The 72,089-nt window shown below is 40.1% G+C and overlaps 1 protein-coding gene and 1 long non-coding RNA gene across 2 annotated transcripts; one reads left to right on the plus strand and one right to left on the minus strand.

Moving 5' to 3' along the window:
* Window positions 1-3,031: 3,031 nt before the first annotated feature.
* On the minus strand, window positions 3,032-22,734 carry det1 (DET1 partner of COP1 E3 ubiquitin ligase). The gene is made up of 9 exons (XM_011476334.4): window positions 22,478-22,734; window positions 17,043-17,318; window positions 16,698-16,958; window positions 16,412-16,624; window positions 16,115-16,338; window positions 13,579-13,708; window positions 13,114-13,304; window positions 12,353-12,544; window positions 3,032-3,753 (listed from the first exon to the last, which is right to left on the minus strand). The coding sequence occupies exons 1-9, from the start codon at window positions 22,499-22,501 to the stop codon at window positions 3,564-3,566; spliced, it is 1,701 nt and encodes a 566-aa protein (XP_011474636.1). The 5' UTR covers window positions 22,502-22,734; the 3' UTR covers window positions 3,032-3,563.
* Window positions 22,735-51,527: 28,793 nt separating this feature from the next.
* LOC144992476 (uncharacterized) lies at window positions 51,528-57,733 on the plus strand. Its single transcript, XR_013656452.1, has 3 exons — window positions 51,528-51,627; window positions 51,718-51,779; window positions 57,601-57,733. It is a non-coding gene; the product is annotated as an uncharacterized LOC144992476 (long non-coding RNA).
* The last annotated feature ends 14,356 nt before the right edge of the window (window positions 57,734-72,089 follow it).

The raw sequence follows: 72,089 nt of genomic DNA on the forward strand, positions 1-72,089 counted from the left end.
ATGTGATGGTTAACTCTTAATTTCGGGGTTAGATGAACAGAATTCGATTATAGTTGCAGGTCACATGACGTAAAGTCTGTAATGCTCTTGGAGCGATGGACCTCTGGGGACATTTTCGGATGCTCAGCATCTGTGTTGGTCATGGATTCACAACATGTGAGGAAAAAAATTTGCTAAAATGGTGACATTTAGATGTCAAAACAAAAGATCAGCTCCTGCAGTGTGTGCCTAACCTGCTAAGTCCAGTTGGCTGACTGTTTGCCTACTGCTTGGACCTGAGCCGGTGTGTCAGTCCTGCTGTAAGCCCCACACATGATCAACTGGTGTGTCACTGTGTTGCATTTGAGTGCGGATTTGCTTCGGCGAGGATGGGTGCGGCAACAGGAAACACTCAGGATTGTGGCCTTTTTGGTTGCGCTGTTGCCAAGACAACAGCAATTAGAAAAGACTAGGTTACTGAGCAGAGAGCGGTTATGTTTCCATAGCAACCAAGGTCAGAGAGAAGACTACCGAGTTTACCAGATTTGTATGTTTTTCTATTTTTCTGTCATTAATGAGGCATGTACAGACACACATTTGTCAGTGCTCTAAATGCAGGGAGTCAGAGGGTTTGTGCACAGAAACCGGCCTTCCTGGGAGACTCCTGCTGCAACTTTGACCTCCTGCTTCCTCGCTGCTCTTTATATAATAATAAATTAAGGTTAACAGCTCCTGCATATTTTCCATAAGCAACCTGTTAGTTAGGGACAATATTGTTCTCTCCTATATGTGTCTGCTCCCGCTGTGTGCGCTTCCCATCATTAGTTGATTATCACAGCTTGTTGTCACACGCTGGCTTACACAAACAAACTTTAATGACACGATTTGGCCTCGTTAAGCCTTGATCTAGGAGACAGCAGCCCTCAGTTCTCTCTTGTCCCTTGACTTTCCTCGCCAGTCTGTCAGAAACGCACACGTCCCTCTCATGCTCGCCGTGGTGTGTAACCGAAGGCAGAGGGAACACTTAATCCCCCTGCACCTGCTTTTTTAAACCGTCGCGACCTCTTTGCGCGGCTGCATGAAATGCACGTCCGTTCTTTGGTATCTACAATACTTGTCAAAATGTCCCGCTTAATCAAATATTGTTTCTCTATTTGATCCCTTTTATGCTTTTGTGTGAGGAATTCTATTGTAGATAATGGAGAAAACTTATAATCCTGTCAATTCAAAGAAACAATTCTGATATTTTACAATTTCAGTCCTAAAACGAGCTCAGACTTGGAAAACAAAGACATACATGGATCTATTTGTCTGCGCATTGTATTTTCTATGTCACAAATGCGCTTTTTCCAAGCATTTTTACGTCTGCTCCTCATTCACATCACAGTAATGCAAGTCTGAGCTTAATTGTCTGTATATATGTGCTCCAACACCACAAACACCATTTTCATCGGAGTGGGTCTTTAAGCCCTTCAACATTTGCAGCAGAGGTTTTGTATCTTCAGTAAGTCGCAGTGTGGAGTGTACTCACATCTGCTGTCACCTGTTGGGAAGCAGCGTCAGAGCAAATGCCATAAAGAGGCTGAGTGAAGTGGTAAAGGAGGCTGGCTCATTTCCACGTTCCGGCCTGGAGCCTCTAGAGCTGATTGTTCAAAGACGGATCATTTGTAAGTTAAGAACATGATGGAAAACCTTGAGCATCCTCTGCATAACACAGTAACTGAGCAACAGAGCATCTTCAGTCTGAGGCTTCTTCGGGAGATCTTTCCTGCCCATAGCAATAATCATCTTTAAACTAAATCTTAAAAAATTAGTTATTAAACTTTACCATCACCTATTAGTAAACTGGAAGAGGCCTCGGACCGCAGTCCGTCTGTCTGCTCTGCGTGATCGACTCAGGAGAACAGTGTCCCCCAGGAGAACCGTGCCTACGAGCAGAGGAGCAGCTTTGGGACGGTGTATGAGCTGGAGGCAGAATGCAGAAATGCAACTCCACACAGTCCTGAGAAACCATGTAAACAATCATGTGACTTTCTGTTTCCAATCATGTCCAGACAAAATAAAAGCTGATGCTATTCCCACACATTTACATGGAGCCAAAAAGAGTTTTAAACCCTTGTGCTATTCTATGACCCCACCCTTACATTGACGTGTTCTCCCTACCATAACGAAGGTGGATAAAGGTGAAGAGGATTTCATGTAATCCATGGACAGCAGTGAAGATCACAAATCATTGAAGAAAAAAGGTGCTGCGCACTGTCTAGTGGGTCTAGATGACCCAACTCCCAATGGTAAAGTGCTTAGGATAGCACAAGGGTTAAGTTCATCCATGGCTAAATGTTGTTAGCACGTATTAGCCTAATCCTAACCCTTCTTCTTCCTTAGAAAATTATGACCGAACAGGCACTTAATAAAAAATCATAATAATAAAAACCCTTTTAGAAGATCCTCTCGCTCTATGCCACAGATTTGTTTGTTTACAACAAAACTCTGCATTTCTTCTTTAACGGCCATTTACGTCATTTATGGGGTCCTGCGCAGGTCTAAATGATTTATTCCTTTCGAAAGTGTAAATGTAAATGTCTGTTATAATTGGATGAAGATTTTCTAGGATCATGTACACAGCTCAATTTTAATCCGAACTTTGATCCGATCAAAGATATTTTCCACACGTAACCGCAGCTAATGTTAGCTAATTTAGCATAGGATCAAAATATTCTTTCACTTTAGTGCAGCTATAGCATTTTAGTGTAATTTATTTTAGTTAAATGTTTAGGACCCTGCTTCTTTTTTCCAGCCATCTTATTAACCAGCTAATTTAGTTTTTAAATATTTTTTGCAGTTATACGCAAAAACAATGTTACCTAACTTTTTGTTTTTGCCGAGTCATCTTCTGGCTTCAAAGCTTTGGAGTTCAAGTACTTCTGGTACACAAAAAATCTACATCTTCTTTTGAAATCACAAACAATTAGATATGATAAAACAAGTTATTCTGTTTAAAACAGGTATTTTTTAGTCTTTTCATTGTTTTTCTGCAAAATAAACACAAAGCTTTTAAAAATATTTTATTGGTGCACAGTATGTACAGTTAAAATGTAAAAAAAAAAAAAGGTAGAAACCATAAAAAAAGAAATAGCCCAGGTCACTCAATTTGTGTAAGAAAAGGTAGACTTGCTGGAGAGCCAGTTGAAAACCAATGGGATAAGCTTTTCTGACAAGAATAAAAAAAAGAAAACACCTCTGGTTTCTTCTAAGAGGTCCAGCTACCTGCGGCTTCCACCTCCATGCCACATCAATCACTCTCTCCACATATCCATTTACACTTCTTCCAGCCTTTCCTCCCCACAGCTCCTCTTTTGTTCTGGAGAGAAAGGGGGAAAGAGGAGGTAGAAAAGGAAAAGGTGGATTGCTGCCTCCTGGCTGAGGAGGAAGAGGAGTGGGGGCAGAGGTGGAGTGACCACAGTATGATGGTAAAAAATAAAAAAACGGAGAAGAGGAGCAGCCACTTGGAGTGTTTGGCGGACGGTTTCCATCAGCTGCTGAAAGAAACCCAACAGCTCCTCCGAGTCCTGTAGCAGCAGTGATCACGCACAGTTGTGCCTCATGTGGAAATTGACCACGTACTCTGCGTTGGTGCGCTGCACAGAGATCGCGAAAGGCTCAAACGGGTGGAAAGTGAAGGCGACCAGGCGGCGAACGGCATGATTCACCGGCCGTCCCAGCAACCCCGCCTGGATCTTAAACTTTAGCAGACCGGAATCTCGAGCGTAAAACCTGAAGGAGAGACAAATCTGTTACTCAATGACTAATATTTCCTCAAAACCACAAGTCTTATTTACAAACAACTGTTGATATGTTAGTTTGCTGAGATACTGATCCTGTCGAGCAAATAAAATCAAGTCTATATGCAAAACAAATTACCGGTAGCAAAAAAAAATCATTCTACCATGAAAACCCCTTTTGAAAAGTGTCTTAAAATCAGAAATCCAAATCTTTGAGGACAGTTTCAAAAGTTCTTGCACCACATGAAGCGGAAAAAAATACTACAAAAATGTTGTGACCATTCTTATTCAGCAGCGTGTCAGAGAACATTGTTGGCCCACCCTAATGAAACCATGTTTTTAACATGTTCTTGTGGCATTTTTCTAATAATGAAGGACATATATAAAGAAAAATTAAGCTCAAAGTAGCACTTCTGAGTATTTCTTTATTCAAATTGTTGTGAATAAGGAGCAGACAAAAATGCAGTTTGGAAAATATTTTATTCGTTACATAGAAAAGAGGTTAGTCCTAGAGTGGTGACGGTTTGGGATTTTGGATCACCGCGGTGATGAAGCAGCAAGAGTCGCGGTGTCACGGTTAACTTATCGCAAAATAGAGCAAAAAGTGAACAAGTGCCGCTTAAATGAGTTGTGCTGCTGCTGCTTTTATTTGTCCGTCTTCATGTTGCGTGACAGGAACACCAACATGTTAACTATGTCAGGTTTCAGCAAGGATCTTAACGGGGTGACGATGTTGCCAGCCGCACTGAATACACACTCCGATGGAGTGCTCGTAGCGCAGAGGTGGGCACTGAGGGCCGCATTCCTGCATGTTTTCCAGCATACCCTGCTCTGGCATGTTCTGATTGCCTGGACACACCTGAACCAGGTAATCAGCCATGAGTAGGGCAAGATTATTGGCTGGACACACCTGAACCAGGTAATCAGCCACGAGTAGGGCAAGACTATCTGGAAATCATGCAGACACACCGGCCCTCGAGGCCTGGAATTGCCCACCCCTGTCGTAGCGCATACAGACAAATATTTTCTTGCCACTTTTGACAGAAGAGGGAATCGAGCCTGATTATTCCGCCACCAGGCAAGCGGATCAGAGTGCAGATCGAGAGCTTCCTCCTGCAAATATCTCGTGACTTCCGTGTCTGCACAGATTCTTTTTGGACTGTTATAGTTACGCTATTGTCTTTTATGTCTGTGTTTGTGTGTATTTAATTTAACATTATCTGTAAACATGACAAGTACTGAAACATGGCAAGCAGTTAATTAAAAATCAGACACACACAAAAAATCCCCCATATTGTTTAATGGACTGTCCCTCCCTTGAGCAGGAGGATGCGGGCTTTTTCCCCCAGTTTCTTTCTCTCTTTCGGCTTTTCCCATCAGGGGTCACCACAGCGAATCATCCTTTTCCACCTCACTCTATCATGAAAATTTTCTACCCTAACATTAGCAAACTTCATGTCCTTTGTTAAGACATCCATATATCTCCTCTTTGGCCGTCTTCTTGCCCTCCTGCCAGGCAGCTCCATCTCCAACATCATTCTACCAATATATCCACTATCCCTCCTCTGAACATGTCCAAACCATCTCAGTCTGGCTTCTCTGACTTTGTCGCTAATACAGGCAACATGAGCCGTCCCTCTGATGTACTCGTTCCTTATCCTGTCTAACCTGGTCACTCCTAAAGAGAACCTCAACATCTTCATCTCCGCTACCTCCATCTCAGCCTCTTGTCTCTGTCTCACTGCTACCGTCTCTAACCCATAGAGCAGAGCTGGTCTCACCACTGTCTTGTACACCTTTCCATTGAGTCTTGCTGACACTCTTCTGTCACACAACACTCCTGACAATTTCCTCCACCCGCTCCAACCTGCCTGCACTCCCGTCAAAGCGTCACTTTTTAAAAAACGCCTCGGGTTCGTTTTCTTGGTTTGACGCGCCGCGTCAAAAACTATACGACCAATGAGAATGGCGCTTTTGCACACGTGTCTGGAGCTCCTGAAGTTACAGTAAAACACAACTTGGGGGCGCTCAAACACAAAACTGCCTTTCTGAGCACACATACCAGCGAAGAAGATATACGCCAAGTAGCGTCTACACTGCCGCAAAGAAATAATGACGGACATTCTAAAATATCCCAGAAAACGCTCATGATACATTTTCAGCTCTTGTACCAGTCGATAAAACTCCCCATGTTCTTCTCTTCTCGTAACTATGGGATGTACCCAAAATCGCCGTCTTTTCCGGCGTCTTTCATCATTCAACAGAATAAAAATTTCTTCATCGCTGGAACTGGAGCTGGAGCTACTGGTGCTGGAAATATTCATGTTTTCTTTGTATGATTCTGACAATCGCGTAAATACTTGCTCTCTTCTTCTGAGTGAAAAGCGACTTTAAGAATCGTAAAGTTGCGCAGCGCCACCTTGTGTACAGGAGTATTTCTGTTTTACATTAAGTGCCATCTAATGTCAGGGAATGAAATTGCATGTTCGCTCGGCTCATCGTCAGCGAAAATCACCTAGGTGTGAACACAAAAAACGTGTTGAAAAACGCTGGCGAAAAACGGCTGGCGAATATTCGTCCCGGTGTGTACGGGCCTTAACGCTTCTACCTTGATCCCTCTCGTTCAGACACATGTATTCTGTCTTACTACGACTGACCTTCATGCCTCTTCTTTCCAGAGCAAACCTCCACCTCTCTAGCTGTTCCTCCACCTGCTCTCTACTCTCACTGCAAATTACAATGTCATCCGCAAACATCATTGTCCAGGGAGATTCCTGTCTTACCTCGTCTGTCAGCCTGTCCATCAGCATAGCAAACAAAAAGGGACTCAAAGCTGATCCTTGGTGTAGTCCCACCTCCACCTTGAACTCCTCTGTCTGACCTACAGCACATCTCACCACCCTCATACTTCTCTCATACATGTCCTGAACTACTCTGACATACTTCTCTGCCATTCCAAACAACCTCATACAGTACCACAGCTCCTCCCTCAGCACCCTGACATACGCCCTCTTTAAATCTATGAATACACAATGCAGCGCCTTCTGACCATCTCTGTACTTTTCCATCAACATTCTCAAAGCAAAAATGGCATCAGTGGTGCTCTTACGGGACATGAAACCATACTGCTGCTCACAAATCTCCACCTTCTTCCTAAGCCTGGCTTCCACTACTCTTTCCCACAGCTTCATTGTGTGGCTCATCAACTTTATTCCTCTCTAGTTGCTGCAGTTCTGCGTGTCACCCTTGTTCTTAAAGATCGGGACCAGAACCTTCTCCTCCATTCCTCAGGCATCTTCTCACTCTCTAAAATCCTATTGAACAGACTCGTTAGAAATCCCACTGCTGTCTCTCCTAAGCACTTCCATACCTCCACAGGTACGTCATCAGGACCAACGGCCTTTCCGCTCTTCATCCTTTTCAGAGCCTTCCTAACCTCATCCTTTCCAATCTCTGCTACTTCCTGCTCCACAACAACCACATCTTACTCCCTTCTTTCCCTATCATTTTCCTCGTTCATCAGCTCCTCAAAATACTCCTTCCATCTTTTCTGTACACTCTCCTGGGTTGTTAGCACCTTTCCATCTCTGTCCTTAATCACCCTTATCTGTTGCACGTCCTTCCCATCTCTGTCTCTCTGTCTGGGTAGTCTGTACAAGTCCTTCTCTCCTTCCATTGTGTCTAACCTGTCATATAGCTCATCATAAGCTTTCTGTTTGGCCTTTGCCACCTCTCTCTTCACTCTACACTGTGCTTCCTTGTACTCCTGTCTACCTTCCTCAGTCCTTTCTACATCCCACTTCCTTTTAGCCAACCTCTTCCTCTGGACGCATTCCTGTACTTCCTCATTCCACCACCAAGTGTCTTTACCGTCTTTCCTCTTTCCAGATGACACACCTAGTACCTTCCTACCCGTCTCCCTGATAATCTCTGCTTTAGTTTCCCAGTCATCTGGAAGCTCATCCTGACCACCCAGGACCTGTCTCAACTTCTGCCTAAATTCCTCACAAGTTTCTTCATTCTGTAGCTTCCACCACTTGGTCTTCTTTTCTGTTTTCCCTCTCTTCTTCTTCCTGACCTCCAGAGTCATCGTACACACCACCATGCGGTGCTGTCTGGCTACACTCTCTCCTACCACCACTTTGCAGTCATTAACCTCTCTCAAATGACCTCGTCTACATAGGATGTAGTCCACCTGAGTACTCCTACCTCCACTTCTGTATGTCACTCTATGTTCCTCTCTCTTCTGGAAGTAAGTGTTGACTACAGCCATTTCCATCATCTTCGCAAAGTCCACCACCATCTGTCCCTCCAGATTCCTTTCCCCCAGTAAATTATTAAAAAGTAAATTATTAGCACAGAGGAATGTGTTTATTATAGTTCAAATCACACACCATATGCAGTCCTGTAACTTTCAAAAAAAAAAAAAAAAAACGGGCAGTGATGCGGTTATCGTCACACCCATAGCAAGTCCATTCTAATGCGTCCACTTGCAGACAAATAGATCAGTGTACATTTTTGTTTTCTTCATCTGAGCTGTAATGTTAGGGGGGGAAAGACCACTGGGAAATGCTTTGAAAACAGATCAAAAGATGATCGGAATGGGACTTTGAAAAATACTGACAGAACTGACAGAAAACTGGAGCTTATTGACATTTACCCCCCATTTATTAGTGATTTGTCTCATTACTAACAAGCAGCAACAAGTAGGAGTTTTCTGTTACTCCACCCTTCCCACTTGATACAACATTTTAGAAGGGACTAGTTCTTTACAAGTTGTATCCATGGAGGATACAACTCCATGGATAAACCCGTCTTGTTTCAACGTGATCTTAAAGACCTTTAGCTTTCCTTTGACTTCCACTTGTCCATTGAACTTCAGGAAGATAACAAACCCCGTATTAAAGTGTTCAGCTAGCAGCTCCATGGGGATCCTCTCATTAGCACTAAGGACAAAATCTTTGACCTTTTTTAAAGAGCCTTCATGACTGATCAGAGCAGATAGAGTTATCTATAGATGCTGAAAGTAACCTAAAGCCCTTTTAAAATAGCTTCTTTGAGCTCTGTGTATTAACAACCTCGACTTTTTTAAGATTTAATACTTTGTTTAAAGCTCCAATAATTTAACGGGGACTGTGGAGCAACTTAATTACCCGCTCTGATCATCTTTTGAGCTATCTGAAATTGAAAAACCTGTGTTGCTTTCAAGGACATAGTTTCTGCAGAGCGGCAGGAGTTTTATTAGAAATTCACCTCTGAGTTGTGGGCGAGACTGTTGGCGAGGAGGAACTCCATTCCCCCCTTGCTGTTCCCCATTGCTAAGTGCTCTCAATTTGAGCAGGGAGCTTGTCGCTCTATTTAATGTCACAAATACGCTTCATTTTTCCATCTGCTCCTGATTCACAATGATTTGAAAAAAGAAATACTCAAATGTAATTTTTAGGTTAAGTTTCTTTATATATGTCCTCCATAATCAGAAAAATGGCACAAGAACATGTAGAAATGACAAAAAATAGTTTTTATTTGAGTAGGTCTTTCAAAACGTAAACATGTTAATGCTCATAGAGGTCTTAGCATTCTTTTTTCAGTTTTTACATAAAAACATGTAAAAAAAAGTTTCTTTCATTGTAATTACCGTAATTTCCGGATTATAAGACGCTACTTTTGTCACACGCTTTCAACCCTGCGGCTTATTCAATGATGCGGCTAATTTATGCATTTTTTCTAACGGCCACTAGGGGCGCTCAAGCAGAAAAGGTAAGCGTGAGACAGGGGGAATACGGTAAATGAGTTGAGGAAGACGCAAGTTTAGTGTAAATTCCCTCTTTGAAGATGAATGTCACGAACATACACTTACTATGGTAATAGCAAAGTGCAAAACTACAAGCAGATGGTTCAAACTGTCCGTCATCTGAGCCGTCAACCAACGAACTGGCTACACTGGAGAAGTCTCCATTATCCATACACCGCTCAATTATGAACAGTTCCAGAGAGGAGGAGGCAATGACAGAAGCTGAATGCATAATGTCTTTTCCTATGTCAAGCCCATTTATTTTGACACCTCCACAAGCAGCCAAACAGCATGGAAGTCACTTCTGCTCCTAGGCCCCTAACTCATGGTGCAACAAATAGAAACACCCATGCTCAGCCCTATTTTGGCCACATGCCACAATCCTTTGCTGCCATAAGACCCAGCGTGCACGTGACCGCCACTACAATATGACGCAGCTATCAAGTTCAAAGCAATCGTTAAGAGCAGTGTGAAAAAATCCACCATCACCAACAGGTTTGGAAAAGCCGGTCTGCTGCGTGACGGAGAGGACAGCGCAACCTCAGGAGTGAATTTACCTCAGGATGAGAGTGACACTGACAGCGACAACGAAGGAGACACAGAGAGAGTGTGGCGTAGAATGTCTGACGCCAATTCCACTGAGGAGAAAGACTTCCATGGTTTCAGCGCACAGGAGGAAGATGAAGAAAGCTCTCAGTGACTTTCACGTTCATGTTTTTTAAACCAGCCCTGTTAGTGCTGTGTTACAGTGCGTCACTGTTATGGGAGAAAACTTCCGGCGAACGCGCTGCGCTTGCCCCTGAGGCACGCATACCTATAATTTACTGCTGCTCTCAGTGACTTTTACCTGTATGTTTTTTTAACCAGCCCTGTTAGTGCTGTTACTACCATATTGCTGCCGCGTCAGAGGCACTGTTTGGAAAGAAAAGCTTAGGTATATTATTAAAACTTTGAAAATTCTGTGTACCGTCTTTCTTCGTAAATATATCACGTGTTGAACCTTTCCTGCGATTACTTTTTTTCTTTCTTTCCTATCTTCCTTCGGTTGTTCACTTCCCTGTTCGGACCCCCAGAGCCTCCAGAGTGGGTTAATAAAGAATACTTTACCGTTCTGGGGGAAACCTTCTTTTATCACAGTTCTCTTTCATAACAAACATAAACACACACCCCCCAACACACTTTTGGTTTCACTGCCTCTTGCACTGCATGCAGGCTCTCCCCTATACATATACATCCTCAATCTACAACACATTGTGGCGACCTGGGGGTTAACCCCACCTTCAGCCCCTAAGACTCATGGGAAGTGGGGAATCGTGGGTGTAAAGTTCCTCACCATGAGTCAGGAGGCTGTGAGCAGAAGTAACATCCATGCTGTTTATGGGTATGGTCAAATAAGTGGGCTTAAATTCCATGTGCTTACCCCTCTCTGAGACTGTTTGGAATCGTAACTGGCAACTCGGCTGCCCGCTACAGTGGCGTACATGTGGCTTATAGATAGATGCGGCTTTTATATGAACAAAGTGGTTAATCCTATAAAAATGTAATGGTTACGGTTTGTAATCAGGTGCGCTCAAAAGCCCAGAAATTACGGTAACCTGCTTTTCAGCAGTTTCCATAGATTTTTTTTTATTATTCCTGCAAAGGAGGTTTACAAAGTATTGCTGGTCTGTTTGTTCAAGTTTGGTAAAAATACACAATAGAATAATGCAGCCACTAAATGCCTCAGTAGATAAGTAAAGGGCCTATACCATGGTATTCTTAGGCCTTTTATAGTAAACATGTCCATGTACAGGATAATATATTACCTTTGGCACACAAAAAAAACATTTTTTAATGAAACGAGATATTTTCGAAGTTAATTTTCCTGCCTGGAAGTAAGACAACTGGATCTCTGAGGCATCGCCTTTTGCTCCGTGTAGGTACCGCCCACTTCAGGTCCTACCTAGACCCGGCCTCGGCAGCGTTTCCGCCACAAAAACAGACAACACTTTGGGGTTTCTTTGGGTGAGGAATGAAAATTATAATACACTTAAAAGCTAAAATAAATTAAGTTTGCATGGTGTTGGCCCTTTAAGTCAAAAATTTAAGTAGTGACCTAAGCCTTTTAAGGATTATTTATACTGCAGTGGTTTTACATCTTAAATCCAACAGCAGATAAAAGACTACAGACATTTATTTCCTGAATTTCTAAGTTTGAAAAAAAAGTTCCAAGCTTGACCACTATGGGACAAAACCCACTTATCTGTGGGAAACAGGCTGAATCCGAATTGCTTCCCTACCCCACTGGCTTCAACCCCATTGCTCCAATTGTATGAACATTTGAAGCTGTAGTGGTGTCTGAAAGTGTTTTTTGAAGCAAGAGCCGTAGCAACATAGGACTTGCTATCCCTCTACCAGTAGGGTGATCCGTGTAGCGCTTGTGGGCAGAGGAGAAACAGTCGGAAGCACAAAAGTTTACACTTAAATGTAAGTATTGAGTTTCTGTTTTTGCACGACTTTCTAAAGTTTTAAAACCTATGGGTATTTTCCAAGCACTGGGAGTTATGCGCCAAGGTACATGATGGGCGAATATTTATGACATCATCGAGCGGTAGTAACGTCCGAATTTGAAGACACTATTTTTATCCCATGTCACTTTGCGTGGAGGGATAAATGTAGTGGTAGGGAGAAGCCATAGGGGTAGGGTAGATATTCGGATTCGGCCTTACAGTTTTTTTCCATAAAATCTTGAACACCGCATCAAAATGACAGTGAAGTTTGGCTAAGGTTTGGTTGGTGAACATCCTGGTTCTGGTCTTACCTGATGGGGTGGTCTCCACAGGTCTTGGGCCTCTCCATCACAGACACCCACTTGTCGTCGTAGCTGAAGAGTGACAGATCTAGGTAGGGGCTGCTGCTGTACGACTGGGCGCTAATGGGCAGCTGACCGAGCAGCCGGCGTACAGCTTCCGTGTGGCCGCCATATTTGGCGTTCACGATGGTGTCTTTGAACCTAAAAATGCAGCGTAACGCAGGTCTAAAAAAACAGCAGCCATGTTTGGAAAAATACACAGTTTTTCATTGATAAAACCTTTCATTCATGTTTTTGTGCGGCGCTTTTTCACGTTGTTTTGCGAGTAGGATGTCACGTTGGGCTGAGGCCCTCGGAACCTGTCTGTGCTGCTGGTACAAATCCAGCTTTCTGAATGTTCTCACCAGCTTTCAATATCTTCTCCACTTCTCTGTGACATCAATTTTCACCAATCGAAAATCCAATTCTAAACTCTTTTCCTCTCAAACCATCCTCCATCCCCTCACCCTCCACTACGCTGCTGAGTCCAGCCCCCAAATTCAATCACTGCTCCTCCACGCACACTGATAGCCTCAATGTCTCTTCTACATTCTGATTAAGACTCCCTTCTCCCGTCCACCTCCTTCTCCTCTTCCTCCAGGCGATCCCCGATGATCCCCACAATTTTTAAATCCTCCCTGACATTTGCCTGCGTGACACCAGGTGCACTCTTCTTTCTGACCGTCTATGACGTTTATACGAGCATGCAGCAGCTGCATTTGGGTCAGTACCTTCTCTGGACCTGCCGGGCGTAGTTGTTGGATGAGGCGGAGCACGGGAACTGGACGGCCTGGCTGTGCAGGGTTGCATTTCGGAAGAGGTCGCAGAAGTTTTCAAAGAGCTCCAGCAACTGATCCGATGTATTCTCGAAGACGGCCAGAACCTTGGTGGAAACCATGTTGTAGACCACAAAAAACGACGGCTAAGAGAGATGAGAGGAGCTTGTAAAGACTGAGAGAAAAGATCGGTTTCCATGAGGTTACTTTATATACATTCTCTTTTGATAATATCTGAATAGCTAATAAGCAGACGAGTGACAAAGCCTGATTTTAATGAGCTGTGAACAAGTCACAGGACTGAACACGTCCCTGGAGACCTCAGAGAGGAATTCCTGCCGCAAAAACAAGGACTGAGGAAACCAGGGGCGCACAACAAAGAGCACGGAGGAAGGAATCCTCCTGTGTTTGTGTTGGTACCTGAGACGGGTCGGTGACTCGGAGCGTGACCACATCCTCGCTGGTGTATTTGATGAAGAGGTGATGCTCATCCAGCAGCTGCATCTTCCACATCCTCAGCCGTCTCAGCTGATCAAAAAACTGGAAAAACCTTTTAAAAAAATCCATAAAATGATCTTATAAAGATCTGTCAAGACTTTAAAATACAAATGATTTTACTACAGAAGAGGCAGACTCCAGGCTTGGGGGTCTGCTGGTATTTACAGACCCTGCTGTACCCACTGCTGATTACCTGAATCAGGTGTATTTTCCAGTAAGAAGCAACAGGCTGGTTAGCAAAATTGTAGGATACTGAGCCTTAAGGTCTGTGGTAGGATTTGTAACATTTCTTTAACACGAACTGTTAGACCATACTTATCAGTTTTCTTCATTTCACAAGAACATATTTGTAAATTCTGCAAAAATCTGCCAGTTATCCCACTAAAAAGATGAGACGTCGTCTGTAATTTTCATCATAGAAACACTTCAATTGTGAGAGACAGAATGTAAAAAAAGATTCTAAGAAATCACATTGTTTGATTTGTAAAGAATTTATTTGTATAATGATGCAGACAATAAACATTTGGCTCCAAGAAGACCCTCACAGACCTGATATTACTTCTTTAAAAAGCTCTTCTATACTCCACTAGTAACCTGTTTTCTTGTCACCTCTTTGAACTGGTTTTCTGTATTACCTGTCAATACCCTTAAAGAATCAGACTACAACCTCTCTACCATGAACAAGGCCAAAGGGCTGTCAAAGGACATCAGAGACAAGATTATACACCTGAGCAAGACAGAGAGAAGAGATCAACTGTTGGAGTAATTAATAGAAAATAGAAGAAAAATCTCCATAAAGGGCTCCATGAAAGATCTCACCTGGTGGAGAGCAAATGATCTAGAGGGATTCTTACTTTGGGAGAATGACATGAGGACAAATGAGACCAAGATAAAACTCTTTGGTGTGAACACCACTTGGAGGAGGGAGAATGCTCAGTTGCATCTCATGAACACCATATCTACTGTAAAGCATCGGGTTGGAAACATCATGCCCTGGTTCTTTTCTGTCGGATTGACAGGACCACTGGCTCATCCGTGCTCCTGTTCCTGACCGTGTACCTCGCTCCTGCTCCTACACCTGGCTGTGGATCCTGCCTCCGGCTCGACTCGCGCCCCTGACTGTCCCCCCAACCACGGCTGGATGAAGCTCGTCTGCTGGACTTTAAATATGTAGTTGTAGATTTAGATAAGTTAATTCTTCTCTAAGAGTTCTGGTAAATCGCCTGTCCGTCCTGGGGGAGGATCCCTCCTTCATGTGGGCACCCCTAAGGTTTCTTCGTTGCTTTTTTCCGGAATCCGTTTTTTTAGGAGTTTTTCCTTACCACGAAGGGGGGTCTAAGGGCAGGGATGCCAGTATAGTCACTTTGTTAGTTCAATTTAGTATTTTCCTATTGAATTCTATGTATTCATGATCATTTTGATTTTATGTTTAACTTTTTCAATTACCGAACCGATAGAGACGACTGTTGTTGTGATTTTGGGCTATACAAATAAAATTGAACCACTGTCAATTTGGCATGGAGCCAAGTATGAAGAGATTTTGAACAAAAATTTCCGTCCATCAGTAAGAGCACTGAGGATGGGCGGATCTTTCAGCATGAAAACGATTCCAAACATCACCTGGGCAACAAAGTGGTGGGTACGTAAAAATCATTTTAAGGTTCATACAGCCCCTCACCCCCCCAAGGAAAGAAAAAAGGGAAAAAGACAACTGCTGAGAAAATCTGCATGGAAGAATGGAAAAGAGAACCAAACATGGAAAAGGGCAACCAACACTGGAGAGCAGCTTCTATTGTCACAACATCTCTTCAAAGTTGCAGGTTTTTGAAAAGAGGTGTCAATAAGAGACGGGCCAACTCAGCTTAGTTTTATGAAGAAACGAGAAAAACAAGCTGCATTCACTGCTAGCTGGTATAAATACCCTCAGGAACAAGAGAAGATCTCATCTTCTGTGGCCAAAAAAACACTACTTCAGCACTTTGATAAACTCAAGAATTTGCAGAATTCCTCCTCCTGAGGTTGACAGTGTTGATATGTACCAAAGTGCTTCAATACGGGAGGGATAAGACCAAAACATGTCAAGATCTGCTTTAATGTCTTCCTTTGAACCAATTGGATAATTGGATGCCACTTTTTTTTTAAACAATAGAATTTATATCAAATGAAAAAGAAGATTGTTTCAAAGTTGTGCTCAGAAACCTGGAAAAGTCAGTATTTAACTTAAATATCTTAAATGTACAAAAACAATGCAGCAGAAAATGTATCCAAGAAAACCCTCAAAATGTCTTTGAAATCAGCAACTGTTGACAGACGTGTAAAAAAAGAAGGAAGACGGTCTTCTGTGTTGTTGTAGCACTTTGACCAAAGTAAATCAAAGAGAAAAAACATTTCTTGTGAGAAAAGAAGAAAATCTGAAGAATGACACCAATAATATAGGAAAAAGACTTGTATGCCTTACCTTCTCTTGGCAGTGGCACTTCCGTCCTGCTCCGCCCTTCTCCACAGGTAAACCAGCAGTCTGTGCTTTAGAGAGTTTATGGTTTTGTCAGTGTACAGCCGCGGAAAGCCGGGCTGACTCTCTGCCTGAGCCTCTGGGTAAACTGCCGACAAAGTTAGGAGGTCATCCTCGTAGCAAAAGCGACCGATAGTCCTTACGTCCAGAAACGTTCCCTCAGAAGTTACCTGACAGACGAATGAGGGGGAAAATAAGACAAGAGACACAAAAGTTTAGGAGCAAACGTGTGAATGTGGTCACCTGGAAGACGTGGATGGTCTGCTGCTGGACAGACAGCACGGCCAGGATGTTTCTGTAGAGGTACAGACCCTGATTATGCGACAGAATGATCTTGTCACACTTAAAGGACCTGGTGTCACACAGTCGACCCGTGTGGAGGTCAATAATATGAAGGGAGTAGTCTTCCAGGGGAGATCGTGGATTTGGAGTCACAGACTCATTGTTGCGATACACCTGGAAGAAGATCAAAGGAGATGAGCACAGATTTATTAACAGACGAAAGCGAGAATGAAGTCAATGTTCTTACTTCAAAGAAGTACGGCGGCGGTTCTTCTGGGACGTAAACAGCTGAACCCACAATAACGTAGCGGCAGTCGTCTGTGAATAGACTGCACTCCCGATTAAGGTGTTCGCCATTAGAGGCCACGTTAGTGACATGGAGCAAAGAGAAGAAGCGCTCAAACAGCCGGCCTCTGATGTTGAGGAAGCGTTGGTCGGTGGAAAGAGTCTCTCCCTCCTGGTTCCTCAGGAGGTCCTGGGCCGCTTGGCAGCCCTGATATTCATATATCTGCAGGAGAACAGAGTTTGGTTTCACCTGAATCTCAGCTGGAGTTCTGATCACAGAGGTTCAGGGTAAAACGGTTCCTCTTACTTCCAAGGACGTCTGATCAGAGGAGAAGGCGATGAAGCATCGTCCATCTGGTGAGAATTTCCTGAGAAAGCAGGGGGGCTTTTCTACGTTGACCACAGTGAAGTTGGGGAACAGGTTCTGATGAAAGCAGCGTACTCGGTACCAGTGAGCTCCAGGTCTGCCGGAGCAGATCCTTCGTCTTTCCAGACGATGGACGACATTCTGATTCTGGATGAGTCTAGGCTTCAATGTCGGGATGTCGTCGTCCATTACAGAGAGAATAGGAGGGTTCTGGTCCTTAAAAGGTGGATTAGACAAACAATAAAAAACCTGTTTATGCCTAACCCTTACCTGTCAGGAGGCAGACACAGGACAGCTCATGCTGCGCCATTTCATCCTACTGTACGACCTTTTGTTTTTGGCTGACAAACATACACCGATTATATTCTTAAAGCCAAACATCTGGCTCTGGATTGAAGATGAGATCTATTATCCCAACCGAACAACCAAGAAATTTCATTTTTAATAACGTCGTATTTATCCCTCAAGCTAATGCTTTAAAATTTTCTGCAGGAAGCAGGGTTTCTCAAAAGTCAGCATAGGGGGCTACTAAGGAGCAAATCAAAGGTTGTCACCATCGGGCAGCAAAGGGGCTCTGGGGGTCTTTTCCTCCATGAAATCTTTGAAAATTAGGGCCCTTTATTTGCATTTTTAAGACATCTGGGGCATTATTTCTTCTGATTTGAAAGCGGTAGACAAGAGGGATTTTCTACTTAACTTCTACTCTATCCCTGTTGACAACTGTGATTCCCCCCAACCTGTTTTCCTGTGACTGCTTATCAAAATGCAATAAAAATTATGAAGTGACCTGGCCTTTTAACTGGTTATCTATGTTTTCGACCAATCACATATGTTTGTTTGTTTATTTGACGACATTTTTTCAAAGTATCTCTTTTGTTGATTTTTAATCATCTTTGTTCTCTACTTTTGGCGTTTTCACTCCATCAATTAAGTGTTTTATTTTCTATCAAAAATACGTTTTTTATTTTATTCTTTAGAACAGCAGCACAACACTGTGCTGAAAAAAGCCTCACAGTAGCCCCCATGAGGGATGACAATTCATTCCTTAACTTTTTCTTAAGAAAGTGAAATAGCACAAAATGAATTCATCAATTGTACAAACATGTAGAGGAAAAAAAAGACAGATTTACTAAAGAGGGCAGATTGATAACAAATATACTTTTTCTGCGTCTGGGTTATTTATTTTCATATGAAATCTAAGCAAAACCAGCCTGAAAACCTTATAATGTTTTAGATTCTTGCTGTTATGTCATTGACATTAAAGATTCAGCACTCTTAATAGGGGGTAGGCCTGCACAATATACCGCAAATTTATCGTTATCGCAATATCAAGCAGTGCAATATCCATATCGCAAAAGTCAGCAAAAATCGCAATAAATGGTTACCTTAAATGTGCTAAAACAATCCTATGGCAGCTTCAAACATTTAACGAATCAAATAAATCCATTTATGCATTTGACCAATTGGATGGACCCTTTCCGATGTTGACCAATCAGATGAGTCCTTTCATGTTAGATGTTTGCCCTCCTACATCAACGAGGGTCATTTGGAGTATCATTTTTTAAACTGTTGCAATGAGATGGTAATGATGTTTTTGGTTGTTTTGCTATTTGTTTATATACCGCAAATTATATCGTTATCGCAATATTGATCACTAATATCGCACATCGCAAGTTTTGGTCATATCGTGCAGCCCTAATAGGGGGGCTTTTTTTTAGCACAACACCGACTCTGTAATACTGCAAAGGTGCTGCTAATAAAGATCAATTCTAAGTGGATTATTGTCTGTTTTTAAATTTAGAGACTAACAGTTATTTATGAATGTCTTATGAATTAGTATTGTTATATTTATCCGCCACGTCTTAAATTCTTGTATGTGTGACATTGGCCCATGGTCACAAACTGGTGAACATTATAATAATAATAATAATGGATTGGATTTATCTGCGCTTTTCAAGACACCCAAAGCGCTTACATTGTGTCCATTATTCATTCACTCCTCATTCATACTTGGTGACGGTAAGCTACGGTTGTAGCCACAGCTGCCCTGGGGCAGACTGACAGAGGCGTGGCTGCCAGTTCGCGCCTACGGCCCCTCTGACCATCACCGGGATCATTCATACACATTCACACACCAGTGGAGCCACACTGGAGGCAAGGAGGGTGAAGTGTCTTGCCCAAGGACACAACAACATTTTTGGCTGGTGGGAGCGGGGATCGAACTGCCAACCCTTCGATCATTGGACGACCCGCTCAACCACATGAGCCACTGTCGCCCCACGATGGCATGATGGCATCAGCGTAACACTACACAGTGGTGAATTAACATCTATCACGCACAGACAGTAGAGCGGCATTGAAGAAAAAGATGTTCACCAAAAGGAGAACTAATTAACACAAATCATTTGGCACCAAATGAAACTTTTGTTGGTCATCAAAAGTAGGCTAGCTTCACTCACAGGCAGCAAATTTTATCGCCGTGCTACTTTTGAGGCCTGAAAAGCATCTCAAGAAACAGACGTTGACATTCAAAAGCATGGACACTGTTTTATCCGATTTTCACGTTTCCAATATTAATGGGCAAAGGGAGTTAGGGGTCTCACCAAAAATACAATGACTATGGGGTCTAGAAATTAGTTGATTAACCAGATAAGCGATTAGCAGACAGATGGCTGACCCAATACAGCCACCACAATGTCATGAGAAGCAACCGCAACTCCTTTATCCTAATTTAGATTAAAAGTAGAGGTAAAATTACAGAAATGGACCGGCTAAAGTCACAATCACAAAAAACAGTTCGTAAAACAAAAAACAAACAAACACAAAATAGATACAAACAAACCATACAGAATAAATATTTATACAAAAGAAGTTGTTCTTTTTCTGGATGCACACAGAAATATTTCCACTATTGAAATAAACCTGGTTTAAATTAAAAAGTAAAATTCTAGTTTATCAGGACAGATTTGTTTGTCTCGTTCTGAAACGGTCTGCATGTATGTTAAATAAAGGTTAATAATAATAATAATAACAAAAATGTGGAGCTCTAGTGTAAACATTAAAAACTTCTGGAATTCACTTTAATGCATTCAAAAATGTTTAAATAAAATATTACAAGATCAAATGTTCGATTTTGCACATTTTCTGTTAAGATCAGTTTGCTGAATACAAATAAACCAGACAGTTGCTCACATCAGACCATAAAACCATATTTATTGACATTAGCATGCTAATTATAAGGTAGCAAATGCTACCTTAAAGTCTACAAACAACTAGAATATTTTTGGATAAAATCTTTTAGATTCGAGGATAAATACAATAAAACTTAAAGAGCTCTTCAGTGAAATGACCTGTTTGTTTTACGACTGATTGTTTAATTGAATGACTTTTGCAACTGTGATAGCACAAAACGCTGGGGTCCTTGAAAACCTGTGCTTAAAACTATTTTAAAAGAAGAATAACGGCGTTCTTTTACTCATGCAAATGTGTCTGAGCTGCTGCGTTTTTCTTAAATCCAAACTGCTTTTTAAAGGTGTCCTTTGGGGTCAAACCAGGATCAGTTTAAAGCGAATGAAAAACTAGATTGTAAACTAGAATAAAAATTTCATATTTACATTTTTTGTCAATATTTATTTTAAGGTTACAATGTCTGAGTTTAAACTGCTTCAGATTTTCTACTTTTTTTCAAATTTACAATCAGTTTTTTTTGTCTACTTTAAGCTGACCCTGATTTGACCCGATAGGTGTGGCCTAACTTATCAACTTAAACAAGTCGAGCTTTTTAGTCAATGAGCGGGCCACAACGACCACGCCAGTCATGTGGGATGTCTCTTACAGTTTTAAATTGTCAAAACCTGATTTCTGCAGTCAGATCGGATGTTTACAGCATTCAGATCAGAGTCAATGAATCCAAACCAAAAATGCCCAAAAATGCATGGCTGCAGGCTGATACATAGGTACTGATTTATGGGATGCAAATGTTTGCAGTTTCATGTAAAATAGGTTAATAAATACACAAACAAAAAATCTAAAAGCAGAAGTTTGGCAAGATCAGAAGATAAGATGATATAACCAACATTTCAATGTTCAATTATATAACTAAATGTGCTTCTTAACCCTAGAGCAGGAAACCCTGGGATCGCTTCCCAGAGGCACAAAGACCTAAAAAAAAAAAAACAGTGGGTCTTTAGACAAGACCCTTTGCGCTGCTGCCTATCTGGGTCTCTTTGTGCCGTGAAAATACAAAATTGTGTCGTAAAAAGTCTCTGCCAAACCACCTGTGTGGATAAGTGAGAGTTGTTTTGCCGTAAAAACCCCTGACAGGATCGTCGAACGGTGAACAAAAAAAACTTGTAGCATTTTTCTCATAATGGAGGACATATATAAAGAATTTAAGACTAACACTGCATTTCTGAGTATTCAAATCGGGGTGAAAAAACACTTTGTTTAAAAAAGCTTTTTCGTGACACAGCAAGTGAAACAGGCAGGGCACAGTCTTCCTGCTCCGCTCCATTCTGATGCATTCACTTGCAGACAAATAGATCAACTAACGTTTTTATTTTCCTCATCTGAGCCGATATAAGACTCAAAACTGTATAGCTGGATAGCTCGAATATTGCTCCGCATTTTTGTTGTACCGATAATGTTAGCTTGGGGTTGCAAGGGGCTGTAAGCTTTCAAGAGAGAGTGTAAACAAAGGGATAATGGGATATCAGTGGAGGCTTACATCCATACCAATAGTCCCATGAAATGGTGATTTTTCTGCAGCTCAAATTTAATGTTGCTGTCAAGAGTTTGGACCAAAACCAGTTCATTTGCTCACATCACTCATTTCATGACATCCCTAAACTGGCTAGAAGACAAATATAGGAATAACAGGACTCTGAGATCCACAATCAGCTGGTCCAACCTCAAGCAAGAACCAAACAGGGTTAAATGTAAGCCTCCCACAGAGAATATAATATTCAAGGTGAAATCCACCAGTTTTTTCTCGATACGATTTCATACAAAACTATTTTTTAAAATTAGTGTAAATTTACCTTATCCTGAAGAACACATTGCAGTACTCTGAAAGGTACAGTTATAATAAAAAATCATTAGCGCTAAAGTTGAGCATTTATGGAACTAAATAAACTATAAAGTATAAGGGAATGAATAATTAGTTGCCCTAATATAAATTAAGACATAAAGGCTAAGTTGCTTTTTTATTTTATTTACAGTTGGATTAGACATGTCGAGGCAGAAAGTCTTAACTTAGCAAAGGTAAATAGGAGCTGCATTTTCCACCCTCTGACTACTGTAAATACAAACCTGGCAAACTGACAGTAAGGTTTTAGCTGAATAATCTTTTTTAGTTTGACTCAAATCTAACTTACATTTGCGGGCAAGCCGCCGCTCATCCGCTCCTTCTTGACGCTAAACGGAGGTCTCCGCCTTCATTGATCTCATAAAGTCCAAAAGTTGGTGAAAAGACAACTAAAAGTGCAGGTTTTCATGGCTTGAAATGCCCCGCTATTGGAACATTTTCTGAGCTCAGAAGCTGTTTGTTTGGAAAGAAGAGGAAACGCAGAAGAAGAAACCCGCCGGGTTTAAAGTGCTGTCATTTTAAACAGCGCCACACCATATCTGGTAGAAAGAGGTACTGCAGCACCCACAACATAAAATAAAAATATTTAAAAAAAAAATTACGATAGGTCAATAAGTATTTATATTTATGGAAAGGTTATTTATCTGTCATTTAAACAGTGTTAAATTTGTGAGAAATTCGTTTTGTTTTTGTAATAAATGTACATTGTTGTCATTTGATAGTTTTATTTGAAGCATAAAATCTGAAGAAACGGTAGAGATAATATTTTTATGCAGCTAAACTGACAATCAACAACATATAAAGGAACATACGCAAAGATGCAACATTCTGCTAACTGAAATATTAAAGTCTTAATTTATTATAATTGATTACAGGTAATGAAAATCCAAACGTGTCTCAGAAAATTAAAATATTGTAAAAAATGAAAAATAAATTAATGTTCTCACTGTGTCACACCCAGATATGTTAATTAACTGAAAAACAGATTTATTAAGCCTTTAAATTGTCTCTCTTCCCGGTTTAGATCACAGCCATGATGAAGAGCGATGGCCTGACAGGAGTAGCATGCTTCATGACCAGGATAAGCTACAAAAGAGATTTCCTATATGAGCTGGTTGATCACGAGTGCCGTATCCAAGCATATAACTAAAAATTAGGAGTAAAAAAAAGTGGGCTATAGAAAAAGATTCAGCAGAACGACACTCCTCAGAGAACTGTCCAACGAAAGAACCATTGCACATCACACAAACAAACATGAGCCACACATTACATTCCTATCTCAACACCCTGAAACAGAGACATATGAAGCATCTTTTGTGGTTGAAGTTGCTCAAAAGTTGAATGTTTTCTATTTGGATTAAAGTACTTTTTACATTTCGTTCACAAATCAAAGTCACAGAGTCTGGAGGAGCTCGTTCAATATCAATGGTATAACTGTTCTTAATTGGTCAGCAAAGTCACCTGACCTAACGAAGATGAGAGACACCAGATCCAACAATGTAGAGGATCAGAAGGGTTCTGCTGGGTTTCCATTACACTTTCACATTTCGACAGGCTGAGTTCCTCCATGCAATAGTGCACTGATGCAGCAGTTGATGCAAAGGGAGGCCAAACAAACAAACCTAATTTTCAGAAGCCTGACAGTTGTTCTGGTTTGATTTTCAATTGAAATCAAAACTGGAAGAAAAAAAAGGCTTGACACATTTAGAACTATGTGTAAATATTCTAGATGCAATAGGATTTATTTTTTCAATATTGAACCCTTTCATACTATACCAAGTTTTGGGATGGGAATTTATCATTGCTGTATCATTTATTAAAACCTGTTTGACATCCAGTGTTGTTTGGAACTTTGCTCTATGTTTGGAGATACTACTTGGCCTAATTTCAAATATTGGCACAACTTTTACAAAGAGCCAGCCTAATTTTTTATTTATTTTTTTGTTAATCAGGTTCAGTCAAAGGTAGCTTGAGAGTTGAGAACAAACATCAACTCAAAACTGCAGCAGGTTCAACAACGATCCAATGTCAATCCAGAAACTCAAACCAAAAATCAACGTAAGCAAAATCGTCAAGCTGGTTAGCATCAAAAGACAACACTTTTCTACTGTGGAGGAAACTGACTGATCGTGTGGACAGGTGTCTTTTCTAGAGGTGGTTTGTTCGAACAGGTATCTTCACTTCAGGTGACAGGTTGATTAAGAGACTCTAACAGTTAGCTCTCTTAATCAACCTGTCTTAATCTAGACTCTAACTGGTCTGTCTGAACCAGAACTCTTAATGATTTAGCAAACATTCTAAGCTCTGCTGCTCATTAGACGTTCCATGTTCGTGACAAATCAAGTTTTCACAATAAATCACCATTACTTGTGCAAAGTTCATTAACTCTATAAAAGCACACAGTTGTGAAGATCCCAGCAAGAGTTGAGTTTTCAAACTCAAAGGCCCCGCCCATCCCGGTCCAGTGTTCCTGTGTGGCTGCAGTGGATTTCCCTTTCAGGAAAGCATTGTTGTGACCTGAACTAAGGCCAAACGTACACCTGCTGATCACAGCGAAGTGCCAATTTACTGATCGGTGGGTGGGTTAGCAAATACAACGACCACTAAAACTTCCAGCATCACTGTTGCTAAAATGGAATGGGGGGGTGGGGATACAGTAGCCGTTTGGTTACTGTACCTGCATTGCACATAACTGCCATGTTTGCTCAACCTATTTTGTTTAATTGATTTGTTTATAGGCGAACGCATTATACAAGAACCCAAGGCGACCTGCGTTTTGCTCCCCGTAATGACAGATAATTAAATTATGATTGTCCTCTTTCTGTGAGGCATGTTCTCACAGATAGAGAACAGCGTCATGAAAAGAAAAGGGAAAAATGCTCAGAGCACACTGGTTTTGGAAGACTGCTAATGGTTCTACATGCAATTATGTCTGACCAAAGAGTCTCGATTAAATGTTGTAATTTTCCATAAAAGCACATGTACCGGGCATGAAAGGCTAGCTTGAAAAGAAAAATGAAGAAATGAATGGAGAGAAGAATACGAAATTATCCACTTTAAAATCTAATGGCATTTTCCTTTTCAGATCTGGATGATTAAACCTTCAAGATGTGCGTCTTTGTGCGAGGATTGAGTGTTCACATGTTCGTGTGCAGCAAAAATAATTCATAGGAGTGTAATTTTAAACGGAAACTATGCACTATCCCAAGATTGTTCCTCTGTTATTTTACCTCTAATAAAGGCACACAGGAGGCTCGCCTCAGCTTTTAGCATCAACCCATGAAGTAGCCAAGAGAGACTTCCATCTGAGTGTTTTTGCACTCGTTTTTGTCTATCTGCCTGAAGACATAGAGTTTGTCAAAGATCTTTTTTTCATCCTACTGGGCTTTTTGCTCCCCAAAATGCTTGTATTCCTGATGCCCTGTGCCTCTCTAGTTTGCCAGTGAAAAACATTTTGCTCTCCACTGCTTTCAGCAAAGCCTTTTCCCCGAAAATGAGGTCGTTTGAAAACTTTTTTCTCTTTGCAATCAAGCAGATGAAAGCTTATAACAAAAGGATGTGATGCAAATGTGTAAATTGACAGGGGCGTGGTATTTTGGAATAGCAAATATTGGTGTTAAATGCCGATGAATCTGCATTTTTATCACAGTTATGGATTTAAAAAAAGCATTTGCGTTAAATGACATGTGGAGCAAATTCTCTGGCTTGCTAAAGCTCCTATACAAAAGGCACTTAGAAAAGGTTATTCACAGCTTTTGGTACAAATAGAACTGCACTGTTTTACCTTTTCCCATCTTTTCATCTCAGACAGTTGTGTTTGGCATTTAACAAAAGCTTTTAACTTTTCGATCCAGCGTAATTTCAGAGCACAATAGGACGTTTTAAGACTGTAACTTTCCAATCCTTATGCACCTGAACTTTTCATGTCTTTTGTGGCAGAGGATGATTTCTGCTTTTTCTGAGAAATTACAGTGATCACAAATGCATTACGGCCGGTCGGCTGGCCGGTCGGTCGGTCGTCTGCAGCTTCCTCGGACCGTGAGAGAGGTGGAGGACAAAGAGAGGGCTGTGGAGAGCCTCCTGCACGGCTTTGCTGAATGGGACAAAAACAGGGAAAGAACAAGAAGCCCGAGAGGTCACAGGACTCTCAGCTCAAGTCATCTATTATTTTTAGCCAAAAAACACAGAAGAGAAAAATCCTTAAAGAAAATTACACCTTTTTAACTGATTAAACTGACCTTTGTTTAAAACCCTCTTATAAACTCACTTGAATTGGAAAATATGACAAAGAAGAGCTATAAAAAAAAGCAAGAAAGTACAAAATTTACTATATCAATTAAATGCGCTTTCTCCTCCAACATGTTTTAATTTAAAAAGGACTCATTTAAGATATAAATGCAAATGTAAAATACCCTTTGAGTGCATCTTTGAAGGCCTCAGGTGGCAGAAACAATGCAAAAAAACATTTAATACCTGAAAGCAACGAGTGCAAAACAAATACATCCAGACCAAATACAAATAAAAAAGCTCATCCAAACACTTTGGCAAAAGATTAGACAGAATAAAACATAAATAGTCAATATAAAAATTAGTTCTAAAACATGACGATTAAATTAAAAAAAAATTAGAAATATAAAACTATTTCTATCGAAATAAATGGGGTGTTATTGTATGTAGCCACTAATGTACATATATTTTCAATTCATTAAGCAATTCCCACACCTGAAAAAAAGGGATTTAAATAACACTCAAATATAATCTTAACAGCAGTTTTTTATGCAGCCAAAAACCAAACTATTTGGATTAAAAGTCTGTCAGAGGTGAACACATACAATTGTGTGACAAACAAAAATGGTAAATTTAACCGGAAACTCTTGAAAACAAAAAATAACTCCAAAGCTCATACGTTTGATTCGGGGGTGTCCTAAACTTGTCAGAAAAGAAAACAATTCAAACATGAAAGCACATAAAGTTTCTGTGCTAAAACCCCTTTGGTAACTATATAATATAGTTTAATAATCCATTTTAATTAAATGGATGTTTTTAGTGTTTTTAACGTGTTCTTGTAGCATGTTTCTGATAATGGAGGACCTACAGTATGCAGTGCTATGAGAAAGTTTGGGCACAGCAGATAATTTTCAAGATTTTTCTTCATAAATCATTGGTTGTTCGGATCATCAATTTCAGTTAAATATATGATATTGCAGATGAACACAGCGATATTTGAGAAGTGAAATGAAGTTTGTTGGATTTAAAGAAACTGAGCAATAATTACTTAAGCAAAAATAGGCAGGTGCGTAAATTTGGGCACCCCTGTTGTTTTATTGATTTGACTACCTTTAGCAATAATAATCGGAACACAAAATTTGTTTTACAAGCTCATTGACCCTTGACCTACATAAACATGTGAAGCCAATCATGAGAAGAGGTACTTAAGGTGGCCAAGAGCAAGTTTTTCTCCTCTTTGCATCTTCTCTGAAGAATGTCAACATGGGAACCTCAAAACAGCTGTCAGATGACCTGAAAACAAAGATTGTTCAACATCATGGTTTAGGTGAAGGATACAAAAAGCTTGCTAAAAGATTTCAGCTGTCAATTCCACTGGGAGGAATATAGTGAGAAAATGGAAGACCACAGGCACAGTTCAAGCAAAGCAAGCAGAAAAATCTCAGGTAGGCAGAGGCGAAGGATGGTGAGAACAATCAAACTCAACCCACAGACCAGCTCCAAAGACCTACAACGTGATCTGGCTGCAGATGGTGACACTGTGCATCGTTCAACCATTCAGCCCACTTTGCACAAGGAGATGCTGTATGGAAGAGTAATGCGGAAGAAGCCTTTTCTGTGCACATGCCACAAACAGAGTCGCCTGAGGTATGCTAAAGCACATTTGGAAAAGCCAGCTTCATTTTGGAATGAGGTGCTGTGGACTGATGAAACTAAAATGGAGTTATTTGGACATAACAAAGGGCGGTATGCTTGGCGAACAAAGAACACAGCATTCCAAGCCAAACACTTACTACCCACAGTCAAATTTGGTGGCGGTTCCATCATGCTTTGGGGCCGTGTGGCCAGTGCAGGTACTGGAAATCTTGTCAAAGTTGAAGGTCGCATGGATTCCAGTCAGTATCAGCAGATTCTTACAAACAATGTTCAAGAATCAGTGGCAAAGTTGAAGTTGCTCCGGGGCTGGATACTTCAACAAAACAGTGACCCTAAACACTGCTCTGATTCTACAAAGGCATTCATGCAGAGTAACAAGTACAATGTTCTGGAATGGCCATGTCAGTCCCCAGACCTAAATATTATTGAGAATCTGTGGTGTGATTTAAAGCGGGCTGTCCATGCTCGGAAGCCATCAAACCTGATTGAACTGGAGATGTTTTGCAAAGAGGAATGGTCCAAAATACCTTCAACCAGAATCCAGGCCCTTATTGGAAGCGATTGGAGGCTGTCATTTCTGCAAAATGAGGATCTACTAAATATGTTTCTGTTGGGGTGCCCAAATTTACGCACCTGCCTATTTTTGTTTAAGTAATTATTGCTCAGTTTCTTTAAATCCAACAAACTTCATTTCACTTCTCAAATATCACTGTGTTCATCTGCTATATGATATATTTAACTGAAATTGAGGATCCGAACAACCAATGATTTATGAAGAAAAATCTTGGAAATTATCAGGGGTGCCCAAAATTTCTCATACCACTGTATAAAGAAAATTAGGCCCAATATTGCATTTCTGATTATTCTTTTATTCAAATCATTGCGAATCAGGAGCAGAAGACAAAATGTTATCTGAAAAAACAGCTAATTTGTGACATTGAACATAGGCTATAGATGAGCCACAAGCTCCCTGCTCCGCCACGCAACAAGGAGAGGAAGGAGGCGGGGCTGCTTTGCATCCAAAAAAACTCAAAAACTAATAATATTCTCATTTTTTTTTAATTTTAGTCAAACAAGTAAAGGAATTTTAGACCATTTATAATTTTTATATAATCGTCATCATTGGATTAACTTGATCATCTGTAAGTAGCATGTGGATGATCTCCCATAAGGCCTTGTGGCTCTCGACTTAATCAGTTCAAACAAGATTGGTTGTACACAAAATAATAATCAAAATTCTTGACACTAATTTTTCAGCAGGGTCAGCGAATACTTCTGCTAAAACATCCATTAAAAAAATCAGAAGAGAAAAAAAACCCAAACAAGTGTAAGATCCTGACACCTTCACTGAAGTGCAATCATATAAATGAGTGTGAGGGCGGGAATCGACCCTTCGTCCCTCGTCTGAGTGTAAGTGAGTTCATAAAGACGGCCTCAAGTGCTTGTGATGGATTAATGATCTGATCCGGCTGCAGTTTGTGTCTCTCAGGCCTTTGGTGGAGCTCGGATTACATCCAGCGTTTGAGGAGAGACAGCAGAAGTCCAAACACCTGTTTGCCTTCAAACTCTATCATGAATGATTGGGGAGGGGGAGGAAAATCTGACTGCACTTGCTCGCAAGATATAAAACCTACCTGCTAATTGATTAAAAGGAACATCTGCGCACGATTAATTTTCACGTCTCCCAATTAGTCAACCGTCTGTTGCAAGGTTCTGCTGAAAAAACTCCTCTGCCTCTGGAAGCTGTATTTCCTCTTCCAATTGGGTATAAGGAAACCCTCCTGCTAAATGTTCCACATTTTCAATTTTCTTCAAGTGAGGCTTAATTTTAGCTGCGATGGAGGGGAGGCAAATGCAGCCCGTATTCCTTTGTGGGGGGCATTTTGTGCACACACTTGTGAAATACTCAAAAATTTTCAATTATCTGTTCCCTTCGTCTTGATCCCAGCAAACAGCAGAAAATTGCAGTCTCACAATTACGCTCATCATTTACACAGACAGGCGCTCGTCCCAGTTCTTACCGGGCATTTTCCCGCTGCTGACCGCCTTCGGTGTTTAACAAAATGAGAATGAAGTAAAGGAGCGTCTTTATGCCGGCTGGCGAGGACCGATCGCGACTCGGCTGGGGTCAAACTTCCTCCTCGCTCGAGTGAGCTGCACAAAAAATAAAAGTCAGGCGCACAATTATTGCACTATTTCTGCTCAAAGTAAAGGAGACCATGTTCTAAGGAAGGGCTTTCAAAGAGGTCACCTGAACTTGCCTCGCTACCCTCTCACTTTCCCAATTCAGTTGGCGGCGAATGGCCTTGGTGGGGGACTGAGCGGCTGTACACATTACGGTCGAGTCTCAACAGCCAGAGCCAAAGCAGGCGTGTAATTTCTGCCATTTGACAGTGTGAGCTCAAAAGCAAAGTGGTGGCCACTTTTCTGTTATTATTCCTTTGGCAGAGTGCTAGCTGAGGGAAACAACCCTGCTTTAAGAACACGTCCATCAGCCGCCGCCAAGTATTTGGAAATGGTATTTGTAAAAGTAACTCTGACATGTTGTATCCTTAACTTTGAGAAGCGAGTCCCTGTTGCACATCTTACAGTATATAATACCCCACCCTGCATCTGTCTGCCGCGGCTAGCTTTTTAAAATCCTCCGTGGCGTTTATAGGCAGATCTGTGATTGACGCGCAGCAGGCTGTCGAACATTTTTCTTCTCCTTCAAAATTCAGCAGACAGACCGCCGGTGCTCGGTGCAGCAGCTATTTCCACACAACCGAATAATCAAATTTAAAAGAAACTAGAAGGAGCTGCATTTCCAGAAGAAAATGCAGGGTTGAATGCTGTACTGCTGAATGAAAGCTAAATTTGCTGAAGAAATGGCTGAACTGTACTGGAAAAACCTTGAAAAGTTAAATGATCAAAAGTCCTAGTAGGAATAAGCTGAAAAGGTGGAAAATTGTAATAGTAGAAAAGCTAAAATAGGTCAAAATTTGTAGAAGGAGTTAAGCATTAAAGCTGAAATTGTTGAAAAAATGCCTGAACTGTTGAAAATTTGAAGATGCTGAAAGAAAGCTTAATTTGTAAAAGAAATGGCTGAACTGAGCTGAAATAGCTCAAAATTTTAAAAGTAAAATGGTTAAAAAAGGTGAAAACCTATAAAAAAGTTTAAGCACAAGAATTCCCTATGTATTTTAATGGAGCAAAAATCCTGCAAAATCCTGGAATATCTTGAAAATTTTAATGATTTGAATGACCAAAAGTAATATCTGTAATAAGTTGAAAGAGTTGAACATTTAAAAAGGTGAATGGTAGAAAAATTTCAAGTGTCCGAACCGGGTGTCGATCCGGGAACCTCTTGCACCATAACTTTCCAATGCATTTTAATAGGGCAAAAATTCCCGGAAAAACTGGAATATCTTAAAAAGTACAAGGATTAGAAGTACCAAAAGTCATAGCAGAAAAAAGGTAAAAGAGCTGAACATTTTAAAAGTTTAATGGTTAAAATCGGTTGAAAATTGTAGAAGGAGTTAAGTGCCGAAAAACGGCGGAAGATGAGCGTAATAAATAACTAGAAGGAGCTGCATTTCCAGAAGAAAATGCAGGGTTGAATGCTGTATTGCTGAATGAAAGCAGAAATATGATGAAAAAGCTGAACATTGTAAAAGTAGAATGTCTAAAATAGGTCAAACATTGTAGAAGGAGTTAAGCATGAAAGCTGAAATTGTTGAAAAATAGCTGAACTGTCCTGGAAAATCCTGGAATATTTTGAAAAATTAAAGGACCAAAAGTCAAAGGTGAACATTGTAAAAGTAGAATGACCAAAACAGGTCAAAATTTGTAGACGGAGTTAAGCATGAAAGCTGAAATTGTTGATAAAAATGGATGTACTGTTGAAAATTTGAAGATGATGCTAAAATGGCTAAAAGTGCTAGCATCAGCATCATCAACTGACTCAAAAAACCACATTGTTTGAGAGTATCATATTGGCAAAAGCTACATGTTCTAAGTTGACAGAAAATCCACTTTTTTCAAAATGGCGGCTTTTCTATTAATTTTATCTCCATAGCAACCATTTTATGTTTGGGTCGCCTGGAGATGAGGAACAAATCAACGTCGGTTTCAGATGAATCGGAAAAAGTAAACTTTTGGACGTCCTTAGCAACGAGCTTTGTTTGCTAACCACGCCCACATTCCTTATATGTCCAGATCCAGTGAATTTCAATATGTTCAGTTCCAGCCATGGATGAAGTTTATTGCAACATTTGCTTCAGATTTTGTCAAAAAATGCCCACCAAACAGTAGGTTGTGTTGCCATCCCATAATAATTTCAAAACGTATGTTGAAGTCCAAAGCCTTGTGAGCATTTCAATGTTTGAACGGTGCCTCTAGCTGAAAGCATGTTAAAGTTATAATGCTTGAAAGCAACAAAGGTTTTCAAGGATTCTCCAAGTATTTAAATGAAGCAAATCTTGGAAATCTTGGAAAATCCTGGAAAATCTTGGAATATCTTGAAAAGTTCAAAGATTTGAAAGACTAAAAGTCGTAGCTGAAAGGAATAAGCTGAAAAGGTTGAACATTGTAATAGTAGAATGGTAAAAATAGGTGAAAGTTTGAAGAAGTTTAAAATTGCCTCACATTTTGGCACAAAATGGCCGCCAAACTGTAGGTGGTGTTGCCATCCCATAATAATTTTTAAACCTTATGTTGAAGTCCAAAACCTTGTGAACATTTCAATATTTGAACGGTGTCTCTAGCCAAAAGAATGTTAAAGTTACAATTGTTTAAAGAAGCAAAGGTGTGGCCAATGGAGAAAAAAGATTGGAAAATCTGGGAATATCCAGGAATATCTGGAAAAGTTCAAGGATTTGAAGGACCAAAAGTCATAGCTGAAAGGAATAAGCTGAAAGGGTTGAACATTGTAATAGTAGAATGGTAAAAATAGGTGAAAGTTTGAAGAAGTTTAAAATTGCCTCACATTTTGGCACAAAATGGCCGCCAAACTGTAGGTGGTGTTGCCATCCCATAATAATTTTGAACCTTATGTTGAAGTCCAAAACCTTGTGAACATTTCAATATTTGAACGGTGTCTCTAGCCAAAAGAATGTTAAAGTTACAATTGTTTAAAGAAGCAAGGGTGTGGCCAATGGAGCAAAAACATTGGAAAATCTGGGAATATCCGGGAATATCTGGAAAAGTTCAAAGATTTGAAGGACCAAAATGTCATAGCTAGAATAAGATGAAAGAGCTGAACATTTTCATAGTCGAACGGTTAAAATAGGTGAAAAATTGTAGAAGGAGTTTAACTGTGAACTTCTGAACGAAAAATTCTCCATGTATTTCAATGGAGCAAAAATTCCCGGAAAACCTGGAATATCTTAAAAAGTAAAAGGATTTGAAAAACCAAAAGTCATAGCAGAAATAAGATGAAAGAGATGAACATTTTAATAGTAGAATGGTTAAAATAGGTTAAAAATTGTAGAAGTAGTTAAACGCCAAAAAACGGCGGAAGATACTATAATAATAATAAATAAAGAGAAACAGGAAAACAAAGGGTTGAATGCTTTACAGCATTCAACCAATTAAGGCTGCAAACAGACTTTAATGGCCCTAACGTTTAATAGACCTTGGCCAAGTCTCATGCAGTCTTTATAAAGAACAAGTCACTGCTGCTCATCACCGTAACAGGAGGAGTCAAATTATGCTGCAGAGGGACGCTGCATAGGAACCATTAGAAAGTCATTTCTGATTGTAATGGTCTTCATAAAGATGATACGTTTATAGCAACCATACTTCTTCATTGATTAGGATTAATATAATGTCTGACATGCTTGGTGTCTCTGCAGCAGTGTACTCTTTCCTAATTTCCATGGCAACCCTAGTTAGGGTTGCCACTCCTACATGTTTGAAGTCCCACTCTGATCGGCTTTTGATCTATTTACAAAGTGTTCCCAGTGGTCTTTCAATTATGGTTATGACATTTTTAGCCAAAAAAACCTGTCGCTTTTATGTTTGAGTTGTGGGCAGGACTGTTGTCATGGAGTAACCCCGCCCCCCTTCCCTTCTCTATTGCTGAGAGCTCGGAACAGGAAGCTTATGGCCTGCCCACGTGTCACAAATAAGTTTTTTTTAAACAGCATTTTTTTCCCGTCTAATTCAAGTTTAATTTCTTTATATATGTCCTCCATTAGCAGAAAAATGCCTCGAGAACATGATAAAAACACCAAAAACAGTTTTCATACGAGTATTAGGGGCCAGTCAAAAAATAAATAAAAAAATGTATGAGAACAAAGTGATAAAATTATGATGAAAAATTGTAAAACAAAAGTATAGGTTCCGAAAAGTTTCGGTCCCACAGCATTTGATCTTTGGCCACCAGTTGATTCCAGATGACGATTTTTTATCAAAGGTGGATCCTGTCTGCGTCTTTGAAAACGTCTTAATTTATTGGATGTATTTTTCTAAACACTGGCAAAAAGTTAACATTTTATAAATCTGTTCACCTGATTGTCAAAACTGAGTGTAGCGTTGCGCTGAAGCGTGCGCCACTGTCTGTGCGTTTTCAAAATGACTTCTACAGAGTAAAAAATTAAAGAAATGGCCCTCAGCTCAAAAACAAAGAACCCTATTCAGCCCCTCTTCTTTTTCCCAGAAAAGAATCCTCTATTTCTGCTGTCCCTGTTGTTTTTGTTTGAAAAAGTTTTTATCTGAGTGTGGACTTTAACTGCATGTGGTTTGAGGTCAACCAGGTTACATGTGAATGAGTTGAAAAGGTTCAAATGCAATACTGTACTGGCATTTTTATGAGGGTAGTCACTTCTAAAAATCTGTTTTCTGGTTGCAGCATCTTAAAACTGAAGTTTGTTTTCAAACGTTGAGCTTAAGTTAACTTTAACTAGAACTCTTCAGAAAGGTCATACTTTTTACTTAAAATTTGAGTGGATGAATGTGTTTGATTTTCTTGCCTGTAAGGCATAAATAAAGTCATTTTTGACAATCACATATATTGAAAAGATGAGTTAATTTCATTATAAGATTAAAGCTCTAATTTAGACAGATTGTACATATTATGAAACATTTAAGACGTTGATTTCATTGCTTTCTAAGAGCCGTAAGGACTCACCCTCATAAGAGGGCCATAAAAAAAATCTCAACATGGAATTTATGCATCCACGTGTTTCATACCAACAGCTATTCTTCCTGAATGCACACACAGATAGGATTTAAAAATACAAAGACAAAAACGACAGATCTAAATCTCAGAAATCAAAAGGCAAATAGATGTTTGAAAGTGTTTTTTCTACTGGATTGAAAGGTTGAGACTGGAGGTGTTTTCTGCTGCAACCTTGAAACCGATGCTGTTTGCAGGAACACTGAACACTGAGAGAAGAAAAGTCGATTTTTTTTTTGTACAGAGGACAAAACACTTTTACACGATCAGTCTTATGCCATTTTAGTGATATGGGGTGTTTTTTATGACAGAGTTTAATAACTTTGGGCGTATTATTTATTTTAGACACTTCATTAAGTGTTCAGCTCGGGGCCCCAGAGTCTTGGGGGCCCCAGGCAAACGCCTAAGTTCGCCCATGGGTGCAGGCGCACAAAATAGTTGTAACTAATTGTTTGGTCCCCAACCCCTGGACTGCAGAGCGGTACCGGTCCCTTGGGACAGTTGGTACCAGGCCGCAAAGAAAGAAAAAAAAACTACGTTTTTTCAATTTTATTGATTCTGAAAGTTTTATTTGTGAAACTATTGGATTCTCTCCACTACAATCTTACTGATTCTTGGTCACGTGTTGAAAATCCATCTGCTGCTTTATTAAAGCTGCTGCACCAACCGCTAAATTGAAACCTCCATGCTAGCAAAGTTAACAAAAAAACATGTTTTGGACGTTTCGCAGAAAAAAGCCAGTAATGAAACAGAAGAAGAGCCCTTGACTTCAAAGAAAAAAGAAATCTGCTTTTAACAGACCAGGAATCTGGACCCAAAATATAGATTCATTGTGACAGTTGTCCCTAAAGAAGACCATAAAACTAATAATGTGTTTTAACTAATACAAGGAAGAGAGGCCACACCACCCCTGTCTTAAAGTCTCTGCTCTAGCCGTCTGTCAGCTATAGACTTGATTTTTTGATTCTCCTTCAAGTTTTTAAATATCTTAACGGATTTGGACCTACTTATTAATCAGATCTTCTTAGTCCTTAAAAATCCTCCAGAGCTGTCAGATCTTCAGGTTTTGCTGTCCTCCACCAGTAGCTAACCCTGGTCCTCAACTAAAGCCCCTTCTATTCAATTTTTATTTATTTATTGGGCTTTTAAGCATTTTATAGCTTTTGTTCATTTTGATTTGAACATTTTTTCTCTGTCTATCTTTTATTCCACGCAGTGTATCCTCAGATTTTAACCTTAGTATTTCCTTCCTTTTTATATCTAAGTTTTCATTGTTGTTGCTTTTAATCTAATGTGTCTAATGTGACTTTTTTATTGTTTTTAACTAATTTTTATACAAGTCTTTCTGCAAAAGCATCTTGTGTTCGACAGCAAATTGATGAAAAATGCTGAATAAATAAAGTCATTGATTGATAATATTCAGTTACTGGCTCTCTAGTTACAAGGATGCAACTAATAAAATGGTGAATTCACCAGTATGAAGATTTTCAGCAAATAACTGTTTTGGTGATTGACGTTTTTTTTGTGGATAATAATTCATTGTGAGGTTGAGGTTGGCGTTTGATTTTTTTAGCTTCCACATTGTTAAGAGACAATCTATATCACATTTTAGGGTAACTACACAAAATCTAGTGTACAAATAAAGTTTAAAGCAGCTACACAGATATTTTACAGAGAATGAAGATAAACTGTACCCTCAAAAGTTAGAGGAAGATATCGTTTGACTGATCCGTGGCCTGAAAAAAGAAGAACACTGATTTAGTAAATAAGTCAACAGCCTGAACAGTTGTTATTAGCAGCTGTAATTTCTGATCAAATAATAAAGAGAATTTCAATTTGACCTTTTGCCCTCATCCGTGTGACAGTAAAGATTTATGACGGACGAGAAACAAAGACAACATCCTAAAATTAAATGCAATTTGTAAAACCCCCATCACGATAGGACTCTCTGTGCTAAAGCCATTATCAGTCATGCTCATGAATAAAGAAATCTAATACATGCTGATGTTTGTGTTTTGAAAAGCTTGTGCATGACATTATTCTAATAGTTTATGGGCAGGGAGGACGGGAAGTGTGATCGTCCAAGTGTTGATTCAATAAAGATCCACGTTACCGTAAGAGACGAATGTAAATTCGACTTTTTCCGACATGGATGTGCTGCAGCTGGCTGTCAAAGCACCCCTACCCGGACAATCCCCGCCCGATTCTCCTGCTTCTCTCGTCTCTTTTCAGACTTAAGCGGGTAAATGAGTTTTTAGTGAGTATTAACTAAGATCAGCCCTGGTTATCTGATCAGAGTGGGTCACATGGAACAAAGACCTCTCCTTTTTCTCCAGCCACCTGCACTGCCCACTACAAATGAGTTTAAAAGCCGTGTGCGTCTGCCTGTGTGCTTGTGTGTACCTGCATTTGTGCATGCAACCAAATGCTCATCTAAGTATGTTTATCTATGCATAGCTGTGTGTGTACGTGTGCGTCTCCAGGGGCCAGGGGGTCGACAGATGCTCCTTCTCAGTGAACACAATGAATTACTTATAGGCCGTTAAGCCAAACACGGCCGCGCTGGCCGCTGGTTTACCCAACACTGATAGGGCCATCTGCCGAGGTGACTCTGCCTTCCCCGCTGCTCTTTGCAGACACGTTATTTCTTGTTTATCTGCCGGGTCAAGGGCCTGCTGCTGCCTAAAACATCGGGACTTCCACAAATGTTCATGTGGATTTCTACCTTTTTGCAGGTATTTTCGTCCTCAAGCCTGAAAGACAAAGACATAAAAGCACAATTCATGAGAAACTTTAAATGCAGAAGATTCTATCAAAACAAATTCAGACTTATTGGAGGTTTCTGTGAAACAAACCTCAGCTTAACCGTTAAAACATGGCGTCTGCATGCGTGGACATCACATTTTGGGCTATATCACCACAGTAGTTAACTGGAGTCCTGCAACTATGTGTGTAGCTTGGGTCTTAGGAGGTTAAAGATCATAAAAACAAGTCCAAACTTTGACTCAGGCTTTTTTCACACTAGGACAGCACCATAGACTCACTTTAAAAAGGCCCAGAATGCTAATATTTTCCACATCTTGCTCTGGTTTTGTTTTTACACATGACTCCTGGAATAGAACCAGAGACAGAGGTGAAACAATCTGCCTGGAATATTCACACAGTTTCCAACAGCTTTCACTAGGGGGCGATATTATCCAACCAAGACAAGGAAAAAAAGAGGAGAAGAAAACAAGTTGTTTTTCAATTTTCTGATTATAGCGTAGTAATAATTACCCGTTCCTCCTCCCCACACCACATTAAGCCCATTAGACATTTTAGTACTTCTTTGATTCACCCTCATATGAACTGGTACCCCTGCCCTCAGGGGGAACTACGGTGGCCCTGAAGTGCAAATCACACCAACAAATCACTCGACTCAATAAGTTATAACATAAAACAGACAGGCAACAAAACAGATGATAAAAAATGAATATTACATTTTAGAATGTTAGAAACCACAATTTCAAAAAATGAAATAAAATAAAAAGCAAACATTTTAGAAAACAAAAAGGAATTTCCAGAAATTGTTTAAATGTTTAAAAATGAAACTGGAAAGGGTAGATAATGATTGGATTATGAGTTTTTTCAAATGCATCTTCAATGTTGTATTGTATCTCATTTTTTAACATTTCATTTTGGAAGGCAGCTATGCTAACTGCTATACTACCAACGCCAGACACTTTAACATTTCTTTTTGGGTTCTTTATTTTTGTTTTCCGAGACGTTTTCTTTTGTTTTATTTTGGGGGGAATTTGTTTTTTTGGAATTTTGTTGGTATTTCTGTTTTGCTTTTTTAATTGTTGTGATCTTTAATAGGTAATGTGTTGGTGTGATTTGGACTTCAGGGCCACCGTTGGGAACAGGTCTGTTTGTTAGTGCCGCACCAGTTCAGGAGAGCTGTCACATTTGCCAAAAATGCATCCGATCCAAACCAATAAACCCAGGTGTTAATCAAACCTGAAGGTATGAGAACCTTTCCAGAATTTTCATGTGCCTTTTTGGGTCCAGTCAGAGGTGGACTTGCTGCTCTCTTTGGAACATTTCTCTGCTGCAGAAGCTCCAGAGTTTAGGTTTATCAACTGACCTCAACTGAAATAAGTGAGGTCTAGTTTAGTTAGTTTGATTAGTTTGTTCCGTGTTTTAACCCTTTTGCATCAGATCTTCAGCTCCAGGCTTCACATTCCTAATTAATTCCAGCAGATTCTGAAGTGTGGATTTTTTATTATTATTTTTATCAATATAACCATCCGCAATATGTGCTATAGTGCATGCAACTTACTATTTATCTGTTTATCTTAAATTCAAGTTTTTCATCAGTCCAGTCAGAAGGTCATCTGCTTAGATGAAGTCTCTCCAGAAACTTTATTTGTCTCAATCTTCTCCTTTTTCTTGCTTCATTAATAGGTTTTTGCCTCTGTTTTTCCCCCAAGTATCTCCATTTGTGGTTTTTTACTTTTGAATCTGTGAAGTTTTGGTTTTGCTGAAGTTCTGGTGCTCCGTCATTGGTCTAAATCTCGTCCTCTTGTCAGTGAAACTGGGACCTCCATCATCCTGGGAACCCTGGCTGAGATGCTCAGTGGTCCTTTAAGAGCTACAAACTCAGCATCTGTTTGCTCATGGGGGCAAATGAGAGTCAAATGAACCTTAATGGCAGATTTACCCTCAATTTGTGTTTAATAACAAAGACAAATGCTGGAGGGGAATTTAAAGTTGTAATCAGGGAGATAAGGTTATTGCTGTTTTGTAATCAGATCTTTACTGTCAGAAATGATCTTACCTGAAGGATTTTCTGCTCATTTCTGTTGACTAAATACATCAGTTTTAAATGAGAATGCTAAAAATACATGATCATTTTGTCGATAATACAATTGACTTCTGAATATTTCTCTTAAATTCTTTGAAGCTGATCTTCTATGGAAGTTTAGTTAACCAAAAAAAAAGAGTCTCAAGACACTTTATGAAGATATCACAAAGGGCTAGTTGTGACATTTTACAAATGGAAATGTTTAGGTCAATCATTGTTTGATCAGTTTGATTAAGATAGTAAAAGTTACAATTGTAGTGGTGTCAAGCAATTGGCTGGAATGGTTTTTACTCATACAGCATGTATTCTGCCTCATGATGAATGAATCAGGCATGTCCAAAGTCGGGTCTTGTGGGACAAATGTAGCCCGTGTTCAAATTTCCAGCAGCCTGCAGGCTCCTTTCATAAACATCAATACTATACGGTCCCCAGTACTTTCTAAAACCTGTATGTGCGGTTTCTTGATTGTGGTTTGGCTAAATTATGTTTTCAGATTCTCCATGGAGGCACCAGCAGCTGATGCTTTTTACGATGAGCTAACTGGGAATTAACGGTGCGAAAAATTGACAGTGATTTTGGTAAAAATGTATTTAGATGAATTTGCTCTATGGGAAGAAATGAAAAGTAGGCCATTGGAATGAAGTCTTCATTAAATCGTGTTTTAATGTTATTTAAATAGTTAAAGTGTTCTTTAAAAGCGTAGAAAACAAGCTAAGAGTGTTTGATATTCTTTGTTTTTGCTCAGGTTCTGCGAGGAGTAGAACATGTTACACGTCTCTTGTGTTGTCTGCCAATTGTGTGGCTTAAGGTTTTTTTCCTTTTATTGAGTCTGCAGAGAGACTATCCATTTGGATGGATTCGTTCTTTTTAATGCACGTGTCTCATTAGTCCGAAAAAAATAAGCACTTGAACAATGTTTTATTTTCAAAAATGCACGCTAAAATATTTTGGTAAAACATCCTAATTCCCCACAATTTCTCCCTAAAGTCAGAAGCGATTTCAAAACCCATTAAACAAACAGAACTGTCACCCAGGCAAACGAAAGGTTCATCACCACATTCCACTTTTTCATGAGGTCACATGTTCCATTTTTAAATGAAACCATTAGCGGCTTCCTCCCAAAGCTGCGCCGGTTCTCATGTAATCTGCTCTGCTGGTGCAGCCGCATGTAAACATGCTAACAGAGGAAGATGCAGAGCTTTTGGAAAAATGAAGTTCAGGAGGAGCAGCAGCCGCTGCCGGCAGCTCTGCAGCAGGAACAATCTCTGAATGAGAGGGCTGATTATACTTCATTTTCCCTGCTCACCACATTGTTTGTCAAAGCTGAATACAACAGCAGGTCACACAAAACACCTGAAAAAAAGGGAAAATAAATCAAATCACACTGAAATCAAAGCATTATCCAGGATTCCCTGTGGGAAAATGGTTAATCCGTTATTTTATCCAACAAATGTCACAGGATTTTGGGTTGTTTAGCTGCGTGTGTGGATGTTTGGGGCTTTTGTCCTTGTGTGCATTTATGTGCATTTCATGATAACTGAGTGCTTTGTGCTTTTTGTACAATGCAGTGACAAAAAAACATTATTTTATGCATCAAGAATTTATTTAAAACTTGCATCCATCCATTTTCTTAACCTGCTGCATTCCTTTTTGGGGTCACAGGGTTGCCAGAGTCGAACCTCGCTTCTGATGGGAAAAGGCGGGGTTCCCCCTGGACAAATCGCCAGTCTGTTGCAGGGCCACACAATCACACACCCACACACCTACACATGCACACTTAGGGTCAATTTAGAGTAACTAATCAACCTATGAAGCATGTTTTTGGACTGTGGGAGGAAGTAAGCATGCCTGGAAAAAAAAAAACAGGCATTGAGGGGAGGTCATGCAAACCCCATACAAAAAAACTTCCAGCTCGGACTTGAACCAGGCTCGAACCAGGCGCTAACCGCTGCACCACCATGTAGCCCCATTTAAAACTTGCAGTTAAAAAATCATTTAATAAAAAAATACAGGGGTGGAGCTACAGGGGAACAAGAAGGCATGTGACCCCCGAGGAAAAAGCTTTGCCCCACACTTGCACCCCCCCCCCCCAACTTTTGAGTCAAAATTAGTACCATTATTGGCAAATAAAGAAATCATCAATATAAGCTTCTATAAGCGGTGCAAAAAAAACAAAACATAAGCAACATTGTTAAATGAAATCAAAGCAACAATAAAAATAAATCTGAAAGAAATCCGTATTTTTGATCCTTTTATTTGTGATGGCCTTCCACTCTGGTGTTTTGCCAGCCTTCCAAAGTCTTCTGCCCCCCCCCCACCCCCCCACCCCCATGTTCTAGCTCCGCCTCTGAAAAAAATACAATATTTTAAAAAAGCACAAAGTCTAGCTGTTCTTTGTTTAGAATGACTTCTTGAAAAACCTAAATATCACTTTTTCGAGTCTTATTCTTATCTATTATTAATAGATAAGTATATGGTTGACTCCGTGGTTTTAACACGGGCTCACATCACTACTCCTCCACCACCGTGCCTCACGGTTGGTCTGATGAGTTTTTGTTTAACCCTTTAACACTGCAGTTTTAGCTCTTGTGTTCACGCTTTGTTAACTACAGTAACTCTTTGACCGTTTATGTAACTGACATTAATCCAAAGGACTCTGAAGCTATGACAAACAGCTCTGTGCTGATGTGTAAAGATTTCCTACTCAGCTTTCAGAATCTGTTGGAATCAAGTAAGTTGCGCAAACTGTCTTAAGAATTATGGCACTTAGCTGTGTTGAGCTTCTGTCTCACTGAACGGGATTCACGCGTCGGGCGTCCAATTTCTATGTTAGGTCAACATACAGATGCGATCAGAAGTTGTTGGGCGATTTGAGCGTTGGGCACAGTCTGGCAGCAGCGCGTTTTCGGTGTCCCGGCGCTTCCAGAGTTGAAAAATCTGAACTTTGGCAAAGTAGATGAGTCGTGTCAACCAATCAGGGACTCAGCTTTGGCACGTGACGTGCTCAATGACACGATCAGTGTCAGCTTTCCTTTTTCCATCAAGACAACAACACAAAAATTGTATTCTTGTTTTTATTTTTTCAGGGGCAGCAAGTCATCAAATTTTGAAGTTGACATACATTCAGTGTGTGTGAATGTGCAACTTTTCGACTGGAATTTGAGCGCAGCTTCAAGGGTTGAAGGCTGTCTATTTTACATGAAACACTGCATTGTTGATTAGGACTGATTGTCACTTTGTTCTCATTTGTCTAAAAGATATTTCCTGCTCCTCTCTAAGGATCTTGGACTTTATTTCTGTTTGATTTGCCTTATCTTTTTGTGTACAGCATGATAGATTTGGTGTTCAGGTTCTGTCAGACTCTTAGTCCTTATCTTACGTACCTTTTAACCGGCTTTCTTCTCCACATTTGTTGACTAGTTCTTTGTAATCTGGTTACATTTCAGGGGGGTGATGAAAGAATAAGGTGTTAATTGGAGAAAGAAAACAGGATTTTCTGCAATGTTTGCAGGATTCAATCAGCTGTTGTTGACAAACACACACACACACCCCAGCTATTGCTTTTCCTGTTCTGGTCTGAGAACAGAGCAGTCCTTCACAGGCACACTCTGTGTGGTGATGGAAGTGCAGAAATGTGTTGTATTATCTTATGCATTTTTGAAACAAAGACTCTAAACTTTCAGATAAAATAAATACATAGTCATAACTGTGCATTTTGTCTCCCACACTTATATCTACATGGGTTGTAGTTTCAGCTTAATGTTGAGCTTCGTTCAACACTGTGAGCAAACACAACAGTCAGAGTCTGTGTTTGTCTGAAAAAAAAAGGCAAAATTTGCCTCCTTCTTGGAAGAAATGTGGGAATGGACAATATGTACTTCTTCCCATCTTTCTACAAAACCACAAACATTGAAAACTGAAAAGTGTCTCATTTACTGAATAAAAGACAAAAATAACTCTTCTTTATACAACAGCATGTGACCTGACTCTCTGTATTCTATCACAGTCCAAGTACCGATTGTTTGATTGAGGCAGACGTTCCAAACCAAACCGGATCAAATCAGAGTGGGAGAAAAGGCTGCTCAGTCTGATCCATTCAGGTAGAAAAAGCCAATTCTGGCATTTTGTTGAAAGAAAATTTCAATATTTAAGAACATATCAAGATTTTTTACTCAAAAGAACATGAAAGACCTTTTACACTGCAAAAAGTGAATCGCAGGAAAGTAAAAAGACTCTTGTTTCAAGAAATACTCGATTATTTTCTGTCTTGCAAGAAAAACACTGTTTTCACATTATTTTTCAATTACAACTAAATTTCAATTTTAAAAAGAAAATCATACTTTATTGACCAGAATTTTTTCTTATGATATTTTTTCTGCCACATTAGCAGATTTTTTAAAACCTATTTAGAGACCATTTTGAACTTAAAAGAATTTTGATTTATTCTAGGAGTCCTGTTTTTGCTGTTTAGTAGTTTGGCTTCCTTTAGTGAGTTTAGCTCAAATGTTTAGTTTAGTTATCACCTCAGCTTTTAGGTTACTTAGTGTCTAAAAAGTAAAGGTTTTTCTTCCTTTGCACATCTGTTTTTGGTTCTCTTTCTTGTTATCTTCATGTGAGGGCAGAAGCACAGAGGATCCAGTCCTAAATGTTGAAACGTTCAGAAGAAGCTTTAACCCAAAATGTCAGAATAAAACAGCAAAAATGCAAATCATTGAATGACTATGTTTGAGGGAAAAAGCACAAATGAGAAGAGCTGTGTGCCCCTGCAGAAGGAAGAGGGCAGTACCAAAGTGGGAGGAGCCACAGCAGTCTGCAGAGGAACACGGGAGTCAGAAACAACAGGTACTCCAAGACAGTCTGGATTACTATTCTTTTTACGAGTCTGTTATAACTCACCAATTATTGAAGCTTTGTTCCGCATCAGTCAGTGGTCTCCTGTATGTGTTTCATACAATAACCACTAATGGCATGTCGCCTTTCAAATTATTATTTAGTATTCTTGTAAACACAGTTATAAGCCATACAGAGACTGTACCATAATGTTAGGATTTGCTATAAAAACAATCATGACAATTCCTTATTAAAATAAATATAACATGTATTTTATTGTGAAGCCCCTCTAACTGTCTCTGTACATGAAACAAGTAAAACTAATTTTCCTTATGAATGAATTCTTTTTTTTTCCTAGTGTCTCTCCAGTTTAGCGCAAGCACTTCCAGATGAAAACTGGGATCAGTTTTATTTGTTTTCCTCTTGTTGGAAACATCCTAAGTTTGATACGTATTTGTATGAATGTATAACTGCTGATCGTATGGTTTTGTGCATTATTTATTATTACTTGAAAAAAACATTTCAAATCAAAATCAAATCGCTGTCTCTGTACACAGAAACACACATGTGTGTGTGTGTGTGTGGGGGGGGGGGGATAAACGCAGTACAACTTAAAGCTATTAAATTATTCTGCAACTTGAATTAAAACCATTCTAGATTGCTGAACCAACCCTGCACATGACATGTGTTTCCATTATATTTATGATATGTACAAGCTAGAATAGTTTCTACTGCAGAGAATTTAAACGCTTTAAGTGTTTTTTTGTTTTTAGAAATCACCCCCCAGAAGTCGGTGTTTGTGTTGTGCCCCACAACAGTAAACCAGTCAGTGTGACCATCGCCAGCTTTCTTAGACAGCTTACTTAAAGTCCCACTCTGATCGTCTTTTATAAAAGCGCTTCCAGTGGTCTTTTAAATTATGATAATACCATTTTTATCCAAATTTAAAAAATATTTTCTGTTTTTTAAGACATAGTTTCTGCAGAGCATCAATAGTTCATTAAATTGACCTCTGAATTGTGGGCGGAACCTTTGGCTTACATTTTTTTGTGTGTGTTCTCCTGATAGATTTGAACAAAGAAATGATCAGAAACGAAAATTTTAAACCAAAATCTCTTTATATATGTCTTCCACCATGAGAAAAATGCCATAAAAATATATTAAAAACACCCAAAAAATCTTTTTGCTTCATACTTAGACATCATACTTAGATAAAACTTAGATTTTTACTGTCATTCTTGGTTCAATTTTAATTATGTTTATTTAAAGTCAATAAATGTTGACGAGTTAGATTGGCAGTCATTGTTATTATTTGGGAAATTTAGATTTATTTTCTGAGAATAAGTGCTAGTTTTAGATTTTATGAAGATGTATTAAGGTTCTCATTTCGTTCTAAAATGAGTTATTTCCACTTAAATCCAAATGAACTACAATTAAGTGCATAAAATAAAAAAATGCAAACCATTTGCTTAGAACTAACAAAAAAAAACTTATTATTTGGCTGTATGACATTAAATATGATGTCATTCTATCTAACAGTTAGTTTTAGTAGCATATTATTCCTTTTTTAAATGCTCGTGTGAAACTCCTTGTTTCTAGATTTTTTGATCTTATTATAAGATTATTTGTTGTTGCTGCATGGAAAGACAATTTTACTACTTTCTTGTGATTTTCTTCTTAAAATTAGGGCTCATTTCCTATTTTTAGGCAACCTCTTTTTGCAGTAAACAGGTTGTTGTTGCTTTTGACAGGAAACAGAATTAGCTATAAAGCCCAAAACCCCCTGAGGATGCAACACTAGAAGTAAATCTGAACACAAAAGCTAAAATGTTATTTAATATTATGCAATAGAGTAAAACTCATATGTGAAAACAGAAAATAAACTATAATAAACGGCAAAAGCTTTGTTCCTTACTGCAGGGGACAGAAAGTTCAGAAAAATACTAATCTGTTAAAGTATTCAATATTTTTTAAAAACAAAATTGAAAATTTTAATTTAATTAAATATCTTGTTTGACAAATACATGTTTGGCATTTCTAACAACCCAAACTAAGTGAAAATTACTTGGAAATTCAATGAGTTATTTGCGGAGACACTGTCTCCCTCTACACGCGGCAGACACTGCTGCTCCAACTCAAGATAATGGAGCAAACAAAAACCGTCCAATGGAAACAATAATTATATTTTATTCTGTTGAGATTTGGATTAAAAGAAATGCCTGATACATTATTATTTTTGCATTAACCTTTGCAGACGGTGGACTCTTTCTGGGCACTCTAAATTCTCTCTTTATTTTGTTTGTGAACACAAACATACCTGCATAAAGGGGCTACTTTTCATTAAAATCCACCCAAAACTGTGTGTTTTAAAAGGGACAGAAAGTCTCCATTTGTGCAGCGGGAGGATGGAGCTCCAGACTTTAGTGTCGGACAGTTAAACCAGCACTCCCCTCACTTCCACAGACCTTTCTTCTGTTTTGTATTGCTTGGTGATTAGGAGTAAACACTTAAACCAGATGGATGGGTTTCAGGAAGACTGTAATAAAACAATCCAACACAGTTTACTGGGTTTTTGCTTTCTTTTTTTGGATGTTCTCTTTGACTAAAGCTTTTTATGGTTTTCGTGTTCCTTGTATAAGAGCTAAGCTACGTACACACCGGGTATTTGACACTCTTGACAATCTTCATCAATACTCTCTTCAGCACTATGAGGCACCTCAGCTCAACTGTATCACTGTGTTCAGAGAGGAAGATGTCGGTCAGGCAGGAACTAAATATATGTTTAAGTGAATAGTGACACCAAAGCAGGAAGTCATAAACACACACAGAGAAAACCCTGAAACGATAAGGAAAGCAGAAAAAAAGAGAAAAAGGAAAAAGATTCTGTAGATTTTTTAGGAAAAGACAGCCAATTAACTGAAATGTTGAATTTTGGAGAAACGTACTTGAAAATAACCACTATGTGTTGAAATTACTGTCAAAACATCCCTTTTACATTAAAACTCTAAGGCTTTTTCCGAATTTTCCAACTTAATCCTTAACTACTTAAGGATTTTTTAGTTCAGGACTATGCCTAAGATTTTAAAAGCAATTCGGACACCATGCTTACTACTATTTTTTTTTTAATGGCAAATGTGAAGATATCGATTTCACGAACAGAAAATCTAATTGATATGAGCGTTTTGTGATGACTATTTATGAATCCACTGTTTTCTGAAGATGAAAACGCTGATGGTTTATTTAAAAACTACGTTTAAAAACATTTTTTGGGAAAAAAATGTTCAGATGCAATGCATTGTGGTGAGCATTGATGCACACTGGCTTTTCGCAGAGACTTCTGGGAAATTTCTAGGGCACTCAATTTTGGAATTGTAGATTCGGACAGCACTACAAAATGGGGAATGCACTACATAGTGAGTATGGAAGGAATTCGGACAAATTTTCACTCACCTTTGTTTTTTTTCCACCATAAATCTGCTTTTCTTGGTAGAATAAAAAGTGTTTTGTTCTTGAGCAAATTAGTTTCAGATAAAAGCTCACAAACAAAGAATATACATTGGTTTCCACCAAAGGACTTAAAATATAGAAATTCTTAACCATATACAACTTTACATTTGACATTTGACTCACATTTCTGACCCCTATCTCTGCCTTGGTCCTTGATTTCTGCCCTGTAGTTCATCATCCTTCCTCTAGGGGCAGTAGAAGGGCTTTTCCTGCTCATTTCAAAATGGTTGCTTCTGTAAAATCTCTACACTTTTACCAGAAAAAGTTTCACTAATTTTTAAAACTTTATGGCATAATCCATTTGTATTTTGTAAAATACTAAGTCTTTTGTATTTTGTAATTTAAAATGTGTTGATAATTAATTCATTATAATACAATTACTTCCATGTTAAAAAAATGTGTGATCTCACTCACGTCAATATTTTTGCATCTTAAATTAACATTGTTTTGAAGAAAAACTTACTAAATCGCCCCAAATGATCTTTATTCATACTATCTAAAACTAATAGAAATGACTTAGCAATATTTTTGTGGATGTTATCAAAAGGGATAAAAAACAATTCAATAAAGTTTTAATTTTTTGTCAATTCCTTGATATAGAGGGCATTACAGGGCTAATTTCTACATCTTGTGATGAGTCCATGGAGGTGGAGTTGTAGTTCATAATTCCTCACAGTGTGTCACCATTATTACTCGACATGAACCAAAAGCTGCATGAATGGCTGGGTTTACTGGACAGTGGGGTTAAAACAACAAAGAAAACAGTCCTTTAAAATTAAAAATAATAATAATGGAATGCTTCCAAACCAAAAAAACAGTTTCTGCAAAGCAGCAGTAGTTTGTGAGTTAGTGAGACTATTTGCGCAGAGCAACCCCGTTCCCCCCTCCCATCACCTGTCTGTTTACACTCTCTCCACTATCTTACAGCTCCCCACAATCTCAACCTAAAATTACCGGCAAAACAAAATAGTTTTCAGACTTACATGGTCGTCTGCAGGTGGATGCATCAGAATAGAGCAAAGCAGGGAGCTTGTGGCTCGCCCAGCGTCTTTTCTGCGTCACAAATAAACGCTTTTTCAAACGACATTTCTTTATTTACTCTTGATTCACAACACTTTGAATAAGGAAATACTAAAAATAAAAAAAAATTGTAAGCTTAATTTTCTTAATTTTTGTCCATCATCAGCAAATGCCACAAGAACAAATTAAAAACACCAAAATTAGGATTTTCATTGAAGTGTTTCTTTAAGGAGTTCATTTTTGACTATTTTAAGATTTTCATTCCAAATCTGTACCTAGAGATGGACTCTAAAAGTACAACATTTGGCCCTCTTTTTATTATTCCTGGTATTGTTGTTTTCATAAACACCTTATTGCTACGGAGATGAACTTGTTTTATTTGAGGATGTGTCTATCAAACCCTAAAATCAGGCCTCTCTAAAGAGAGGTTCATCCAGGTCCACCGGCAATAATCTGCAGCCATTTCCAACGTTCCCCCCACCGAGTGTCAGAGGTTCCATGTTGGAAGCATGTTAGCCAGCAGTGAGCGTACAGTATGATTTGTTCACGTTTGGGGGGCCGGAACACCCCCCGTGGTTCTCTGTCCTTTGTCAAACTGCAGTCTCACATGAAAGGGATCAAACTTGACCCAGATTTGGATGTGAAAAGGAAGCACAGGTTACATTCAGGTTTCCCCCCAAAAAGCTGCACAAGTGTGTGTGTGTTTGTTTGCACGCTTCCATCAAGCGCTGCACACACACGTACACACAAAAGGCAGAGAAAAACAAGCACTCAACAACACAATAGAGTTTCCTCACAATGGTTTCTGAGTCTGGGAAATTAGAAAGTACAATGATGCACACAGTGCACAATGGCCTAACAAAACGCTAATTTGTGTCCTCTTTTGCAGCATTTGTGCCGCCGCTCTGTCAGGGAGACACGCGCTGACAGATTATGTGTAGCTGTCATCTGCAGGCGAGCTCAGTTCAAACGTGACATCAGCTTTGTGAAGCGGCCAGGGTCACTACATCAGCCGTGCCTCACACTCAACGCGTCCTCTTTACGCTGACACACAACACAGAGCAGGTACTAAGGGCAAAAATTAGATCCCGCTCACATGAAATGGCCCTTCTTCCAAACAGCTGGAACTCTCTGGGAATAATTATTTACACACTGGAGGTTTAGTTACCAAACAGAAACTCAACTTCCTCATGTTTTTTTAGTGGAGGAAAAAAGAAGCATAATGTTAATTTTTACTGTTTTTTCATGTTAACATTTGTAAAAGAAAAGCCATTTTCATGGATAGAGACAGATAAAAAATGTTTATTTTGACAGAAAAGTTAACATTTTTAATTATTCATTTCATGCCTGCATTCAGCCGCAGGAGTGGAGTAGAAAGTGGGAGTCTGTGGAGGTTTGTGCCTGCAAGGCTCAATCACTGGAAAAAGCAAGATATACAAATAAAAGCTGAAGCAAAATCATAATAAGCTAATACATAAATTATTCATTTTTAATAGTTTTAACTAAAAGAAAAGGCCTTCTTTCATTTTTAGTTGATTTTTTTAACAACAAAGCTGCATCCGTTACAGCAAAAGCCGTCAAACCTGAAGAATTCTGTACGCATAATTTACACAATACAAATGCAATGTCACTTTTATGATTTACAATTTAAATCTGAATATCTTACTTGAGTTTAGAACTCTAGTGGGAAATATTACCACAAAATGCTAAAAAATTAGTGGTGATAAAAACAATAAGTGTTGATTTTAAAGACCTGCACTTCTGACTCCAGCCTCAGATTTTATTTTAGCTCCATGATGTCTCTAATTTTCTTTGCAATAAAAACTTCCTCCTATCATATCCTCCATATGATCCTTCATAAAATTGTAAATATCAATAATAAAGCAGGAGGTTGAAAATAAATATATAGTGCGGATTTGCGAAGATGGAAAGGCGCGCGAGCCTTCCACATCTGTCCTTTCTTCTACAGTCTATGGGGAATAATGTGGGGATAATTTCAACTATAGTTCAAATAAAGCGGGGGGAGGAGGAAGATTGCGGTTGGGTGGGGGTAAAGGGGGTGACGTCAGGTCCCATCAGGCTGGCGGACCTCCTATTGGACCAGCGGAGGCTTTTAAGGAGGTCGGGCTGTTGCGCTCCGGAGATCCGTGGATCCGCTTCAACCGGGAGAAGAAGCAGCGGAGCCGGCCGCCAGGTGAGCGCGGAGGGAGGGAAAGGAGGGAGGGGGGGGGGGGGGGGGGCGGCAGAGGAGGAGCGCGTGACTGTTCTCTTTTCTTCTCTTCAGATCTGTTTGGAGACGTCGCGCGGGGGTGGGGGGAGCCCGACCGGCCGAGCGTCAACAGGTAGGTGAGTCATGTTTCTCCGTAACGGACTTAGAAGAAAAAAAAAAGTGTGAAAATGTGCAAATGTCGGGATGGGAAAGGTGCAAAACCTTCACGTGCCGCTGTTGATCTGAGGTGGATCTGACAAAAGAAAAGTTGTGTACCTGCCTCCCCCGCGAGCGCAGAGCGCGCGCCATGCCCCCCACCGGTGGATTATCAGCTGTCCGCGCCTCGCAGGCTGTTTGGGCTTCGGGGGGTCAAATGACAACAGCTCAATGCTGAATCCCCCCCCACCTTCCCGCGCGTGCGTCTCCTCCCTTCTTCTCCAGGATGGCTCCGCGTAATTTCACTTTTAATGCGTGCTTTCATGCCCACGCGCCCCGAGCTGCATTGCAATTAATTTTCTGGAAGCGCATCTTTGCTGAAATTACAGTTTGTTTTATGAGGGCTGGCAGATTAGAGCTTTCAGCACCGGCGCCGCGGACAGCTCCTCACATCTGCCCGGCTGCCCCGCGGCAAAGAGAACCTGCCTCCTCCTTCTCTTCCTCCTCCTCCTCTAATCCCAGTGGGTTCTTCCAGAATGTTACAGCTGATAAGTGAAGCTCCGCGAAAGGTGTGAAGATGCATGTTATTAATTCTTTTTGCCCCAGTTTCTGATTGGCCCGTGTCAGAGACAGGCAGCAGGAGCTGGAGCTCAGCCAGGCCTTCATGTTTACCCTCCTCCTCCTCATGTACACCACAAAAAAGGGGCAGACTCACAATCTCTACACACATGCCCCCACCAAATGGTGTGACACAGCACCCACAATCTGCACCATGAGAGAAATTCAGTGCTAACAGGTGTTCAAACAGCCCGCTTGGTACATTCTTCCAATTATTGCAATTAGATGCTGCCTGGTTACCACTCCATAATGCACAACTGCTGCTGTGGAGTGTGTGTTTGTGTGTCAGGCAGGCAGACAGAGGAGAGCAGCAGGAAGGGCATGAAAGAGAAGATTTCTTCAGGAGGAAAAAAGCGAGAATCCCGTCTGCCGTCATTATCAGCTCCAGCAGATTGACTAGAAACTGGAGGCAGCAGTGTTTGATTTCAGAATAAATACATATTAAAAATAAGCAGGAGGTTTCTACTCTGCATTAGTTTTAGATAAACTGTTTTTCTCAAAACATCTTTTTTTTTTTGGTGCATTTTCAGAAAAGTCATCCTAAATTCTGAAGGGATGCTTGTAAAATAACGTTCCTCCCCCATATAAAGGAGAAAATCTGCATAATTGAAAAGGTCAAACGATCCCATTTTTCCTTCAAACAGTAATCAAAGATGTTCTTGCTGGTCTCTGTGATGTTTGATTTTCTTGCTGCTTGAGGGTCAAATCCCAGAAGGGCGCAGAGAAGGGGACTCATATTTGTGGGGGGTTTTCATCACGGACGAGGTGGCGTCGTGATTTGCGGAGTGATTGAGCTGTCATACTTTACAGTGAGTTGAGGGTAATCACTGGCTGCTTTCTTATCAGGGCGAGGAGCGAAGATAACAGGGTGCCATAAAGCGTCTGCGCGCGCCCGCGTGGGCAGATGTGTGTTTGTGGCAGCTGTCGGCCTTGTTTGAACTGCAGTCACAATCAGCGGCGGTGGCAGCCAAGCGTGTGCTGGTGACAGCGCCCCGCACCTTCTGCTTCCCCGATCTTCTCCACCCTCTCTTCCCTTCCGCTGCTGCTCTCTTGGTCCCACCCGACGCCTCTACATTGAGTTACTTCCAGCACAGTTGAGCGCTGATCTGCACTGATTCTCCAGCCTCTCTGGTGAACTTAGAATCATTTTGGATGTCTTGAAAAGTCTGGCGTTGAAAGGCGTGAAAATGCTCCTCAGGTGAGCCAGAACGGCTCCTCTCCAGCAAAATATGCATCAACGTTTCAATTATCCTTTAGGAGGATATTGGAAAAGCTTCACTGAGAAGAAAAAATGAACAAAAAAAAACTGAAATTGGCTGCATTTTTACAAATACAACAGAATTTAAGATAGATTCTGAACCCTTAAGTTATTTTCTCAAACGCTAAAGCAGCATAAACCTTCTGATGAGGGGTTGGAAAAGAGATGAGGATGATGTTGCTGATGGAGAAGTAGCAACATTTTTGGGTGGGGGGAAAACGCATATGCCTCCAGCGAAAGGCTTGTAAGGATTTGTGAGCAGGAATCAAAGAGACTAGTGGGGGTTGAAAGCCAGCAGTAGTGAATTTAAAATCAAAATTTTAGGCCAAACAAACACTTGCATCAGATAAATGAAAATTGTGTAAAATTCGAAACACATTAGGGTTTAAAATATGAAAGGTTTCAAATTATAACATTAAGGCAGGAATAATACAGAATTTGATCATGTCTGAAGCAAGTTGGGCTTTAAAAACAGACAAATACATAAATAAATGAATTTAAAGACTCAAATACATTATAACTTAGTTAGAATATACGTTTAAAGTTACTATATCAGAGCTTAATGTATGGATTCCTTACAGAGCTTAGTTAAAGTAACTCTAAGTAAGAACTGAACCTTTTGCTTTTCAGAAAAACAACAGTAGAATGAAAGCAAAGTATTTTCAAAAAATCTATATAATCTATGAAAGATTTGAAATCAATTTTTGATGTTATTTAATGAAATTTAACATTTCTGGACCTTTTGTATGTAAAGTAATCCACATCCTAAATAGACATTGATTTGAAAATACAGACTGCTGAAGTCATTATTGTAAAAGAGTAAAACAGTAATTTTCTTATTTCAAAATTTTAGAGGCTTGAACGTGAAGTGAAGATTAAAATTGGCCATTTTCTGCAAGTAGTCAAACATCGATAAATCCCAACCTGCTCCTCACAGCATCTCAGGAGCCGAATATCCACAAATCCAAACTGGTCTGCAGTAAGGTAAAAAAAAAAAAAATCCTATTTCAGTTTACTAAAACGGTGGCTTTATAAATGGTTCAGATGAACCGTGCTTCAAGCGTTTTTAAGCAAATACAGCCGATCCCACATTGCTTACAGTTTCTATAGTTTAGAAAACAGTTATAATTGCAAAGCATGTATTTTTTCCACCTTTGCAAAAACACAGAGGATTGAAGCTAATAATGAGCAGCTGTGTTAAAATTCAGTTCAGATGTGTTTCATTATTTCACCTTGATAGCGGTTTCTTACCATTTTCTGAAAGTCATGCCAGACATGCTATCAAATAAAGGCCATGCGTGTGCTCGTAAAGTCCATGTTTGTATGTCTAAGTGGACCACAGTGGAGCTCTCAAACTGGGACTAGAGTGCACAAACTTTTTCAAATTGTAGCATTAATACAACAAGTTTTATGAAAGAGCTCTGTAAAAATACAACAGGAAGCTATGCTTGTTCTTTGGGGATCCACTGTGCACTGCTACGTGTCTTTTAATCAGATATACTGAGATTGTGTTTGGTGTGTTCTGCTTCCATAGATGAGAAACTTTTCAAAAGGCAAATCACCAAATGAGACTTTCAGATGATTGTTTACTGAGCAGGTTGGCGACAGGAAACAAATCTGTTTACAACACAAATTCCATAAATACATTTTTCAAATTGGTTCAGAGTAAAGCATCTATGGCTTTGTCTGAATTTCCTCCCTATTCACCAAAAACAGAATATATTGTGGGACTATCTAGTACCCTGGATTTATTATTTAATTCAGACATCATGCTCACTGCATTTTTTCTTTTAGTGAAAATCTAACACAAGCATTTTACGAAGACTATTATGAATCCACTAAATTCTGATGATGAAAACGTTGATGATTTATTAAAAAAACACATTTTAATACATTCTTTGTGCAAAAAATGGTATGGATACAATGCATTGTGGTCTATATTCCCCTTTCTTGTGAGCATCAATGCTCACTGAGACTTCTGGGAGATTTCTAAGGCCCTCGATTTTGGAATTGTAGATTCGGACAGCACTATATAGTAAAGGAATTCAGACACAACCTATGACTTTTGTAAATGTACAATGAACATGAGCCTTAACGCTGTGCACTTTGGTTTCTGTGTCTCACGTACCTTTTACGCTAAAATGCACAAAACTTTATGCGTTTCCTGAAAAATAACAATGAAATATTCGGGGAAGAAGTTTGCGTTTTTGTGACATAGCAGGGGATTTCAAACAGTTCTCAAAACTATAAAAATAAAAAAACAACTCTAAACTGCCACTTTACTGGGTTCACTCTCGCTATGCTAAACAAGACGTAGCAATGCTAATTAAAAAAAAATAGAAATGAAGCCTTTTATTTAATATGAAATGCTAAACGGTTTAAGTTGCAGAGCCAATGTTTGTAATTTGACTGTCATCCTCTGAAGCTATTAGTGATACATATTACCATAGCATAAAAGTACATAATAGACACATTTACATAAATATGTAAATAAAAGAGGAATATCCTTTAATTTAAAACATTTTTCTTTGACCTGATTAGCGACCATGCTAGCATCATTAGAGCCATTTGTTTTAACCAGCACAACTTTACATTTTATCGACACTGATCCGTTTAGCTGTATGTAAAGTTGTGAATGTAAACATTTTAAAGATGTTTTTTTAAATAAAAGTTTAAAACAACACGCGCATGTTTTTGTTTTAACTTGTGTTGAACGGAGATTTCTCGTTTGCCAAAATCCATTGATGTGGATGCTTGACCCCACTAAAAATTTGTTTTTTTGTAAAATCTGCTGGAAAAGACCAAGTTTAAATCAATCAAAGGATGTTTCCAATATATTACCAGAAATTGTAAAATGAAAAACTGTTTTCAAATTTAAAGTAATGTCAAAACAGTTTGAATAAACTAAAGTGATCCTGTTTTCATCTTCAGTGTGACTTAATTGTTACTTTTAGGAGGCGAAAACACTGTGCAAAAAGGGGGAAAATGAAGAAATGAAACAGACTAACAAGCCTGTTCCCTGTTATCTCTATAGAGGACTGAATTTAGCTGATAACTCAGTCTGTGGACCTCCTCCTCCTCCTCCTCCTCCTCTTCCTCCGCTCCCCTATCTGCTCTGACATTTGCTTTCTTTCGTTTTGATTAGAAAAATGTAAACTAAAATGCAAATTGTTCCAAAAATGTAAAAACAATTTTTTTTCGATGGTGCACCTTTATCATTGTTGAGTATTTTTGCCTCAAAATACTATTCTCAATTGCAGAAAATGTAATTCAATTAAGCAGCAACTACTGACAAATGTCAGCATTAAAACAAAAAAGACTAACAGCAGAATATGAAAGTTTGTCACCTAATCTTACATTCATTTTAAAAAAGTGAAAGTTTCAATGTAAAACCAGATTTTTTGCAAAGTAGTGTCATTTTGAATTTATTTTCAATTTGAAACTGTAAAATTCTCGTTTACTAATTTTCCAGCGAATGCAACACAATTGCATCCCTTGAAGGTTTTTCACGCGCTTTCTTGGTCTAACATTGTGTAGAGCGGCAGCACTTTCTGCTGCTGTACGTGCAAAATGATCCTAATACAAACAACGCAGATTGTTGCTTCATTTCCATTTGAATGCCTCAAACCTGACTCGCTGCACACATGCAGAACGGCAGAGCAGAACAGCTCTTACAATCTCAGATGTCGTAATTGGTAGCCATTCACACGGCTGTATCAGAGAGGAATTTAAAAGCCAAATCTCGCAGAGCAGCACGCATAATTGTTCATGTTTGATTGCATTTAAATGCTCACATTTCGATTGGGCTTTTCAGTCTATAGAAAGTGAAACAGCGCTGACAATTATACATTTCTGTGTGCAGAGTTGTTCGTCTATTTTTGTGTGAATGACTGCTGCTGTTAACTGTTCGTGTTTTTCACTCCAAGGTCGACGCAGTCACTTTTTCTGCAAGGAGCAAAACACTTCCTCGTCCACCTGTGCGCTGTGAGTAACTGTCAGCATGTCGGCCATCTGCCGAATCGCTTTTTTCCCTCCATTGTGGAGTGTTTGGAGTCGGCCTACGTAATCTTTTCTCATTCTGAGACCTTCTTCTGCTCTATCTTCACGTGTGAAGTCTGCTACAAGTGTGCATGCAAGTGTGAAACCCAACGTGCCCCGACTGCTTTGCTGCGACTTCAGTCGGTTCGTGTGCGCTCTTTCCTTCTTCTTCTGTTTGGTGAGTGTGTGCACGGCCCACTTCCTAAGTTTGTGTGTCTGTGTTTATAATCCAAGGCCATTCAATAGCACCACGTGGATCCATCCCATATCCTGGTTGTCATGACTACAGAGGCCACTTATCACAGAGGGTCCAGCTAGATCAAACAGGTGTGCATCCTGACTATTTCTCTCCCCGACAACTGTTGCTAGGAACCTTTGTGGCACACAATGCACAGGTGCTTGTCACCACCGGGGAAAATCAGCAGGAGCGCAAAAACGGCGCCAAGATTTCCCAGTGTGAACTGGTGTGTGCGTTTGCGCGTGAGGTTTTCTGCTTGAAGTCCTTCTGAGAAACAGTGTGAGGTCCTCTTCTTCTTCTGAGAGGATCTTTTTTGGGGAGATAAAAGATAATCTCGGGGGTCATCTCTTTCCATTTCTACTTCTGGAGGAGATGTTCAGGCGGGAAAATGAAGTAGATCTTTTTTAAACCTCTGTTTTTTGTGGCTTTTTATTCCAAAACGGGACAATAATGTGGAAATATGTAATTTAGATATAACAATACCTTGATGTTCACAGGTTTTACTAAGTTTAATGAGGGTAAATTAGTTCAAAAATGTACAAATTTTGCTGTGATTTTTTTTTTTATCATACAGCGCTTATTTACTTTTAAACCATAATGGTTACAATTGTTATTATTATTTTTAATAGAGATATTCCCCCAACGAATAAACTAAAATAACCTTTTTTTCTTACTTGAACTGACACTGCCTAGAGTACTAAAATGATCCTAGCATTTACATGAAAGCCAGGATCTTTCAGACTCCTGCTTTTTTAGTTAATTTGCTATTTTTTTACGAAGCTTTGCCACATATCTTTGCCCTGTCTGACTAACAATCATTTATTTGAAATGTAAACAGAGAGCTCTCAGTAACAGCGAGGGGAAAGGGGGTCGGGCTGCTGTGCACCAACAGTCCCGCCCACAACTACTGCCGCTCTGTAGAAACAATGTCCAAGAAAGCGACACGGGTTTTTGGATTGTGGCTAAAAACGGCCTAATCATAGTTAAAAGATCACTGGGAACGCTTTGAAAATCCATCAAAAGCTGATCGGAGTTGGAATTTAAACAAAAGGATTTTTTTAAACATTTCATTTTTTGTTGGTTTTTATTTTTCGTAGAAAAGTTTGATATTACAACTCTGGTGAGCGGTATGCTGCAATTTGCACAAATGTTGTTTCTGATACGGTTGAATTCAAACCAAAATTACGTGCTATCCAACACAAGACATAAGGAAAAAACAAACATCAAGAACAAGCCACTCGAGAAGGTATTTACTTAAATCAGATGATGCCGCAGTAGTGTTTAGACAAAACCATTGACTGGAATCAGAAATCGTCAACATGCAGTGATTGGTCTGAGTCTATTTTTCAATGGCAACCAGTCTCACCAATCAGGAGTGAGCTTTTTGTAAGTCCACACCCCTTCCATTATTAATAAGAAGTAGCAGAGCTACAATGGATATTCTGACAATAGAATGATTAATGGCTGTTTATTTCTCAATAGAAGTCTATGGGATTCTGGCTTGTTGGAGCCAGTGGGTATTTAGAATACCAGGGGGAGGAGTCACTCCTTCCAGTTCTCTTATATAATCACGGGTCAAAACCTTTACAGAAATGAGATTCAATATTCATCTTGTGTGCACTAAAAATGCACATTTGTAAAAATGTAGTCTGAAGGTAAGTGAGACACCCTTTGGACTTTTAGACTCGTTGAACCTTCTTCAGCTCCTCTGCCTCCCTCCCCAATATTCTGCTCCTCCACCTCCCCCCTTTGACCTATGAATGCACTTGCTTCCCTGCTCATCTTCATGCCCGTCTCTCCATCTTCCACCAGCATCCTCAAAGGCGCCCTGCTGTCAATACCTACAATTTCCACTCCTGCCTGTCTAATAAACCTAAAAGGACAAACATAAGCTCTCCCCGAAGTAGCTCTTAAACTCCCCCAAGGCGTTCACGTGCTGCTCGCTCAATGCTGACAATAAAACCCGCCTTTTCCTAATTTGGCCTGTCCCTGTTTGCTTTCCATATCGCCTCCTCTGATAATATTTACGGGGTAATTAATATTGACAGGAAGCACTTGGTCCTGCTCAGTCTGCTGTCGACTCTACAAGCATCCTCACAAATCCATATTGACAAGTGGCTTGCAGTCGTAGTTGCCCTTCACATGTTTCTAAGTTTATTTATGTGTACACAATTACTGCACGCTGACAGGATTTAAACTGGCCTCAGGTGCGTTTACACCTGCGCCTGATCTGATTTGGCCCAATCCTGTTATATTATGTGGGTTGGTTCTAGTGGTGGCAACATAACAGACTCCAACGGGAAGTGGGAGGCCAAATGCAATATAAAAAAAAAAAGATTTCTTTGCTCCTCCTCCTCCTCCTCCACTTGGAATGAGATCTTTCCCTTTCCCGTATGCTGCTCATTTCAGCTATAATCCCTACATAACACCTCTTTTTCTTCCTCTCACTCCCCCCTTTTCTCTCCTCTCCCTTGCACCTCTCTTGCAGTACCTTCCTCCCACCTCCTCCTCCTCATCGCCTAACCTAATAACCTCTGCTCTCCAAGGCTCCCCTCATCACCTCACCCTGCTTCTCTCGCTGCAAATCCTCTCCCCGCCTGCCCCGACACCCTTTCGTCTTTGGCTGCTTGTCCCCCCTGCGGCGAGCCCTCGGTTGAGGCCGCTGTGATGCTCTCGCGGTGAGAGGTCATCTGTCCGACCGGAGATCACAGAGTCTTTGATTCACTCCTGAACAGGCTGCCGGGGGGTTACATGTAAACTCACATGTTTGCTACAGATTACTCCTTTTTCTAAAAAGCCGTTCTTTTAAAAAAATTTTTTAATTCCATGTTGTTGTTGTTTTGTTACTTTATAATGAACAGAAAAACAATTTAAACAAAGCAACTCTTTGATAAAGTCACAGTGATGCACCAAACTAACCTGAATAACTACATTTCTTTTAGTTACATTAAATTTTACTGTCTCCTCCTCATATTTTTCCACCTTAACTCAATTATGCCTGTCAGATTTCAAAGAAAACAATTAATGAACCTTTTCTTTCATTGAACACAGAAGCCATATAAATCTCATTAACAAAGTCTTTCTTTTAAATAAAATAGCACTTTGCTTTGCTTGCAGACTAGATCCTCTTCACAAAGTATTTATAAGTCATTGATTAAGATTTATAAATTCAAATGTGCCGGGTTTCATGTCGACATTAAGTTAAGTGCTTGATGCATCTGAGTTACATCGGCAGAGCTGCACTCTAAACGTCTCTGACAGATTCGATTCCGCCCCGCAGACAAACGTGGACGCAGTCATTAGCGGCACTTCATTCACAGCATGCTCACTGGTTTATTTATCTGTTGTGACGTTCTGGTCTGATTAATTGATTTATGCTTTTAAATTGCTGCTGGTTGAGAGGTGCAGACCAGAAAACCTGTGTTTTCTTATGAAGACTTTGTGGTTGGAGAATGAAGCTTTCTCTATTTTTCAATAATAGATGAAGTTTGTGTGCAATAACATGTCATATTTTTAATTTTATTAAAGCGTTTTAAATGACTATTTAAATACTCAATCGTTTCAGTTGTAGTTATTTTATGAATTACATTTCCTTGGAGGAGGTGTAATTTTAATCATATGCAAGCAGATAAAACCTTTTTTTTCATGTTAGTTCAGTTAAACAATTTAGTGACATTTTCTCTTTCTTAACTCCAAATTTAGATGACACGGGATTTGGGGGAAACCATATTCCTGCATTGACAACAAAAATGTATAAAACTTGAGTTTTTTCATCAATATATTGTTTTTTTAACAACCAAGCTACACAACTACATGCTGTATGCCTCCAGAATTTCTGATGTCGGGTCGCATTTGTTAACGTGTGCTTTTATAGATGCTATTAAAGGTGGAACACCTATGCTATAAAAGTATAATATTAAAAATAATTCTTACCTTTCTTTAAAGATTGACAGCCACGCATCCACTTTATAAACCATTCACCATCTACTGAAGGGTGAAGGCGAGGTACACCCTGGATGTTTCGCCAGTCCATCGCAGGGTTACAACGACAGCATTTAACTAAAAAGAAAAATAGTGATGATCAGTTACAGTCTCACAAAACTGAGGTTTATACTGCTAATTTTATCAAAAAAGTCTACAAATTCTGATTTTCTGTCCCAAAAATCAGGGATATCAGTTGGCCAAATCAAGGAAAAGATCTGAAGAATGGAGCTATAGTCCAAACACTGTTTTAAAAAAGGGAATGATCAAATAAAAGTAATAAACTTTTGAATAAAATTTTTTTACAGTTACATAGACATATTCGATTTATTTGGGTTAGATAATAATACAATCCAGGGGCTTTTTGAACATGCCAACTTTCCATAGCGAGGACTTTGCAGCAGCGGCGGACTAGTGACTAAATCAACAAACAAATCATGGATCAATACTTAGCTGCAGCTTATATACGGAAGTCGTTTCTTCAGGACAAACTTTCGGCCTCTGGTCTTATATTGTTGTTTCAGAAAATGTTCACATTCAAAACCCAACTCTGATTTTTAGTCAATATCAAAAACCAGTGTAATTTCAACCGCTGTGCCGCGGGAGATGGTCAGGTGTGCTGTGGGAAATTGCACTCACTAACTGATCTAAAAACATTTACCATCTCCAGGACATCAGCTCTTTGTTCATCCAAACAGGCCCTGATAAAACGCTGAGAAGTTAAGAATATGAAAGATCATAAAATACTTTTTTCTTTGTGATAAGAATGATGGTACCGTAATTTAGTCGTAACTTCAGATGTTTTAGGAAAAGTCCCGCCCCTTTAACAGTCTCCACTAATCATTCTTGGAGGCTTAATCATACGTCATCAGTCTGACCAATCAGAAGTGGTTAAAGTTCTCACTTTCTTGTTCTGATTCTACCCATAAAGTCGCTCAGTTCTAACTAATATACCAGCTAAAGCGGTGTAGCTTTCCACAGAATCCGGTATCAAACCGTGGAACAAGTGAACAAAACAATAAAGCTCAGAGACGCGAGTCTTGTCTGCGTTCGGCGGCTGTCTGCACTACATCTCCCATGATGCATTGGGTTAAAGTGACAGCGTCTCAGCGCACAATGAGACTTCCTTGTGAAACGTCTTGAAACCACAACGAACACACAAACAGTTTTTAAATTTTCTAACCTAACTTTTATTACATCTTTTAGAAAAAACAGCTGCAACTTCCAGCTTTTTCTGCCACAATATATGAGATTGTGGAGGGGCTGTAGATCAATACAGACTATAAGTTTCTCCTTTTTTTAAAAATTTTTGGATGCTGGTTTTTGGCTGGTTGGATTTTTGTCAGGGTTAAAGTGTGCCGTGGCTCAAAAAAGGTTGAAAAACACTGGTCTAGGACATAGTTTCTGCAGAGCAGCAGTAGGTTGTCAGAAATTTGCTTCTGAGTTATGGGTGGGAGTGTCCCCCCTGTCCCCCTTCACGTTCATGGAGTAAAACTGTCATTGTGTTTATTTTTGACAGTATGGCGTTTTATCTTCAATCTGGTGCGGAATGTAGAAGGGGTGCAAATCTTGTGAATCTTGCTCCAGATTTTCTCTTTCACAGCTCTAATCTGATATATGAAAGACTTTGGCTGAATCCGGATTGCTTGCCTTCCCCTTTATTTATCCCTTCAATCTCAGAGATGTAAATGGCGTATATTTATATAGCGCTCTTCTACCTACAAGGCCCAAAGCGCTTTACACTCACAGACCCATTCACCCAGTCACACACATTCACACACTGGTGTGCGGTTCCGCTGCCGAACACTGGCGCCAACCTCCCACCAGAGGCAAGGTGGGGTTCAGTATCTTGCCAAGGACACATCGACTCATGGGCGTGCAAGGCGGGATTTGAACCTGCAATCTTACCAAACCACCCTACCACTGCACCACGGCCGCCGCAGATAGTGCCTGTGTCCGAATTCCTTCACTACATAGTGCACTATATAGTGCTTTCGCCATTTTGTCGTGCTGTCCGAATCTACAATTCCAAAAGTGAGTGCCTAGAAATTTCCCAGAAGTCTCTGCAAAAAAACAGTGTGCAACGATGCTCACTACATTGGAGCACATAGGCCACAATGGATCGCGTTTAAACAAATTTGGCTGTTTTCATCTCAAGAACTCAATGGATTCATAAATAGTCGTCGCAAAACACTCATATCAATTAGATTTTCACTTTGTGAAATCGATGACATCACATTCGCTGTTAAAACAAACAAAAAAAAGTAGTGAGCATTGTGTCCGAATTGCTTTTAAAATCCAGGGCACAAGATAGTCCAGCACTACATAGTTTTTTAGTTTATAAAAATTAGGGTGGGAATACCACATGATGACATCATTAATAGTTGCCGCCGGTCACCTATGTTGGCGTGTAGCTGTCAAAACACTTTTGGACACCACAACAGCTCCAAATGCTCCTACAATTGGAGCAATTGGAGCAGAGGGGTAAGAAGGCAATTCGGATTCGGGCCTTGGTGTCACATAATTCTGGCTGAGAACAAACCGCAATGATTAACTTCTCCTTCATGGTCAATGTTCAAGCAGTTAAAAATTGGATTAACGAAAAGAGACACTGTCCATATGCCACTACCAAATCTGAGTCCCTGACAGGTCAAAGTTTGACCAGCTTTAACTTTCAGTGCATGTTCAACGGCTGCGCGTTTTGTACGTAGAGCTCGAAAACGGTTGTAAAAACTTACGTAGCCACATGGGAATGTGAGAGTTTTCAAAATCAAAAATGTCTTTGTTGTCATTGTTACATAAGAAAATTTGTGATACTGCAGCAATTGTGGTGCTGTCCAGCTGTTAAAAGAAAATATATAGAAGTCAAAGTTGAATAAAATAAAATTTAAATATAGACATATGTAAGAAATATAAAGAACTAAAATATGTAAAGTCAAAATAAAGATACGTGCATATATACACTTCCCGAGCCAAAGATTGCACGTTTGGTAAACTAATGCAAAAAGAATGCGGAGGCCTGAAATGCGCATTTATGTGCGTTTACACTTTTCACTTTTCACTAACACTGCATTGCACTTACTTACACTTTTCATTAAAAGTGTTTGCTTGAACGTGTGTTGCAGAGGGCAGAGTGAACGTAGCTTCAGGGTTTTATATTTCTTCTCCTCTGTTTGATCAGAACAAAGAAAACACGATCCCTAAATTTGTTTGGACTGTATTGAAAGATCACGTTGATGGTTTGACCTTATGATAGGGTTGTGCCGATGGACGATACCATCGTCCATCGTGATGGGTGACTGACATCCCGATGGAGAGACACCATCGTGATGCCACGCCCCCGCCACGCTGCGAGTCGACACCATAAGCCGCGGTTACATGTGAATAATATCTTGATGGGATCAATGGTCGGATTAGAATCCAAACGTGTACATGGTTCCAGAAAAATGTTTTCAGAATATAAAAAACGTTCACATGGCTCACACTTTTGGTCGGAATAAATCATTCGCACATGCGCAGTAGGGTTTGAAAAACCGGAAGCGGATATCAGTTCCGCCGAGCGGCTATTTTTTTCTCAAACTTTATTGAATGTAACAATTCAATACAAAACAATGTTGCCGAGCGGCTTTATACATTGATATGTCAGCTCGGTAACATACAAGACGATCTTCTAAACGTGCTTTTAATAATGTTACGATTATTATGAAACGCCTGTTCGCTCATCATTTTAATTTTAATCCGTGTGGTCATTGCTTTTTCTGTTGAAAAACGGAGGCGGAAAGAAGCCAGAATTAGCAGTATGCTAACACGGGCTAACAACATTAGCTTTGGGTGGTGCTGCAATCTGCATCTTGGCTGCATTTAAACATGTGGGAATAACATCAGCCTTTATTTAGTCGGGACACGACTCGAAAAACACAAATTCACATGATTGTTTGAACGATTTCTAAGGACTGAGCGGCCTTTCTGCTTTGAAGCTCACACCGCCCCAAAGCGCTGTGTGTGTGCTCAAGATCCTCTGCTCAGACATACACTTTTAGACCCGGTTCTGAGTTCGGTAGCCCGTTCCCCTAGAGCTGCGGAACGGATCGCAGTTCTAAATCTCCCACACATACCGCTCATGTAACAAAGCACCCCCCCCCCCTTCCCCTCAAACACAAAGCTGTAAGTCCGCGCTCCGCCGGTCCACTTGACTAGTTAAGTGCGGGAGCAAACCATTTCTTTTCTAGTTTGTTTGTTACTTTTTTTGTTAAAGTTATTTCCCTCAGTACTGCGGATGAGTCATTAGTTGGGAAATAAAATAAATAAAGTAATAAAGTAAAATATCGAATAGCAATTATATAAGACCGAAATATTAAAAATAGCCCCCCCCCCCCCCCCCCCAACGACGATATCATCGTCCATCCCGATGGTTGACAGCAAACATCGTCAACGGCCAATTTAAGGGACATCGCCCAACCCTACCTTATGATGGTGTAAAGAAAACAAATCAAAAACAAAAAACAGCATATAGGTGCGTGCAATTGTTTGCAAAAAGCATTCATGGGCTTTAATTAGCAGCACTTCAGCCCAGCCTGTTAGTATATTTTTTCTATTAGCTGGCATCCCTGTAATTTGACTGTCAGAGCTGCTGGTGTAAAAAGCATCCAAGTGCACGCCGGTCTTCTGGCTGTTTTGTTTCGACTCAAAATTCATAGAACTCCATAAATCTATAGAGATTTGTAGGAAGTTTACATGAAATACACTTAAAATCCAAGCTTTTTTTTTTTTACAGAAGGGAAGATGAGAATGAGCTGTACCATAAGGGAAACTTTTAAACGTTTTAATTAAGGCTGCGTTTATTTGAATGTACTTTGGCATAATTAATCACCTTATAAATTATTTTCAGAATTGTGAATCAGGATGTATGCAGGCGGCCGGAGGAGACAGAAATCTGTTCTGTTACCGGGCGAATAATGAAAATGTGTCATCTTGGACGAGGACGCCGCTCTTCAGAGAATTCCATTTTCTAATTCTCTGACAGACGCAGAGGGGGGGCCGAACACATGTACCTCCCCCTCACATACACCAATTACCGCAATGAGCAAATGAAAGGCTGTGTCCCATCAGGGCCACCGTAGGGGGTAGAGAGAGAGAGGAGGAGGAGGGGGAGTTATACATAATTGCCCCCCCACCCCCCACCGTCCATATACACTCACACATGCATTATCATCATCTGCTGCCTGACTTGTTGATAATCCCGGTTGTCTGTGCAGCAGATTGGCTCTCACTTCCCTCGTCTTTTTATCCTTTTTTTCCCCGTCTCCATGTCTTCGGCGCCACATCGTATCATTTGGCCTCTCCACAGCTCGTCCCTCCTCTTCATCAACTGTCACTGAGACCCCTGACACTTTGGTGGCTGAAGTTCTGATACCTCCAAGCGTGCAGTTTCTGTTCCAACCGGGGGTTTTTGATCTGACTGAAACCCACCTGGCTCCCCGTTCTCGCTGCAGCGTGGCGTCTCTGCAGGCTAATTGAAGTCAACTGCAGGCCGGCGCTAATGATCAGCCCAGCGTGACCTGCGGCGGCCTGTCATCTCCGTCTGCAGCCCGGCATGGCATTTACAAACACCCTGAGGGTTCCACAAAAAAATAAAAAGAGGGCTTTGGTGATCTGGGATGTGACCACCGCGCTGAGCAGGAAGTAGCCACGTCCGGCTCTGCTCACTTCCACTCAGTGGTCATTCCCCGTGGCTCCAAGTTCACTAACGCAGAATCAATACGAGCAGGAGGAGGCGGGAGGACAGGAACCGTGCATGAGGAGAAACTCGATATAGAAGCGGGAGAGGAAAAGGACAAAGACGGAATGGAGAGGAGACGAGATGAAAGGAAAAGGGAACCAAATAAATTAAACAAAACAGGGAAGGAGAAATAGAGGTAGAAAATTGAAAATGAAGGATAAAAAGGATTTGAAGGGAAGGAAAAGGACATGAAAGCAGTCGACGTGTCTGACATGTGAAGAACCATCAGGTTCTGAAGAATCGGACTCGGACGAGATCTGATTATTGCCTTTAGGTGTAGCAAAGGACACATTTAAGGGGGCTGTTTACCCACACCCACTGTTGTTTTTAAAGCCCCCGGTGTTCTCGCAGACGGTCATCTCCGGCTCATTTCTGCCACATCGCCCTCATGGCATTTGGCTTTATGAGTCCAGCCTCGCCATTTAAAGAAACTAGCCTCAAAGCCTCTTTGTCTCACACCGAGTGTTCGGCATCAACATCCCGAGGCTCGAGACGGGAGGAAAATCTCGCAAACTGATATCCAGGCGGCTGTTTTGTGAAAAGAAGCAAAATAACAATTCGGAACAACCGCCCGAGGGCGAGGTCAAACTGGAAGACGGTGGAGATGCCTCTCGAGTTTCGGGGTCGCGTCGGCAGCACCTGTGGAGTGACGCGGCGCTGCAGGATTTAACGGCTCCTGGCCTCGTTACGCGGCTCGTCCACATGAAGTGGCTTCCTGAATTGAAATGAACTCCTTGGCTTTAGAGAAGCTGCATGTCATTAACATCACTTCTCAACTATTTGAATTCATCGTCATGAGCTAATGATTAAATTGCCTCACCATACATGTAAGGGGAAATTATTCCCGTTGGATTCGATGGAATATGATAAAAGACTTTTTTTTCCCCTTCACTGTGTAAGAATTAAATTTCTCTAACAGGCCTTGACAACCTAATTGAACATTAGTCTAATATAGAACATTAGCAGAGGAGATGAAAGCCTGCTGTCCTTGAGCTGCTTCATTGTGAGCAGCAGCGTCTTCTCCTGCTTCTCTTTTGGCTCACAGTGAAAGGACCTTCATCCCAAGTGGAGAGCATAATTTCTCCTGCTCTAATGACACGCGACCATTCAGCAGGCCACCTGTAATTGTTGGACCAGAGCTGTGAGAATAATGGTCCCGACCTCTCACCCTCCAGGCTTTTCTTTTGCTAGCGGAGACCCAAGTCCTCCGGAAAGATGGCGATTACTAGAGCGGGGAAGTTCGGGGAACTACAGGGAGCCCATTACTTCTCAATCCTCTTCCTTAATGTGAAAATTAGGAGCAGGCTGGATGTGGAGCTAATTTCTAATGTGTCATTCTGTGTGTTTTCTGGGGGGTTTAACTAGGCGGTGTGTCCTCTCCGGACCGTCGTCAGTGCCCCTCGCCTGGTACCTGCAAGCCAGCGGCTGGATGTTAATGAGTACTGAGAAGGGCAAGGGGAGTCTGAGGAGTCTAATGAACTCGCCGCTCGCTGTGCGCTGTCACTCTGCTGCTCAGCACTGTGACCTGCACAATGCAGCCCTATTGTTGCCGCAGCATTGTGCGTGCTAACCCGAGCGGCCGGCACCCCGCCAAGAATCAGTGGCTCCTGTAACTTAAACTTGGCTGCGTTTTGCGGCCAGCCAAGGCAGCTGCCATTCCTGCCACTGTTGCCTCTGACAGCAGCCACTGAGGAGGTCGTTTACAGGAGGGGCAGGAGAAAACGCGCCGCAAACGGGTGGCAACTTCGACATGAGACGGCCGAGAGGTCTTCACCTGTGAGGGTCAGATGTTTATAGGGGGAGAGAGGCTCAGAAAGATTTTCTTATGATCCTCCCAGGACTTCTGTTTGAGAGATCACATGTTTAAGGACATCTTTAACTGTGAATTTAGACAGTAATACCTCAACATTCAAGCAATGCTAACTAACTGCTAACTCAGGAGTTACAAAAGAAGCTAACTAGGAAAACTGTTCATTTTACGTGGAAAACGCAGTAAATTCACAAGTCAGTTCAGGATGTAAAGCAACAAAATAAGGATTTAAAGTAAGAAGGAGAGAAATAAAAGCAGGAACAAGAACATAAAAGTAGGGATCATATAAATGCAGGATTGATGCATAATTACAAAGAACAGACACGGCATGTATTCTGCTCAAAAGCTAATGGTTCTGACTCTCACAAAGTCAAAATGTTCACTCAATCAAAGCTTAACATTGAGGGGGGGGGGGGGGGGGGGGCATTCTAGTTTTAAAGGTCAGTTTTAAAAAAATCATTAAAAAAAAGCTAAATTTAGAAAAAATGTTCACATCAGAAGTCCAAGTGCAGCTTTCAGGTCAGCAGGAGATTTTTCCTCTGATGTTTTTGGACAGCCTGATAATACGAAATGACAGAAATTGAGCTTTAAAATCCTTTTCTTATTGTTCAGATAAAGCCACAGAACTCTGACATTTCCCCTTCGCTAACTGCTTGGCTAACATTCAACAGCTGCTTCTTTAGTCCAGAATGTTGGCGTGTTCTGCATTTCTTTTCCCTTTTCAGCTGAACTGCAACAGAGTTCTGTTGTTTAGTTTGCACCAGAGTGAGGTGAAGTGTTCCACCTGCCAAACAAAGCTGATCATTCGAGGAGATGAGCTCTGGTGTGGACCAAACAGCTCAGTGTGAAAGAGCTCTGACCCAAACAGGACTATTAAAACGAGCACACAGAATTCATCTATTGTTACTTACCTTTTTCTTTTTATTCAGCACTTTTTGAGTCCTCATTTTTTTAAGGTGCCTGGACATCAGGAGCTGAACGAAAAGGCAAAATGCTCATTATTCTTTAGTAAAGTTTGGACAAAAGTTTGCAGTTATAATAAACGGACTGAAAAGACAACTACACTTGCATAAATTCATCAAAACTGAACAAAGAAAAACATTAAACAGTGAAGTAAGTAACGAAAAGAGCGTCTTATGATGTTCCATTTGTTGCAAATCTGGTGTTTTGCTGCTGGAATATTCAATAAAACACAGAACATCCCATCTGTTTCCCTCATATGAGTTTCTTTCATGGAAAGGTTTCATGTCAGATAAGGCATGAGGTATTAGCAAAAAGTTTCATCTTTTAACCACTTTGATGCTTCTTCATGCAAATATACATCAAATCACTTCAGGTCCCAAATGACCTGAATAGCATTCTTGAAAGTAAAAACATAAGTCCAGTTTTTTTTATCGCTTGAAATAAATTCATGTGTCAAAGAATTTTAGTTACTTTTGTTTCTGCAGGGGGTTTTGTTGTTCCGTTCTCTCATAATACTCAGCTGTTTAAAACAAAGTTTGCATTGAATTCTGGTTTGATTTTAGGGGACTGTGTAGTGGTTAGCACTCTCACCTCAAAGCAAGAAGGTCCTGGTTCAAATCCCAGCTGGGTTCTTTCTGTCTGGAGTCCAAAAACATCCTTTAAATGCTAATTGCCGCTTCTGAATTGTCCCCCAGTGTGAGTTTGTGTGTAATGCTACGTTGTGTATTCCTGAATGCGAGTTTAGCTCATGGCACATGCAGGAAGGGACTTCTTCTTCTTTTTCTTCATCCACTGTTTACTACTGCATGTCTGCCTACTACAGTTGGAAGAGGCTTGGTGTGAAAAGTTAAAAAATTTGAACTGGTTTGCAACGTCCATTCAAGGTTCCGTGTGTTTTGTTCTCGCAGCCCAAAAACCATTGTAGGAACTTCAATAGCTACACATGACTGTGAGAGTCTTGAATGCGGAAGCCACCTCCACCCAATGGTAGCAGAGATAGGCTCCAGCAACCCCATTACCCCAAAAGGGTTTCAGCAACTTTAGAGGATGGACGGCTTCTGAATTTCTCAGAAAAATCTGCTTTTTCCCCCCTGAACTAAATGGCATCATCCTGCATCTTATTTACACAGTGAATTACAGTTTTTTTTTTTTAAGAACAGACATTGACTGTATCTTATTTTTATGGTGCACAACAGGAATGATGTGGATGACTGTGAGTAAAAGCAGAAAAGAAAAAAAGAAACCCAGCAATCAGGAAAATCAATGACAGAAAACTGGAGGATTTGAGGTTTTTTCTGTTGAGAAAACATTGCGGCTCTTGGCAGAGCTGTAATTTTCCAGCCTTCTTTTGCTTTTAAGACTTTTTGTCATGCAAGCCGGAGAAATCCATTTGGACTGTTCTGTGATTTTAGACATCAATCAGGCACCCAGGGGGAGGGAGGGGGGAAATGGGGGGGGTTAAAAAAATGTTACTACATTTCTGGACCTAAAAAAAAAAAAGTTGTGTGGTTTTGCAAGAAAATATGAACTGATCAGTTTAACGGCTCTGCGGGTCCTGCTTCTTAATGGGCTTTAGCCGTAACTTTGATTGGATCCTTTAGTGGCC

Source organism: Oryzias latipes, chromosome 6 (genome assembly GCF_053564925.1).
Source record: "Oryzias latipes strain Hd-rR chromosome 6, Olatipes_Hd-rR_3.1".
NCBI classification, from domain to species: Eukaryota; Metazoa; Chordata; class Actinopteri; order Beloniformes; family Adrianichthyidae; genus Oryzias; species Oryzias latipes.

What these genes read in the sequence shown, in the direction of transcription:
- det1 (XM_011476334.4), bottom strand. Translation starts at nt 22,501, where the DNA reads ATGAGCGGCGGCTTGCCCGCAAAT. An exon ending in CGCCGCCGTACTTCTTTGAA is followed by an intron (nt 16,625 to 16,697) that starts GTAAGAACATTG and finishes ATCTTCTTCCAG; the next exon opens with GTGTATCGCAACAATGAGTC. An exon ending in GCCCGGCAGGTCCAGAGAAG is followed by an intron (nt 12,545 to 13,113) that starts GTACTGACCCAA and finishes CTGCATTTTTAG; the next exon opens with GTTCAAAGACACCATCGTGA.